This window comes from Magallana gigas, chromosome 3 (genome assembly GCF_963853765.1).
Source record: "Magallana gigas chromosome 3, xbMagGiga1.1, whole genome shotgun sequence".
NCBI classification, from domain to species: domain Eukaryota; kingdom Metazoa; phylum Mollusca; class Bivalvia; order Ostreida; family Ostreidae; genus Magallana; species Magallana gigas.
The window spans coordinates 59,564,012-59,617,655 of NC_088855.1; the positions used below are offsets into that span (position 1 = coordinate 59,564,012).

Consider the following 53,644-nt stretch of genomic DNA (forward strand, 5'->3'; position numbering starts at 1 on the left):
GACTTAAGGGTACCCTACGACTTTCCATACTGAGAATACGCTTTGCATGTGAAAGCTTAATGATTTTATTAAATCTTGGAAGGAAATTATTATATGTACTTTGTCGATACATGACTTGCATTCAAGGTACACCAAAAATCTGTATTTTGAAATTAAAATAACTATGTCATATTTTACTGTTTCTTCTTTTTTTCTTCTTTTTTGGATTGAAGAACGAAACAAGATCAGATTATTGTAACAGATGCGTAAATTCAAATGTTTATATAATGTCCTATTTCATTTTTTAAATTTTACATAAAACCTTAGGTGGTAATTATATAATATCGAATAAAATATCAAATTGAAACATTTTACAAACAAAAATGAAATAAAAAAAGGAATGCAACACACAGTTTTAATACAATGATGCATTTAAGATACAGTTTAACAAAGGAGAAGTTTTATAAATAGAATTTCTCCTTTGTAACATGTTTAACAGCGGGTTATAATACGCTCTAGCAACATTTCCTTCTTCCTAAGTAATTTCTAATTGTTATCAAGTATATTTGGCGGCGTCGACCTAAAGTTTGATAACGAGCAATGTAAAAACATATCTGAATGACCACAAGTTGCATATGGTTGTTTATTGTTCAAATCTAAAGTGTATACTCAAATTAAAACACTCTCCTTGTAAATGTTCGTGTTGAATACAAAACATAGCACAACATTCTAATTTGGACTAGATAATCAAATAAATCAATGATCAAACATGACTTCTTTCTATTTGTCTCATTAATTTGTATTTAATTATATACCAACCAAAATGGTCTTATGAATTCTACGAAATTTCAAAAAAATTAATTACACACAATTATTTTCAATTGATATCATCAAGCCAACACAATTTTTGAAAATCCTTGATATTTAGATACACGGCTTCAACGATGGCTAGATATTTTGTTTTATCCTGGTGGTAATACATATTTACTACTCTAATCTTTGCCTTTAATATCTAATAAAATTTGATTGTAAATTTTAGAAATCCGAGATAATCTTAGGAAGAGTGTTGCTCTTGTCGTGCTTTTGCTGCTTTTTTTCTTCATAAATGCATCATGTTATCATGTTACGACAAAGAGCACGGTAGTTGTGACCGGTCAGCAGAGGATAATTACTCTTCTAAGGCACCTGATCCTACCTCTATCTTTTTAGAGGTTCGTGTTGCTCTGCTTTGAATTTGTATTTCTTTTTATGGATTATTAAAGATATTTGACAGTTTGCTATTGTCATTTTTTTCATGAATGCATATGACCAAATATACAGAAAAGTGATAGTTTTGGTTCTTTTTTGTACATTCGTTTAAAAACATCATAACTAAGACTTCAAAGTTGACGTTCATATCTTATCTTTAGAATTTCATTTTATTCTTTCACTTTTTGTTTATAATGCTTGATGTTTTTCTTTACTTGTAACATTTATTACATAACCACTGTTAAAAAACATTTCACATAAAATAAGTTTGTTTCTTTGAAATTGTTATAAATTGCTAGTCCATAGATATTGTTAAAGCCACACTTTTCCATAAGCTTCCTTTGATTTTATATTTTCGGATTGAAACGTTTTAAAGGAATCTTTCTTTGGAAGATCTGAAATTTGAACATTTTTACAAACATCAAAACTATCGTCAAATTCATCACTATCATACAATTCATCATTGTCATCGCTGTACTCTGAGTGTGACGTTATTTCCCGCGAGATAGTTAGTTTTCGAACGAGACTATAACGCTTTTTGGATTTGCTGTATTCACATTCTGGCAGCGTGGCTGCATTATCTCCCCCTTGCGTGTTATTTTCATGAATTCTAGGAGGGGGTTGTAAGGTAGATGAATTGTTGCGAAAAACGCTATCGCTTTCATATCTTAAATCGTTTAACTGTTGTGAGTTCTGATCTGATGATTGGACTGTAAAATAATAAAAAAAAATTACCAATATTATTTTAAAAATTGATAACCCAAAACACACAATAGTATAATGCGACTTATACATCATAAAACTATTATTACAAGTTGAATTTTAGTTTTAATTTTGAATATAGTACCTACATGTTGTTGTGACTTCTCCTTTCTTACGTTTACTGAAATGTGAGTTTGTTTGATTGATTAATAAATAATTATTAATCAAAATAACGAAAGAATAATTTAAGTTTTTTTTTAAGAACCAAAATAACGAAAGAACAATTTAATTTTTTTATAGAACCTAGATAGATAGATAGATAGATAGATAGATAGATAGATAGATAGATAGATAGATAGATAGATAGATAGATAGATAGATAGATAGATAGATATAGCAATTGTAAGGAATAATAAAGATAGATAGATAGATAGATAGATAGATAGATAGATAGATAGATAGATAGATAGATAGATAGATAGATAGATAGATAGATAGATAGATACCAGATTTTGCAGTATACTATGGCCCCGATGCAGGAAAAAGAAACAAATATTGATGTTACTCCAATTATCATCCACATGTTTTCTTCCAAAAAGTTTGCTAATTTTTTCTCAAAATCAGTCGTCGTTGTATTACCTTTAGTGTAACCTGTCGTATTGTTGCCTATGAAAATAAATCCACACAATTTTGAAGATAAATTCAATATTACAGTGCAAATATTATAAAGAGCACCCATAGTTACGTACTGTAAATTATAAAAGGAAATCAGCCTGCAATCTTTACATTAAAAATCAAATTTATTTAGTCGATAGATTTATATAATGTTAGATATTTGCTAAGAGAGTGCGTAATAATAAAGATTAAGTATGACAAAATGTATGATGTTACCTTGACCATGGCCTGAACAAGCACCAGAGACTTTATTGCAGGTGTTGGTACAATCTGATGGGCAATTGTTCTTACACTTTTGTCCGTAAAATCCATCAGTACAGAGTTTGCTGCAATTTTTGCCATGTCTTCCAATTGGACATACTTTAAAAAATTAATATACTGTTTTTTGAAGCATTATTTTGAACAAATTCAATAGTTTTGTATAAATTGTTCAAAATGAAATACCTATACATCGATCTCCGTCAAGTTTATAATCAGGGCAGCATATACCAACTCTAAATCAAGAGAGAAAATAATTTTAAAAATCCAAACTAATTAACTTGCTGTCGATTTTTAAAAGTCACTCATATTACCTTACCCACACATGTAAGGGTCCACGGTAATAGAGCTTAAACTCACATGGACACCAATCATAAGCATTGTAAACATATGTACATAATCCTCCATATTTTTCAAACATGTGGTTGTTGTTGTACACAACTTCCTGGTCTGATGAAAACAATTTGTTTAAGGATTTTCCTGAGCAGGAAATACTATCTAGAATCCTTCCTATATTTTGTGATCGATATGAACTAATAAGTAGATGTACACTTTCATAAAAAACATTTGCATGATAGTAATTTGAAATTTTACAATACATTGTTACACCATGTTATAAGATTACTTTAAAAATCGAAAGACTTCGGTTTGTAGAATAGATGACGATAACCATAACTACTGCGCGCCTTTACACGGGAGAAAAACTATAAAACTCTTGTCCTCTATATCTGCATTGAAACAATACAATTTTTTATTCGACCTTTGGCAACAGTTTGCGAGCTGGTCCGACAGATAAACTGTTGCGCTTGACCCCAGTCAGCAACTGTATTGTTATACCACTTCTAACCAAAACACGTTTTCGAGGAATGTAACGTCACCGGTCAACAGTCTTTTTTAACAGTCGATTTTAACAGTTCCAATCCAACAGTTCCAGTCCAATAGTCAAAATGCTAGACTTTTTTTGTATAGAGTTATATACATGTAGTATCTGTCTTACAGGGATATAATAATGCAATTTTTTTTTCATACAGAAAGCAGTCTATATTGTCTTGTTTTCATTATCATAATTATGACTCAAGAATTTTATCAAAAACCGAACTATTCTATTAAAACCTAAATAGCAGTAAATGCCTGGTTATTACTCAATACCAAGTACTAAGTGAATAACCCCTAAAGGTTCTAAGTATTGGAAGTCACTTGAAAAAGTTTTGTGGGTCTATAAATTATATGACCATGTGAGCGATAAATATAAAAACAAATTCATGATCGCAAGACTATTATCTACATAATTTAGTTTCTTCTTATTGTAAAAAGAGATAAAACAGAAGAAGTAAACAGTTTTCAGATAAGTGTTCAGTATGTGTGCTGTTTTGATAACTCTGTTGGAATGGGGTTGGTAGGATAACCTTTTAAAATACTATTTGGCAAATTATCAATGGGGACATAATGATTAAATTAAAAAAATGTAGTTGGTCAAAGTTTTTGACATTGTCATTAGTCAACCATTGGCTTTACTTTAAAACAGTGAACACGTTTAATTCTATGTGAACTGTTTAATGACATCACAATGGTTATCGCACGCGCTTATCGTTTGACGGGACAGTTGCAATATTGTAAATGTAATAACACTGTTATATTAATGATTCTGAACATATTGCCACTGTCAAATTTAAATATAAGTAATAAAAAGCGATGTTAAAAAGTTCACTAGGATATTAACTTGGTTGGTACGTGATCAAATCATCTACACAGAATAAGTCACCAACCAAGTTTATATCCCGGGTTAAAGTTTGAACTTTCCGTTTATTTCCTAATTATACACTCATAAAGCTAGGTATATATATTCCACTATGTAATATCCCATTACAGCCAGTTGGTACAACGTTTTTATAATTAATATTTTTCTGCTGTTGTTTTTCTGACTTTTGCTAGACAAGCTTTAGTCTGCTTCGTTGTTACTTTGTATCGATGACCTCCATACATCAAGTATAACACTACCACGCGTATCTTACGTAAGTAGTGTACACGTTAAGTAAAAGTCTTAAGTGATCGTATAGTGGTTTTATTCGACAAAAAGCAAACTAGATACACAGTCCCAATTCGGGGAAGTCAGAGAGAGATGTTGAGAGTTCGAAAGAGCGTCGGAATTAATTTAACTTGCGAGAAGTTGGTAGTTTTATACTATTCGGGGAAAACAACTATCAAAGTAATACAAGTGTTCATTGGGTGTTGAAAAACCCATTAAGAGGGCGCCACCACCTTGTTACTATGATGCTCCAAGATGGCGTCAAGCTGGTCAGTCAAGAACCCGCCCCTAATCAGTGTACTTAGGGTCAACCAAGGTCGCGACAGATATTTACTAGGGGGTGGGTCACTGTATCGTGACCAATTACTGTCATCTACATGAACCGATCAAACGACTAATTGACTTCAATTAGCAGATTGATGTATGTAATTGTTTGGTTTACATCAAACTTTACCCCCTCAGGATATTTGTGTACTAATCGGGAACATAATGTCCAAATTGGAGACATACTGACCAGCAAGGATTTAATTACGGTCATTAAAGGATCCTCACCTCAAAACAATATACCCCATAAATATGTAAACATGGTAGCTATTGGCTCTCTCTGACCTTCCTTTAAAGCAATATAGTCTTTGATGGACACATACTATTCGTGATTCAATTAACATGGACTATACATTAAATAAAGGTATTTACTTAACGAAAGCATTCTATACTGATTCTGAAATTAAATGATAAAGTCAAATCAAAATAGTTCAAATAATAGTATGTAACGTCCAATCGGTATAGTCAAAGTTATAGGATACGTAAAATATAAAGTCCAATCACCAGTGTTCCATTATATAATTACATGTAACAAGGGCTATTTTGTTACACAAGGCTGCTGACAGTAATTACACCCACTGCATCATTGGACGACATACTTGTTTATATGTAGTACATATGTAATGTAATATCAGTTGACAGTTATTTGCATTGTCGTATAGTTAATTGATTAGATAAACAAGCAGCTGAGAATATGTTAACAAGGCTCAAGTTTTATTTTTACTTGTCTGCTAAGCATAATCTGAAGAATATATGACTGGCTACTACATGTCTATGCAGTTATGACCAAACGTCAGCACAGGGCGAAAAACAATCTTTAAGCAATTCCTTAAAGGTGGCTTAAAGGTGGCGTAAAGGTGGCTTAAAGGAGATACAATCTTTAAGCCACCTTTAAGCCACCTTTAAGCTGAGCTTATAGGTCCTTAATGTCCAAACTTCTTTAAGTCACATTTAAGCCATCTTTAAGCTACCTTTAAGCATCTTTAAGTGGCATTTACGCTCCCTTTTAAATTGTCTTTAAACCATCTTTAAGTTCCCTTTAAGTCCAGTTTAATCAAACTGAACAATAAAAACATATATTAAATGCAAAAGCTCTTTTATAGGGAGGGGAGGGGTGATCTGAGTGATGATATAATTTCCAAGGAAGGGGGGTGGGTTCCAGGCGGTTTTAATGGTCGCTCCATTAAACACATATCGCTATCATCAACAACGCTCCGATGGACACAGATTGCCGTTATAAAATTCTTTATAATCTTTTTTTTTTTTGGTTTCAAAATTATTTAAAATTATTGTGGGGGTGAGCGCAGTCCCTGCATCTAAATTTATGCATAAAATTATATTTAAGTATGTCTGTTTCCTATTATAAATTAATTGTTGAAATAAATCTCTCTCTCTCTCTCTCTCTCTCTCTCTCTCTCTCTCTCTCTCTCTCTCTCTCTCTCTCTCTTAGTTCATCCGGTTATTAAACAAAATGAAGATAATGAACCAAAACTGCATGATTTAATTTATTAATCGGTTGAAGGTATGTATTTTTTTTCTTCAATTTTAATTATTTCTAGGTCTAATTCTAGATCTGCTAGATACATGTTAAAGATGAAAAGACTCTCAACTGCCTTTGTTATATCGGGCAGGATATTACTGCTTTTTTTTTTTTTTATAATTTATTTCTTTTTCAAGGAAAAACATACAGAAAAGACATTCAGTCACACACACATACACACCCACACTTATGAAAAAACACCTAAATGTATTATTTAGTGGTTACTTGCCTACATAAAAAGAAAAAAGAAAAAAAAAAAAAGTTTAAGTGACAAAACAGAAATAGAAAAAATAGTCATAATGAGAATAGATTAGATGTCAGCATCAAAGATACATTTCCAACTATCCCATAATTTTTCAAAATATTGTAATTTACAAGTTTGTACTGCAGCATATCTTTCAATATTGTATTTTAGTTTTAAATGACAAAGGAAACCAATTAAACATGGAATCTTATTTGACATAAGACAACAAAATATATATTGTTTCATATAAAGAATTATAAAATTAATGACTTTGTTATGAAACGACAATGGAAGTTGGCCAAGTATAATATTAGACATATTAAATCCGACTCTTTCAGAGGTCTTTCTGTAAATGTATAAACTAAGTTCACTCCACAGGGTATGTATTTTCTCACAAGAAATAAAAACATGTATAATAGTTTCAACATTACTTTTACAGAACCCACATATGTCAGTAGTTTTGACATTAATTTTTTTAAGGTAGAAGCCAACTGGAAGAATTTTGTGTAAAATTCTAAATTGAAGCCATTGTACAGAAGAATCTTTGGTAGTATTAAAACAAATCTTAAAAATGTCACATATAGTAAGATCTTCAACATTATAATCCGTTAGATCTGTTTTCCATTTGGTTACAGCAATTGGAACAACTACATTTTCATTCAAAACATTATAAATAATTTTTGTACACTTTTCATGGGGTATAACTGTTTGGAAAAAAAATGGTATACATGGATTAGGATTTCTTTTAACAAAAGTCCTGTCAATATTAGACATTTTGAAAAACTTAAAAATTGCTGTTTTTACACTATTGTATTGCATTGTACATAGAACCTTGAGACTGTATTTACATTTAAATTCCTCAATATCTAAAAAATTACAATTTTCATCATAAAAATCTTGAATAACCTTTACACCGGTCTTGTACCAGGCTTTAATAAAAACATATTTATTTGCTATGTGTATATTTGAGTTATACCACACTGGAGTATTTAAAAAATTATCTTTTACCTTTGGGTGATTCTTATAGGTAGTAATAAAACATAACCATGAATTTAACACATCTTTCCAAAAAACATTGTTTACCTTGTGTAAGCATTCAATTACAAAACTATCACCAAAATCAAACAATTTCTGTAAAAAATCATTTCCATAAATGGTAAATAAAAAATCCATCCAAGGTTTGTGTGCTTTTGTAAGCCTTTTAATCCAAGAACACTTAAGAGATGTTATAAAATTGTTAATGTCAACCATTTTTAACCCTCCTGACGAATAGTCCTGAGTAATGACTGACCTCTTAACTTTATCAATCTTAGATTTCCACAAAAATTCAAAAATAGTTTTGTTAAGGTATGAAATTGTTTCTTTCTTTGGATTTGGTAGTGATATGAATAAATGATTTAGTTTTGGAATGAGCAAACTTTTAATAACAGTAATTCTACCAATGGGAGTAAGAACTCGTCGTTTCCATTGCTGGACCATAGCTATAATTTTGGGAATTAGTAAATTATAATTAATATCGACAATATTATGAAGATCTACCGAGAACTGAATACCTAAAGCGTTAAATGTTGTTGACCCCCAATCCAATTTCCATCTTGTGTGATGATAGACCTGATCTGAAAATTTTTTTGATCCAATCCAAATAATCTTTGTCCTAGATGTATTTATTTTAAGACCAGAAAAACTAGAAAAAAATTCTATGGTTTCTAGAGCTGCAAAAAGAGATTTGGGTGAACCATCAAGGGCTAGTGAAGTGTCATCTGCATATTGTGATATCTTATGTTCATTATCGTTAATAAATATACCTTTAATGTCTTTGTTTTGTTTAATCATTATTGCTAGGATTTCTGCACACATGATGAATAAATATGGAGCAACAGGGTCTCCTTGCCTACATCCCCTTTGTACAACAAACTGTTGTGATAAATGGCCGCACTGTAAAATAGCAGCATGGAAGTTTGTATTTAAAATCTTAATCCACTGAATAATATTCTCCCCGAAGCCAAAATATTTAAGGACTTGGTATATGAATGACCATGACATAGAATCAAACGCCTTTTCAAAATCTCTAAGTACTAAAAGACCAGGTATGTTTTTGAACTCAGTATAAGATAAAAGGTCAAATATAAATCTAGTATTCTCTCCAATGTACCTTCCCTTGATAAATCCAGACTGTGTATCAGATATTAAATAATCCAAAACTTTCCTGATTCTGAAACTAACACACCCTGAAATAATCTTATACAAAACATTCAAAAGAGTGATTGGTCGCCAGTTTTTTAAAAACTGTCTAGGTTTATCACCTTTAGGCAAGCATGAAATAATTCCAAGCCTCTGTGAGATGGGGAGTTCCTTCCTCAGAAATATACAGTTAATGGCTCGTACAACAAAATTTTTAATATCTTTCCAAAAAAATTTAAAAAATTCAGCAGTGTACCCATCACTTCCAGGAGATTTGTTGTTCTTCATATGTTTTATGACATTCAATACCTCTTTTTCTAAGAAAGCCTCTTCTAAACCATTTGACAACTCCTTTTCTAACTTGGGTGAATTGTAATTAGAAATAATATTATCTAAATCAATCTTTACCAAATTTGTATCCACACTTGCATATAATTTTTCATAGTACTTCTTAACATAATCTAGTATTTCTCCTTGTTCATGTAGCGTTCCAATATCCTCAGCTTCAATTTTTTTTATTGTTTTATTTAAATAATTTCTAGATTCCAAATTGCAAAAATATTTTGAAGGTTTTTCGCCTTCCTCCAACCATTGGGCACGAGACCTAACCATATGCCCAAGTAACTTTTCCTTGCGTAGTTTTTCCAAAGCACTTTTTTTTTCATCCAAAGTATTAATATCAACAGTAGAATTTGATTCAATATACTCTATCTCCTGAATAAGCTTTTCTTCAGTGTTGTTTCTGACCTTTTTTCTATATGTTGAATAAGAAATAGTTGCCCCCCTTATTTCCATCATTAACACCTCAAAGAAAAGACTTTCGTCAATACCACTTTTACATTGAAAATTACCACTCTCTACATTGTCTAGATATTGGCTACTAACTGACTGAATAATATCTTTTACTTTTACCACATATTCTTTGTCCGACAAAAGAGCATTATTAAACTTCCAAAGCCCACGTCCTTTGGTGAAAGGATTAAATTTTAACTCAAGCAAAACATGGAGTGATCAGACCTGTAACCCGGTTTAATAGAGCAGTTTTCAACTAAATTTGACAAACTATGAGAAATAAGAAAAATATCAAGGCGGCCTTGTTTCAATGGATTTTTCTTGCGCCAAGTGTAGACTTTTTTATCTGGATTCAGAACTCTATAATAATCGATAAGTTGCAAATCTTCCATAATTTCTAAAACTTTACTACGAGCCTTAGGGTTATTAACTCCTGTGTAATTAAAAGTGTCAAGAGAAGGATTTAGAGTTAAATTAAAATCACCACATAGTATAAAATAATCATTATCAAAATCTAGAAAAATATCCCTAATATTTTCATAAAAACTAGGGGTGTCCATATTAGGCCCATATATATTTATAAGTGTTACCTTGTTTTCTTCAATGATTAGATCCAATGCAAGTAAGTTACCATCTGTGTCTTTCCTTTCTCTGAGGACTTTGAATTCAAAGTTGTTATTAAAAAGTATACAAACACCTCTTGAATTTGACATGTATGAGTTAAAGAAACATTTATATCCCCACTGAGATTCAATGAATGGTTCATGCTCAGGTATAAAATGCGTATCTTGAAGACAAATTATCGAGTATTGTTTTTGTTTGTAGTAATTAATGACATCTTTACGTTTATTTAGAGTTGCAAGCCCCTGACAGTTCACCGTAGCTATTGTAATATTATCTGACTGTGGCATCGTGGAAAGTAATGAAATAAAAAACAGTGCAAAATAACATAATAGAGAATGACTTAGATTTCAGCAAGTAACCACTTACCAGCCCATTATTTGACAAAAACACACACACACATAGACATTCACACCACAAAGCACACCTATCGTTCATTTATTTGGTATGGCGATCCCGATCAATTAAATGTTCTTTGTCCTCGATCCCGATCGAATTGTTGCTCCCGCAATATCGGATTTAGAGTTACTTTAGCTTCAAGTCCACCGAATCCAGTAGATCGAATTTGTGCCGAACTCCTTGGTGGTCCAGTGCAAACGTTTTCCCGTTGAAGTACCAGGCTCTGTCAATTCGCTGGTCGTCGTTTAATCGCCGAAGAAGTTGTGAATTTTGTTGAGTGATATGATCAAACATAATAAAGTTCTTTTTTACTTCTTGATTTGATCTGTGTTTAATCAAATTAACTTTTGCCTCTGTGTTTTTGAATTTGGCGATGACAGGCCGAGTTTTTCCACGTTCCCCCGGGATCCGATGGATTTCCAAGATGTCGGCAGGGTCGATGATCACTCCTACTGTGTCTTTCATAATTGCGCAGAGATCCTCTCGGAGATTTTCCTGTCCTTTCTCCTTCCATCCTATGAACTTAATATTGTTCTTTTGGGAATACTGCTGGTTTTGATTCGCTAATGTATATGCAGTTTCTGTTAAAGTTTGATACCGCTTCAAATTATCTTTTAAAGATCGCAGTTCTTTCAGATGTTCGTGGAATTTCTCTTTCATTAATGCGTCTAGATCCATATTCATTCCCTCTGAAATGTCTTTGGTGCAAGATTCAAATTCTTTAGCTTTTGTGTCGATCTTACTATCAAACTCGTTTCTCACCTTGGCCGTAACGGTAGACGTGAGTTCCTCTGTAAGCGCTTCTTTTACTTCTTTGATGATTTCATTTTTTATTTCTCCCTTGATTTCGGACACAATCGTCGTAACAATGCTTTTAATATCGTCGTTTTTAACCATTGATGTTCTGATTTCTGACAAACTTTGGTGTATGAGTTTCAATTCATCGGAAATATCAGTGGCGTGGCCCTCCGTATCTGAACTACTCGTGCGCTGTAATTTTGACGGTCTTTTGTCAGATACAGTTGAGTTTTTTACAGACGATGGGGCGGAATGCAGACTCAATTGTACTAACCTTTTGTCTGTTGTTTTCTCGTTCTTTTTTTCTTGTTTTTGTTTTCCCTCCATAGCCAGCGACATATTCCAACACAAAACAGTCCGATGAGTAGGTACTCACTACGAATATTTTAACTTCACAGTTCACAATATAGTATCTTTAAAGAACACAAAATACAGCAACAGCCGGATTTCCTACTGTTCCTTTATGGATTCAGCGCCTTTAGTAAGCCTTTAAAGTTTTAAAGAGACAAAAAAGAGCAATTTTTGCGGAGCCGTCTAAAAAACCGTCAGTCAGCTTTCATCACGTGACCGGAACCTACTGCTTTGTTTGTCTAGACATAATTTTGTTCGTTTGTGTATATCTAATTAGAGTCAATTGTTTGTCCAACTTAAGAAAACCCCTGGAACTAACACAGAATATACAAGATATACACAACAGTTGTGTCGTGTGCCCGGTGCACGTTTGTGTATATCTAATTAGAGTCTATTGATTGTCCAACTTAAGAAAACCCCTGAAACTAACACAGAATATACAAGATATACACAACAGGTGTGTCGTATGCCCAGGTGCAAGTCAGGGTTTCTAAAGGCGTTGAAATCTTAGCATATACGTGTATTCGATATATAAGTCTAGTGAATAAAAGTTTATTTACATTTGTAATTTATTTTTAAAGTATTATTTCCTAACTCTGGGTTTTCAAAATGTTACGTCTACAAATTAAAGATACATGTATGTAAGAGTAAAATCTAGAGGCTAATCAATTCCTGTACCGGTGATCATAAATAGGGGTTAATTGTTTAAATATATGAATAAGAGTAAATATGCCACATACCCAACCTGGTACATCATACAATTGTATATACAAGTATATGTATAAATCATTTGCAATTGCCACATGCAGTAAATACGTCACCGGTAATTGGTAATATTTGTAATATTGTTTGTTATAGAATTGATAGTCTAAAAATCATGTATACAATTAAATGTTTAAAACATACTGGAACGGCGCCGTGATCATGAAAACCGGGAAAATTGCGTAGAACTAATACCCTAAAAGTTTCAATGTATTTAAAAGAAATGATTTCATCTCCATCCTTGCATTTCGTTTAGCTATGAATTAGAATTTATCTACTCGGTTTAAATTTATTTACTTAGTAAGCCTAACGGTTTCCATTAAGGTAACAAATTTTTTTTTCACTGAAGATCAAGTTCCATATTCCATTCTAAATATATGCATGCATGTAATTTATAAATTAGATATGATTGATAGTTACAATTTGAATGGAAATCAAAATATTTTCAAGTAAAAAATACACATTGAATACAGCGATCCAATATCCACTGATATATAAGATTTAAAAACCTCCCTAAATGTGTAGGTTGCCGTGGCGCAGAGGAAGTGAGGTGATGCTGGTAAACGGCGGGTCCCGGGTTCAATCCTCGTCTTGGGCGTTTTGATTATTTTTTTTTCATTTGATTTTCTAGAACAAAAACCGTTTTTAATACTTTTTCTATCATCATCTTATAGTTAATATATTTTGTTGGTAAATTACGCACAATACTGAATTAAACGATTTTTTAATTGCTTAAAGGTGGCTTAAAGGTAGCTTAAATGTGGCTTAAAGAAGTTTGGACATTAAGGACCTATAAGTTGTCCTTAAAGGTGGCTAAAAGGTGGCTTAAAGATGGTCTTTAAGCTGCCTTTAAGCCATCTTTACGCTTTCTTTAAGCCAACTTTAAGCAACACATATAGCTTAAAGGTGGCTTAAAGATCGTCTTTAAGCTACCTTTAAGCATCTTTAAGCTATCTTTAAGGAGAACTTAAAGATGGTCATTCATCCTGTGTAACTAACACCAGGCAACGACTACCCGGAATTACCTAAAGGTATTCCTCATAATATTGGCTGCTAAATTCCCCCGTATTACACTTTTGAAAAACTCATAATGGGATATTTTAAGTGGAAGTGAGAAGTTATGTTAGGGTAAAACGTCGCATAAAATTTTGTTTGAAATATATCCTTCAGACTTTAAAAATAGTACGTTTCTTGATTTTTTCAAAGTAAATAAATTAACGTGTTTATCTGTAGATAGCAGTATTTTTTTTCCAGAAATTTAATACAAATTTATAACTGAATTAAATTATAGATTCTAATCTCAAGTTATATCACAAAGTTAATCATTAAAAAATGACATGAGGTGATAACAAACAGTGGTCAAAGTCCAAAGGAAAATTACAAATTAGAAGCAGAGCAAATATTGGCCTCTAAAAAAGAAAAGAGGTAGGATCAGATGCCATGGAGGATTGAACTCCCTCTGCTGACAAGTCACACCCGCCGTGTGCTTCTCTCATAATCGGTAAAAACGAAAAAGTACTTAAACAATTAATTAATTAAGTGTGGTCTAGCAATGAAAAACGCCAGTCAGTCAGCATGCAACCAAGTGGAAGATTATATTTGCTGACAAGGTCGTTGTATCGACCAAAGAGCTTACATAAACGTTTTTTTTTTATTTAAATCGAGACGGTTAATGGTCCTGTTTTAATAACCCAATAGTATATGCTTAGACAACTTTCTGGTATATCGTTGACGTATTATCAATAAACAATTTTTACTTCCATACTTACGTCGACTCGATATACAAATGTATTCTAATGAACTTGAAATAAAAGATACCACAGAGTCTGTGTCATATGCCTCATTCTTTCTTAAGTCAGCTTTTCATACTTATGTAGCAATATACATCTATCACCTTCATATGGCATTTTTGTCTCTCAGTTCATTCGATGCGCAAGGGTATGATTTACATATGAACAGTTTTAAGGCGAGACAAGGTACTGACAAACAAGTTGGTAAAATAGGGATATCAACAATCTCGATTAAAGCCATCCTTTTGTAAGTTCTGTGGTCGATACAACACACACTCAGCAAACACAATCTTCCAAGTTCATTGGGATATTTTTTATATAGACATAAGAATGGCATACGTCTTCGATATACCTGAATGTTGAGTTGAAGATAACAGCGTGTAATACTATATACTTTTCAAGTACAAGTTCTTGAATAAATTCTGCAACGGTTCTAAACGGTTACCTTGAAAGCTATTTTTTTTTTTATCAGTGTATTTACTATTTACTATAACCACTAACTGTGGTCGACGGGTATATCCCGTTGTCCTGCCTCCAAGTAGTAGTCAAAATCCCTGCGTAAACCTTGCTATTCCTCCACTTTTGCCTGTGGTACGCCTCTATGTTTGTGCTCTATTTGAGGTGCCTTATGCAGATCTTACATCCAAGAGAACACAAACTCAGAGAGATTACAGTAACCCATTCAAAATGCTTTTTTCAGGTCTTATAAATGGCAATTCGCCGATGTTAATCTCTACTCTAGTTTCAAGTAAACCGTAGCAATCAGAATAAGTGCTTACATCGCAGTCCTACAACGATCTGGCAGTTCTGACATATATATAAAAATTAACAATATTCTTCATGGTGTTTAAGAAAACGCTTGTCTTACGTTTTGGCAAAACTGAAAATAAAACCAATTCCGTCGCAGTTTAATATTCTGGCAAATAGTGCAAAACTTGTCTATTACGAACTAAATATAGAACAAATAGGTTAAATTAACTTTAATGGATACCCAAGCACATTTGGACCAAATCCAAAAAGTTCTAACTGCTATAACGAATTTGTGGATATATTGAACTGATTTTGAATCACACTGATGCGAAATAATGAACATAACACCGTTTTCCCTGAATTGATTAATGATTTAAAACTTAGGAATACCCAATTTAACATTTTTTTTTAATATATAACTTATTATTTTTTTCACATAAAATCTTCAATTTCCATCAAATAATTTTAGGTTTTAAGCAAAAAATATTTATTTTATGTCTTATGAAGCAAAATATTAGTATTAGTAGAAAAAATCTTCAAAGAGAATTACTACAAATTAATACAAATTTGTTATACGAAAACTATGAATTACAGTTAAAGCAAAGTTTATTCATCAGCACCCAGACTTCGCTGTAACTGAGTTTTACTGTATATGCTTAAGGGATTTGTAAAATGAAGTAGTATGGAATACATAGTATCCCTTACTTGTCTTTACGCATACAAATCTCTGTGATATATACGTGATATTGTTTTGATTTTCGCCAATCGATGCGAATGTACTTGTTGATATGTTGAAGTATATTTAATGGAATCAGCGTTTAACAAAATGTATAAAAGTTATGGTGTTACACTGACATTTGCCTGCACAATTTCCAGATGTTTTATGACAGGTGTTTTTGTTGCGTTTTGATAGACAACTGTCCCCAAACTTATGTCTGAAGAGTCTATTAGACAGTGGTCATTTCATTTTGTTCCGTATCTCCCTGGCTCTAAAATATGTAATGATAAATAAATATATTTATTAAATGTAACATTTTTATTATTTGTTGTTTATGATTTTGCAACTTGCAAATCTGAAGAAAAGATACACAACCAAAAAAATTATTAAAAGAATAATCCAATAATAATTAAAGATTTATAAGTGGAGGCTGTATAAACATTATAATTATAATGATTATATAACTACTTATATATATCAGATGCTGGTATTACCGAGTTCTACAATTTCTACAAAAAGCGAGATATAGTCATTGCAGTTAAAAAAGATTTATATTCGATAAAGAAACTCTCGACTTAAAAAAATCAAAATTATCTCCAAATTCAATGAAAAAGAACCTTACGAAATTATATAAGATGTTGGATTATATAAAGAAAAAAAATTTCAAAGAATTATTTTAAAATTGAGACTGCTTTATAAAAAAAAGGTCAAGAAAATATCATTTTGGAGACAAGATCTTGTATATCATGAGGAGTGTCTTGGCGTCATAATTTATTTGGCATATCTTTCCTCTATACTTAACAACTTTAAAGGGATTGGTAAAAAAAAAAAATCTTGACATTCGTTATTAAATCATTAATAAAAGGTAATCCCGATACATATGGTTGATTTGGCATATTTTTAAAGAGGACATTAATATCTTCTGCAATGCCTTTTTGGGAGAAACTTTTGGCATTCTAGATATATTTCATACACCAAAAAAAGACTCCGAAATTTGTTACTTATTTGCCTTATATAGTTTATAAAAAATGGCATCAAAATGACCAATTAAAAAAAGACATACCCCGATCACAAGAACGTTGTAATTCAATCTGTCATCAGTATTTCTCACGGTGATACGTTCTTCCGTTTTGACGAAAAATACCAGCATACCTCTTGCGTTTATCTTGAGTTTGCGAGATCACGAATAAATTATGTCCTCCAAGCACCGTTCTTGTGTAGATATTGTAAACGAATGTAACGTTTTAGCACTGTAGAATCTTTTTTGCGCTTTCATTATAAATATATATATATATATATATATATATATATATATATATATATATATATATATATATATATATATATATATATATATATATATATACCCCGACGGTCTTGTGGCTGAAGCCATACGAAATGCATAACAAGTACCTATTTCTGAACTACGAAAATTCAACAGGGAGAAAACACCCGGAAACAGTTCCACAGAGATCCCGTTTGTCGTAACCTACAATCCTAGAAATCATAATATTTTCGATACCACGAGGAATTGTTTACCGATTTTACATCAGTCAAAAATTCTAAAGGATATTATAAAGGAAAAAAATCTTATCTACAGCAGACGACAACCCCCTAACCTTAAAAAACTTCTTACAAGAGCCAAATTTACTTCGACTAAAGAAATTTTTCGGGTTTCAAAATGCGAGGATTCTCGATGTGGGACTTGCGCCTATATTCAGACAGGACAAACAATTTCATTTAAAAACGGTACAGTTTTCAAAGTCAACTCTAATATGAACTGCAAATCTAAAAACATCATTTATTGCATGACCTGTAATGGATGCGGAGAAAATTACATTGGCCAAACAGGGACCAAACTAGCCGACCGTGTGAGGGTACATAAGCAGCAGATAAGGGATCCTACTGTTTGTAACACTCCGTGTAGTGAACATTTTGATATGTGCGGGAGAGGCCGGTTTGAAATTTTTCCATTTTACAAAGTCCGCGAGGAAAGTGATCAGCTGCGACTTGCAAAAGAACAATATTTCATAAAAAAATTTAAACCTAAACTTAATCGATAATTCCATTATTTATTCTGCATTTACTTTATTTAGCTTTCATTTCAATAACCTCTTATTTTAAAACAATATCATTTGTACATATTTTATTACGTTTACATGTGTTTGTAAAAAATATTTGCCGCCATCTCCAAATATTGTTTACACTGTTCGTGACGTTGTCTACTTTATGACGTCATAATAACGACGTCAACGTTTGTTATTTCTGTTATAATTTGAAATCCACTGAAGAGCCGATCAGGCGAAAGCGCTCTGGATTAAATTTGAAAGTAATGGATTATTGTCTACTGAAAACATTTTTCTCTATATATATATGTGTGTGTGTGTGTGTGTGTGTGTGTGTGTGTGTGTGTGTGTGTGTGTGTGTGTGTGTGTGTGTGTGTGTGTGTGTGTGCGTGTGTGGTTCTGCCAAACTGGGGGCCTGCCTCAGATACGCAAGTCGTAAAATGGGGACCTCAAATAGTCTGGGGACTTGATTTAAGTCCCCATATTTTTTTATTGCTTAAATAAAAAAAATAGCATGTTCTAAACCTAAAAAATATCGAAAAGTATCTAGTCCCATTTTCGGGTTTTCATCAGACATGTGATTACACAGATACCGTGCGGATTGTAAGGTATCACACCGGTAATCGGCCAATCAAAATGAACTTAGTCAATTGTAGTTCCATATATACTTCAGAATTATTTTTTTCCTTGACTGAATTTTTACATTTTCCTTTACTCAGTTTTAAAAATTTTTGTACCACTGAGTAGGATATTTCATGTATTTTGTTAGGTGATGATTTTTTTTCACAGGGACTACTTCTTTCATGGCACATGCAGCAGCTTCCTGGGGAGTGTGCAGTCTGTTTACATACAAATGGAAAACACGTGGTTTTGAGGGTAGACCTGTTTGGAGCTAGATATTTTGAGAAAATGCAGTATCGCTTGCCCTTTTTATGGTGTTAGCTGATGAGATAGGTAACAAATAACATTTCCTCCGAATATTTTGTCATGAAAAATACAAACTGATTTTTAAGAATTTTTTCCCCTCTATAGTGTTATATAGTGAAAACAATTACCGGTGTGATACCTTGTAGTTGCCATCTTCACTTACGCACCTCTGACGATACACATGTTCGAAATGCGCATGCGCGTGTGTATAGAAAACGGAAATGCCATTTTGTTGAAGCGGGGGAAAAGTATGTCGAGAAGAAGTCGGAGGGAACGGGGAAGGCCAGGTCAACATGGTCAAAGAATCATTGACCGGGATGCCTTTTATATTAAAGAAACTCTGAATAAAGGTATGTTGATTACATGTTTCGATGGCATTTATGATGTAAACTTGAAATACGATGTGCTGTGGAAGGGGGGGGGGGTACTCGCACTCGGTGATTTTCTTCCAACGATTTGCATAACATTAGAAATGAAAATCTTATTAAGACGGGTTGTATAGTGAACTTTCCGAGGAATGCACAATGTATACTTTTTAAAATCCCCTTGCAAATCATGAAAGAAATATCTTTGTGCATAACACTCAAGTGCGATCCAGGATTTTTTCTCGGTTGTATGCTAGGCCTAGTTTTCCCTGGGGTTGGGGCGGAGGGTTCCAAGGCATACATTTGGTCATCTTACTGTGTAAATTTAAGAAATTTTAATTTCCAGGGGGGGGGGGATAGGCCTTAGAAATTTATTTAAAACGTTTAAAAATTGTGAACATACCACATCTATCTATAGTTTGTCCAAATATATTTATGCAGTACATTTGGACAGTTTTAATAGAAATACACATACCTGTGATAAAGGTGCAATTAAAATAGATGAAAGGGAAAATAGTCAAGATAATTTAATTGAAACAATATCATTTGTTACTCAGAAAAATTCACAGGAACAAAACTTATTTCTTATGGCTTATACAGCTCCAACACAATCTCCTGATTTAGCTATACTGGCGTGCGAACAGTTGTCGCTGAGTACTTTTTCTCGCAAGTACATTGTGAAGTCATTTTATCAAAACAAAAAATAATACCGGTATATGAAAAATGATGTCGCAATGTACTGGCGAGAAATGGTACTTGGCGAGAATTGGTCGCACGCCAGTATAGCTTCTAAAACTTATGTAGATAATAAAGCTATTCAGAATAGCTTGGTTTAGTTATTTTGACATACAATTTTCATATATGTGTATTTTTTTCAGCATGTAAACAAAATCGCTTTTTAGAGCAGTGATAGTTTTCAACGTTGAACTGTGTCTGTAAACAATGCAATGTAAAGATTACGGGTACTCATCAATTTGTGTCTCTTTCATAGACTTTGCATTCAAACTTCTAAAAGTTTTGGGGCAATTGTATAATGGCCTCCCAGTTACTTCTTGCATGAAATATAAAGAAGGTCAGTTATGGTAAACAAGATAATTATAGGGCCAAATGGGGAATGTTAACATCCATTCGGAAGTCACTTTAAATACCTCACAGAATTTTCAACATTGTCATGCGGGTCACTTTGCAGTACAAAATCCCCATAGACATCATATTTTTTAGCTGTGTGTTGAAACCTGATAAGCTAGTGGGGGTGTTTTAAAGGAGAAAACTTGGAAATTTTTCATACTGTTGAATGAATGTCATTAGTTTTGAACCCAGAGGTTTTAACAAATATCAAGTAAATAAGCAAAATGTGAATCAAGGATATCTTTAGACAGAGATAACAAATCTAATGTTAAAAGCATGCAATGATCACCTTTGACCTTCAATTGTATTTAAAAATCTCATTGTTAACAATATTTTTGAGTTCCTATTGAGATAAATAAAATAATTATATATTTAGTGAAATAAAAACCGTTGCAAACTAGTTTTTTTTTTAATCTCAAAAGATATGTAACACTTTCATTGATAACAATACAGCATACATCCTATTTATTAGCTTTTATTTAGTGTTTCATTTAAATAAATTGAACACAATTTGTAATGGATTCAATTATTTGCCGATCATCAGTTTGTAAGAGACAACCGATTGACAGATTAATCAATTATCATTTCCAACCAATTTGACAACACTAGAAGTGATGGATCATGACCATGCAATCCCACTGGTTTGAATCAAATTGCACGAATAAATATATATTTTTTATGGTTCTCAACTCTCAGAAAATAATGACGAGATTATAAATTCTGCGGAGGGGGGCTTCTTGCGATTTTATGCGGATATTAATTCCTCCATTTAATTAGTAATCTATGGTATTTGGGCAAGGGAAAGAAAGCTTGCCAGGCGTTCTTCATGTTTTTGGACTGAGCCCAAATATCGCCCATATTTTAAGACGTCATCATGTATTTTGTTTATCCTGTAACATAATATCACATTTTGCATCTCAAATAAGCTTAATTCGTCTGATTTTGCTGCCTATCTGCAGTTGAAACCATGACACCATGGCGTAAACCAAGCAAGAAAAATGATGTCATAGTGTATTTGAACGTTAGTTAAATGCATGAGGCTATATTGGGGCATTTACCGAATATAGCTTTGGTTTATTGGGTTACCTTTATTTGGTCAATGCAAGAAGTAGTTGCAGGATAAAATATTTTAATTCAATTTGATGGTTTACATATTGATAGGTCCCATGTTGATCTCAAGGGTCTAGAAACCCTAAAAATGTTTAGAAAAAAGTCAGGAAACAATGAAATTATCTTGGGAACTTTGTAAAAATATATAGGCCCCAATGATTAAGTACAACAAAAATATTCTGCAAAATAATTTAAATTTAAGGAAAAAATGTTTTCCACACATTAGACCAATCCTAAAAATTGTTTATATCATTAACAATTAGATACAATAAAGTGATTTTGAACTAGGTTGCATTGGAATAAAATCTTTTTTTTTTGTATAATTTGAGGAACCCATTCTTGTATATAATTTTAAAATTGATCATTTTACTACATAAAATAATAAAATGTTTGTCAGATGCCTAAGGGGCTGTTAAAATGCAGTGTTTGTCAGATGCCTAAGGGGCTGTGAAAAATGCAGTGATATCATGATTCTGTTAATTTGTGAAGGTATAAATAATTTCTTAACCTAACAATTTGTACATGGAAACAGTCTGTCAATATTCCAACATTTGAATTCTATTTAGTATTTCTGAGTATAGTTTGAACTTGTTTGCAATTGTGAAATTCAATGATTTTAGGGTTTGAATTGAGACTTTGTTTTAGGATAAAGATAGAAGAGAACAACTGATTGTGTTTAACAGGGTTAATTCTGGGATAATTCAAAACACCCTAACTAATGTTTCTACATCTACAGTTTCTTTAGTGTAAGCTTCTGAATTAAAATCTGAATGGATAATCATAAACCTCAAAATCCGAAAAAGCTAGACCATTATTTTGTAACTCGCAAAAGTTGGCAACCACATGTCTCTTTTAGCGCACAATTTCATTTTTTAATTTGCATACAGCAAGTATATCTTGTAAATTTCAACCCCTAATGGAAGTTCTTTATTTATTTTCAGGAAGAGGTGTATTTACAAAGAAAGAATTTGGACAAAATGAATTCCTATTACCGTATGAAGGAGAGTTATTAGAGAAAGAACCAGATGTAGATGACACATATATTTTTGAATTTACATTCAAAGGAAAGCCTTATTGGTAAGAAATTTTTGCTGCTTAATTTGTACATCATGTTCACCATGTTTAATTGTTTATGTTAAGAATACAAGGGATTGGTTGTTGGAGAATGAGTTTCTAGATATTTGTTGAAGGAAAAATTGATTAAAATTGGTAATCTAAGGTGTGTGTATTGCAATAGATAAAATTCACTGAAAACCCCAGTCTCAATCATGTTAAAAAGTATATTCAATGTAAACTAGAAAAAGTAAAAGGACGACACCTGCCGTCTTGGATTTATAGGAGGTCCTCACTTCAAGCCAGTGATAGGAATCGGTGAGATTTTCATAATCAATAATCGACTCTCTGCAACTAACTTATTATCGATAATAATCAAAATTTGTCATATTTCTTAGTTAAGTGTTAAAAAAATGTAAAGAAACAAGATACAATTAACTGACTTGTTAATAGGCCTTTGATATTTCAATTTATTTAATATTTCTTGCCATAAAAATGCTGTATTCAAAAGATGTTCTTTAGTAGCTAGACGGTTCAACACTCAATTTCTTGAAACAAAAAAATGTCCAAACAAGAGATTGTGCTTTATTTCACGGGTAGGGATAGCGCACGTCTGACATGTCAGCCATTTTTAAACCGCAGCTCCTTTTTGGTGTATTGATAGTTCGGGTCTCAAATATTCTGATATATGATATGCGCTTGTTGAGAGGGAAATAAAAACCCAACCAATTAATTGTAATGAAACTTTTTATAATCGAGCACTTAGAATGCGGTTATAATCTACTAATTTTAGATTATAATCAATGATTAGAACATCACTACTTCAACATATGTTTTTAAACAAGTTCTATATTAATATCTCCAACGATTTCTGATGAGATCTAGGTGGGAAAATGATCAAATGAATTATCCCTATCGTCTAACTACATCTGTCTGTTGCATAATAAACACATCGTTCCAAAATGTACTAGATACTTGCCAAACTTGTCGAAAGCAATAGGAAGGTTACTTTTGAGTGACGTAAATTCTCCATATAATCACTGAGATGTTCTGAAAACGTATGATAAATCCAGAGAGAGCAAAAATCTGTGGGCTGTGTGAGAAACCTCTTGGTTTATTGTATTTTTTTGGATCTCCTCAGTGTTTACATGGATAGTTTGCATCAACCTCCGTTGCTTTCAATAAGTCTAGCGAGTATCGTAATGTATCAGAAAATCTTTACCAATACACAGCCCTAGTGAACTGTGATTATCTAGCTCTAAAAATGTTTCAGTATACCCTTTTACGTATATAAAGCCTTGTTTTTATATTTTATTACATACACATATATATGTAGAACTTATGAAGTGATTTGCAATTTTAGATATTTTGTCTTCATATCTTTCACTGTGACAATACCAGTTATGCAAGGTTCAAATTTATGTTGCTTATTTTATTTTCATCAAGGGTTGATGCTTCAAAAGAAGATGGAGCATTTGGACGTCTGTTAAATGATGATCATATCCATCCAAATTGTAGACCAAAAGTGATGGAGATTGATGAAAAGCCAGTCATTTGTTTTTTCTCTCTAAGGCCATTATCCTCTAATACAGAACTGGTATATGACTATGGCCCAGGCAACATCTATCCTTGGAGAGGAAAGGTAATTACTCCATTGCATATGTTGATTGTGGAAGTTTTTGTGATTTAATAGTCGATGAAAGATTTTCACATGTTGATGTTTAAATTTGTATGTATTTTACACTTTAAGTAATCATAATTATACCCACACTTTGTAAAGAATGTTATTGTTGTTACCCCTGTTAGTCTGTCTGTCAATCTTTTTTTTGAAAATCTTGATACTGCTTGCTCTTACTGTCTGCATTGTTTCTGAGAAGGCAACTTTTAAACCTTTGATATGCCTGACGTCATAAAGTCAGGCAAAAACTACCAGATATAGCATGTGGCCTTCTTTTTTTGCTGTCCAATGACAACATATATTTTTTTTCTGTAGATGTCCAAAAGAGGTGCATGTAATACACATCCTTAAAACGTTTTTCATTTTTTGTGCATTATATTCTGTTATTTGTTTTGTTACAGGTTGTAACTCGTTATCATTAGACTACTGTGGTATTATTTGAATTTGTGAGGGCCAATTTTCATGAACTATGGGTTATTGCTCATTTGTGGGGATGAAATTTCATAGATGCATTGGTTTTCAGTTTAAGTATGATGACTTACCCAGGTACTCTTTCAAAATGTGTTTTCGTCAAGAGTGTAAATTTGTGGGGGAGTGCTACACACAAATACTACAAATATTTAGCCACCACAAATTCTAATGATTTCACAGTACTTGTCCTTTGGAGTAAAGTCAATCTATATACAATCTAGACTGTCTTATGTGACAATCCAACATTAATCATTATTAACTTAGTACATTGTTTCAAATAGATAAAATATTATGTACGGTATCTTTTATCTTAAAACTAGGATTTAATTATTAGCTGTATTTTAAAATTCATGGCCATTAGGCAACATAAAATTACTTTTTAGATTCTCATCCCCGCCCACCTCTCTGAAAATGACCCGCTCCAGTGTATTTCAGGGAAAAAATATCAAGCTCGGTACATACAAACATTGCAATGGCTGCTTAACATGGATAAACTTTCGATTCCAGTCATGTTTTTATAATAAAGATACAAATGTCTTTCTGCATGTGCAGTTAAGTTGAAATTAAAAGATTACAAATGGGTTTGTATACTCATATTAGCATTAACAATTTAAATATTTCAGGAATAGAGCAGTTGTAATTTCTAGGACATGAATGGTGAAAATAATAGTTTTTAAAAGATAATATAAAATAAATCCACCCACCCGCCCCATTATTTAATCCAAATCAGGATGAGAATCTAGATACTGAGGGTTCCACTTAATCTGATAGTCAATTTGCCCGAGAAAAATTATCAGATTAACCATGCAATTATAAGATTAGCCGGTTTAGCATTTTTGTTGTCTTTGATATTGGTATAGAATAAGATATAACTTGTTTCAAGACATAATTTATCAATGAAAAATATGTTATGTGGGTCTTGATATGGTCGCATAAGACAGAGAGTTGCTATGGCAGTCTAGACTGTATATGACAATTTGAAAGCTATATATGCAGTAGCAGTCTAAATCCTGCTGAATTTAAAGTTTTTAAGCATTGTGAAGAGTTTTTTTTTTCTTTTGATTATATTTGCATGAGTTTATTTATTTCATCTGATTAACCAATTGCTCAATTTTGAATTGTTTCCATCATGTTGAGTAACATTACAACTTTGGGGACTTGCACAATGAATATAGAATACACTAAACTGAGGACTTAATACACACGGTAAAACTTGAGGATTGGCACATAAATATAGTATACACTAAACTGAGGACCTAATACACATGGTACAACTTTGGGGACTTACACATGAATATAGTATACACTAAACTGAGGACCTAATACACACGGTACAACTTTGGGACTTACACATAAATATAATATACACTTAACTGAGGACCTGATACACACGGTACAGCTATGGGGACTTGCACTTGAATAAGCTGTGTTATGTACCAGGTAATTAACTAGTTACCAATTATCACCCTTGATATAAATCCCGCCAGTTCATTTTAAGTTTTGTCAGTTTAATCAGTTACCATTAAGACATGTAAAAAAGATTCAGTTGTCCACTTTGTTGTATTGCAAGCATACAGCTGCTATTAGAAGTCATACATACATGTCCATTTACAATAAATTGTGTAACATTGAAAAAAATGGAAGTAATGAAGAATAAAGACTTCAGGGATTTACCGGTATATTCACAACTATTCGATTGCTTGGGGCACGTAAAATCTTATTAGAAGCAAGTGAAACTAGGAACTTCATTGACCAATTGGTTAAGTGAAAATTTAAATAGAAATATTAATAAAATATATTTTGTCAGCTTCAAAATAAACTTTCACTATACAACTTTGCAATCGGATACTCAAAAAGACCCCTGTCGATTTTAGATATTCGGATACTTAAAAAGACCCCTGTCGATTTTAGATAAGTCCTCTTTATTAATTTACATAATTAGCTATTAAATTTGATTTTTTCTTACCATGCCAGTTAAATAAATAAAGCCCTCATCTTCATGTTGCATTCTTTTTTATAAAACTGTTTATCGTGATTGGTTAGACAACCTTAGTTAATTTTATTTTTGTCCAAAAGTGACATACATATATTCTTTTTTTTAGTTCGGAATGCTACGGAATCACCAGAAAAACTTAACAGCAGTGTACCCGGGAATGCCACAGATTCTCTAGAAAAACCTGACAGCTGTGTACCTGGGAGTGCTACAGATTCTTCAGAGAAACCTGACAGCAGTGTACTCGGGAATGCCACATATTCTCCAGAGAAACTTGACAGCAGTGTACCTGAGAATGCCACATATTCTCCAGAGAAACTTAACAGCAGTGTACCTGAGAATGCCACAGATTTTCCAGAGAAACCTGACAGCAGTGTTCCTGGGAATGCCAAAGATTCTCCAGAAAAAGTTGACAGCAGTGTACCTGAGAATGCCACATATTCTCCAGAGAAACTTGACAGCAGTGTACCTGAGAATGACACTGATCCTCCAGAGAAACTTGACAGCAGTGTACCTGGGAATGCCAAAGACTCTCCAGAAAAAGTTGACAGCAGTGTACCTGGGAGTACTAGGGATTCTTCAGAGAAACCTGACAGCAGTGTACCCGGGAATGCCACATATTCTCCAGAGAAACTTAACAGCAATGTACCTGTGAATGCCACAGATTCTCCAGAGAAACTTGACAGCTGTGTACCTGGGAATGCAAAGGATTTTCCAGAGAAACCTGACAGCAGTGTACCTTGGAATGCCACGGATTCTCCAGAAAAACCTGACAGCTGTGTACCCGGGAATGCCAAGGATTCTCCAGAGAAACTTGACAGCCGTGTACCTGGGAATGCCACTGATCCTTCAGAGGAACTTGACAGCCGTGTACCTGGGAATTCCACAGATTTTCCAGAGAAACTTGACAGCTTTATACACCATGATTTTGTTGGTGATGATGATGAGTTTTCTTTTTCGGATTCCAATGATTCTGATTATTTACCTTCAGAAGATACTGATCAGTAAGTAGACACTTCAAAAAATGGAATTTTGCAGATTCTTTTTTTTCTACCTGATCATTATTTACAAGAATAGGTTCTGTAAAGTCTATAAAGGATTGTATAAAAATAAGAGTATAATTAATGATTTGAATTTTATACAGAATTGGGTTCATCAGTCTTAATTTGTTGTTTAGTAATCACTATAAAAATTAACACACCTATAGCAAATTCAATATTATTTATATTTATAAATTTATTGGTTAAAGTACACCAGTACTTTACTTTTTAGAAACAGAGTTTTGCTATTTGTCAGATGGAATTAATGCAATTCCTTTTTATAGGGGTTCTAGTGATACAGATGACAATGCAGTTTGTTCCTTGCTACATTTAAAAGATTCATCCCATCCTTCCGATTATGTCAGTGACAGTAATGATTCTGAGAAAAGTATTGATGTTCCAATATCTATCCCTTTTGAAACTAGGTATGTACAAAAACAAGAATATACTGTAGATTCCTTATTTTCAGCTAATACCCTGATCATCCGTCACTTCTGGTCTGCTAAAATGGCATTTTTGGAAAACCGTTTTAAAAAAATTTCAAATTAAAAATTTGGATTTTTTTTCTTCATCAAAATATGTTTTAAACTTACCAAATTTGATTATGGGCAGGTTGTCCGTCACTTCTGAATGTCACTGGAAGTGATTCCAACACATTGCAGAGATATTGCCTCTTAAAAATGACCTTTTTTGGAAATCTTAATTCTGCAGTGTTGGGCCAAAAATTAGTCTGAGAAAATTAATATAGTAACTCGTACCAAATCTGATTTAGAAGAATTGTTAATTTGTACCTAGTAAAATGATTTGTTTTATATTAAGCCTTTTAATTTCCAGTTTTTGTTAAGTAATGCATAAAATCATTCGGGCTTTTAGTTAAGCCCTTCTTAAGATTTTTGGATTTTAATAAAATTATTGTATTTGTTATGATTTTGCCCAATTAAGGTGGATTTATTAAATTTTAGAAATGAAATAATGTCAACATATTAGTTGAACCCTGTCATTAATTCATAATCAAACAGAAAACCTATTTGTTGCTCGCAATGAGATCATGTCTAGTATTTCTTATATTTTTATGAATTTGCTAAATTTAAGTACATCAGTAGTGAACTTTATAGAAACATGAGTTTTGCTATTTGTCAGATTGAATTAATACAATTCCTTTTGATAGGGGTTCTAGTGATACAGATGACAATGCAGTTCATTCCTTGCTACATTTGAAAGATTCATCCAATCCTCCCGATTATGTCAGTGACAGTAATGATTCTGAGAGAAGTATTGTTGTGCCAATATCTATCCCTTTGGAAACTATCACTGTACAGAAAACCAACACAGAGAAAGGAAAGCAGAAATGGGACAAAAAACATGCATGCAAATTTTGTGGAAAATTGTACCCAAAACTGGCTAGACACTTGGAAACAATGCACAAAAATGAAGTTGTTGTAGCTAAGGCTCTTTCCTTACCCAAAAACAGTGCCGAAAGAAAAGAAATTTGGAAAACATTAAGAAATGAAGGAGACTGGGATCACAACTTCAACGTTCTGAAAAATGGAACTGGAACATTAATACCGAAGTATAGAGAGCAGAAGACCAGAGCACATAGTGAATTTATACCATGTAGTGGTTGCAAGGGTTTGTACTCCAAAACTTCTTTGAGTGATCATTTTAAGACATGTGTTAGTAAGCAGACTGATAAAAAAAATCAAGGAGTGAAAGAAGGTCGTTTTTTACTACCTATTCCAGAACATATTAATGGAGGATTTTACAAACATGTTTTATTATCCATGTCTCAAGATGACATTTATATGTATATATATCGCGATCCACTTATACTGAAATTTGGAAAGCGCCTGTATGAAAATAAGGACATCCAGGAACATACATCTAACCACATCAGCTGCAGAATGAGAGAACTAGGCAGACTAATAGGAGAAGCCAAAAAGACACCTGAATGGGGTATCCAGAAGATTGAGGATTGTTTTAGTCCTGAGAAATTTAACAATGTTGTGTCATGTGTGAAGTCCCTTGCTGGATTTAGTGAAGATACACATATGTATGCAACTCCTTCCCTTGCACTGAAAATAGGGTATAGTCTTCAACGATGTGCAAGGATTTATAGATCAGATGGAATTATTGAGTCAGATGTAACAAAACAAGAGAATGGTTCAGCTTTCATTCAGTTGTATGAGTCTGATTGGAACGATCTCATCTCTTCCCGTGCACGACAAACTTTGAGTGAGAAAAAGTATAATGCGCCAAAAATGTTACCTCTATGCGAGGATGTGTACAAGCTTAATTCCTACCTAAAAGAAAAAATCAAAGAACTTTTGATGAAATTGTCGAATGATTCAGCTTTCTACATTGAGCTGGCAAAGATGACGCTATGTCACATAACTCTCTTTAACAGGAAGCGTGGAGGCGATGTGCAGCGTATTACTGTAGACAATTACAAGCAAGCTATTGAAGCACAAAACAGTGTTCCCTACGATGACGAACTTAAATCAAGTTTGTCAGACGTGGAAATTGAGCTTTGTCGTTCTTTGACTCGAATTGAACTCAAAGGCAAACAGGAAAGAAAAGTTGCAATATAACTTACTCCAGAGATGATTAAATGCATTGATCTCTTAATGCAGAAAAGAAGTGATGCAAATGTATGTGGAAAATATTTATTTGCTAGACCATCACCCTCCACACGAACACTAAGGGCAAGTGACGTATTGAATGAAATATGTGGGAAAATAGAATTGCGCTATGGAAACATTATAACCTATACAAACCTCAGAAAACACATTGCCACAATGGCACAAATCCATGAGCTTAGTGAAAACGGTCAGGATCAGTTAGCCAAATTCCTTGGCCATGACATAAGAGTCCACAGAGAAATTTATCGGCAACCATTGGATATCATTCAAAAAACAAAGATCTCCAAGATGTTGATGCTAATTAACGAGGGGAAAAATGTCACAGAGATGCTCTTTAATAATCAGGGTGAGTTGTTTTCTTTAAATGATCATAGGCATATAGACAGGGAAGGATTCAGTGTTGTGAATAGATTATTAAAATGAACTCATTTGTTATATTTCAATGGTGATTATTTATTCCTCCTGTGCAAGTTTGATCTATAGACTTTTGATAACATTTGATTTTAGATTTGGTTTAGTATAGTATGTTTATTGTGGACTGTTGTACTGTAAAATTGTGAAATTCACTGGGAGTGGGGCAGGGGTTGGGGCTTTTTCGTGGGGGGGGGGGGGGGGGGGGATAAATTAATTTGGCCGTATAGTGAATGACTTTTTTTTAGGTCAATTAATTCACATGGGTACATGTAACATATTGCTGCCATAATTTAGGAATTAACTGCACGTGTGCATTATTAGCAAAACTGAGTGTTATAAAAGTTTACCGTTAAAGTCTGCAAGTTTCTTTTAACCAAAATTAAAATTTGGATTAGGGTTTAGACTCCAAAATGAAGCTTAAAATGCAAAAACGAGACCCTCAGCCAGGTTAATCTAAATGATATGGTACTCAGGTGACTGTCAAGGCCTGTAGGCCTCTTATTAGTTAATGAAGGTAAGAATTCTAATTTCTTGTATATATGATATAAGAATTAATGTTCATAACTTACTCTTATCGTTTTTTGATTATTTTTTCCAGAGGAGGTAAAGGAAATTGATGGGTCCTGTGCTGATGAGAGTGATGGAGAAATGGATTACCAGACTGATAAAGACAGTCTTCATAATAAAAGCGCTCAAGGTCTGTACCCTTATTTCAGTACACATTTATTTTTGGTATATTCTCCTTTTCTGGTATATTATAATTCTACTTTAAACTAGATGCATGAAAAAAAAAAAAAGCAGTTCTCAAGATTAAATGTTGGGTACATTAACAGTCAAGCTTCAGTCCACACAGGGTCATAGTTTTAAACTAAATGTTTATTGAACAATATGCATCTTTGAAAAACTTCTTACATCTCCCCCATCCATAACAAAACAGTTCCCAACAGATGTATTTTAATTATCATACTGACATTTTTCCCAAGAATATATTTGTTAGAAAATATGTTTCTAATTGAGTGGAAAGATTTCAAATTCTGATTTACAAAAAAAAACCCCAATTTTCTTAGTTAATTTGTTTTCTTAAAACAAGACAAAAACAAAGCTTAAATACGACTCATGAATAAAGTTGACACTGGCATTACCATATTTTCTGTCTGCTCATAATGTGAAGAATTTTCAGTCAAAAATCAAGTACATGTCAAGACCATGTAATTTATACAGAAAGTTTTTATATACTTAGTATCTTTCATATTACATACACATGTATGATAGATGCAGATGACAAATTCCTTTTTACTTCTCTAAAAATATTTAGCCAGAATGAGAGATGAAATTATGGTACCTGCAAAGTTATTTATTTTACAATCCTTTATCAATGTATGAATACTACTGTATCGCGCGTGTAAACTGTTCTATCGTACATTAGTCCTATCCTAACGTACAGTAATCTTATCAGGTTTATCGTTATATTTTATCAGTTTCTCTATTTACATGTATCCTATTGTGTTAGCTGTATCCTGCCTTTTCGTAAGCAAGCTATTTTATTTTAAAGTTATAAGTCGTTCATCGCTCCGTTAACAATAATATTGGAACAAATAATGCAAATCTTTATCAAACATTCCATCAAATTAACAATATTAAGCTATATGTATTGAAGTTCTTAAGTCGAAAGATATTTTTAAAAAGAAGACATAAGTAACATTTGGAGATGATAGGGTAATGTGTACAATCGAAAATTCTTTGGAACAAGATAACATATGTAACTGTATGTCTGACATATTAAATCGTACGCAGAGAGTGTTTTGAATTACTGTGTAAACATTAACTTGCATGTCATCTAATTTGTTTATTTAATTCAATAAAAAAAAATGATAATATTTAGATAGATTATATATTATTAAAGAACCAGGGCTCGACATTAACGCTTGTCCGCTTGTCCGGTACCAGTTAAAAAAATATGCGGACAAGTGAATATTGCTGGCCACTTGTCCGACTGGACAAGTGCATTTTTTATAGTAAGAAGTCTCCAACATTTAAAAAAGAAAAGAAAGTTTTGTGATAAGTTTATCTGTAGTCTCGTTATAAGTTTATCGATTAGTTATTTTGAATTTCGATCCCGACATCAAATTGCAATGCAATTGAGTTACTCTTGATCGGGATTGAAGTTCACTAATTTCAAACAACTTTCAAGGTGTGGATCTTAGTTCTTACAAAGTACCAAACACATATGTTAAGAAAAAGAAAGGAAGAAAAGGTAGCAAAGATAAAGGATTATGGAAAGAAATGTAACTTATTTTAGGTTTCATTCATCATTGATAGACTATGATGACATTCCATGTTTAGTTTAAAAAACAGCTGAGAAATCAATATAACAGTTACATGTATTTTTAAACCTGATGCTAAATTTAAGATGTCTTGTAATTTGCCATGACAAAGCTACAGCTGACAAATCATGTTTAATGTTATATAGAACAAATACATGTACATAATTATAGGAAAGACACTTTAAGTTTCCATTTAAAAAGTCAGGTTATTAATTATAGCTAGAGTATTAATCAATAAATGATTTTATTTTAGTAATAGAGTACTGTAGTTCTCAAGTTGACAATATTTGATCTTTAATATTGAAAATTTTTCGGACAAGTGAAGTTGAAGTTCGGACAAGTAAATGTTTTGGTCACTTGTCCGAATGGACAAGTAGGAAAAAAAGTTAATGTAGAGCCCTGAGAACACGCATTGTATTTTGATTATTGATAAAGATAATTCATACATCATTTTAGTTTATTTTTCCAATGAATTTATTCTAACGACGCAGCTCGTAATAATTTGACTTTTTTAATAAAATGAAATTCTGCATAATATTTCTTATTTCCTACATTTTCTTTATCAAATTATGCCATTTTCGGGTAAATCGTGAAGATCATATATCGTGATTATTCGTTAATTATGAACATGCATAGTATATCCTTTCCTATGGTGTATAAATCCTATTGTATCATGCATGTATCCTGTTCTATCATGCATTAAGCCTGTCCTATCGTGCGTAAATTCTATCATTTATCTTGTGAAAAAAAATGTTGCAGTACTGTATGTCTTCTTAGTTATTTGCATTTTTCACATTCCAACCATATCATCAACCAATTTATATTGTAAAACTCGTAATTTTAGGGAAAAGAAAAGCACCCTCTGATGGCAGATCTACCGATGAAAATTCTGCAGGCAAACGTCACAAAACACAGAAAAAACCATGGAATCCATCTGAAATGAATTCAGTCAACAAGCATTTTTCCCATTTTATTGCAATGTCCAAAGTTCCTGGCAAGAACGATATCGAGAATGTTTTAAAAAAGGATAAAATCCTTTCCAAAAGAACTTGGAGAAATGTGAAAGATCAAGTGTACAACCTTATAAAAAAACAAAGAAAATGCTGATTTTTTGTCTTTATTTACTTTGATAATGAAGTAATTACAAATTCATTATAGCTTGTGGACATCAATTTTCATATATTGTATAAAGCACAGAAGTGTGAGGAATAGCAAATTTGTAGAAAATACTCCATGTATAGCTTTACCAATACATACTGTTGTCATGTTTGTTGCTGTGATGAGCATTCACCTTTGTAAAATAACTAAGGAATAAGGGCCATGATAACTTTAGCTGGAATTGATTAATACAACTGTAAAACTAATATGGTTTTGTGTTTTTAGTTGACCTTAACTTGAAATGACAAATTTTTTTTTTCCAGATATTTTGGGTATAGACCTTGATTAATTTTAGCATTTTCATTGAAATACAGAGGGATTGGAATAAATATTACAGTGACTGGACATGTAGTATTAATGAGCAAATTGTGTACCGGTATATCTACCTTCATTGTTGGTTGTATGAATGACTATGGTTACAGTTAGTAATTGTATGAATTATACAATAATTGGTAATTGATTTGATTTGATGTTTGGAAATAGATTTTGACAAATATATAATGTACTAGAAATTAAGAAAATATTTAGTAACTTTGCATACTGCAAATTATATTAATGAGCTAGATTTGCTATATAAAAATTAATTGTACTGTTGATGTGCATTGATGATAGTTGTATGAACAACAGAATGTGTACTGTATTCACAAGAATTGTAGATTTGTTGAAATGTTTTAATGATAGATATAAGAATTGGTTATTTTAATCAAAATGTAGAGAATATGTTGTATGTACATGTATATATATATAGTGTTTTACAATTTCGGTTTTGGAGTGAACTGACAGCATTAGTAAACTCTGAATAATTTGAATTTGTAAATTCGCAAATTGCACTGATGAAATGTTGGAGAAGTAGATATTGACATATTTCATACTGTTGAAATGAATTACTTCATTGTGGATGTTGAGAGTTGACAATGATATGAATGATGCATCGTTTACAGCTAGTATGCACATGCACTATACATATGAGGTATTTGATTGTTTGGGATGATTTGGAGATTTGGAAATAAATAATTGGCTGATTTTAAGTATTGTAATCAATATGCAGAGAATGTTAATTAACTGTTAAGTACTACAATTTTATCAATGATTTATGTATGATCAAATAGTATATTGTTTTACATAGAATTTGTTAATTAATTTGGATGGAGATGTTTTTTTTAAAAGTTAAACTTCTTACAGCATTAAATGCTATGTTTAAGTGGAGTTTTAAACTGACATGAATGGATTGAAAGTGTATGATAAATGATAACTATAATTGCAACTTTAAATGCAATTTTATCAATTGTATGAAAATATTTGCCAATAAATTTTGATTACTTATATTAGTGTTAATTTGTTGTAGAGCAGTAAGAAATTTATTCATTACATCAAAATGTAAATATGTTAATACGAGGCTCACATGAGCTGTAATGTTCAGAAATTTATTGTGCTGCAAAAACGTGGTATTGTGATCATGCTGCGTACAATTAAAATTTTGATTTGAATGACATTAAAATACTTATTTTTGTTATAATAACTACGGAAGAAGAATAATGCAACTTTCAGCTAATACCTTGAATAGCCTTTAGCACATACTCTGAACAAAAGTTTATAAATTATAATTTTTATTGCCATTTAAGTTTCGCGCAATACTGTAGTTTCTTATCAGGCAGATTTGTAAGCATAATGAATGTGGGGATGTTGACAATCCGTGGATCCAAGTGGAAAAGAAATTACAATTGTACATGTATGATTTTTTTAAATTCAGTATTAGGACCAGAATTAGATATCTCGGAAGGTTTTACAGCATAATTTGTCATGATAATGTTCTCTAAATGCACACTGCTTCTAGTGGTGAATGTAGGATCGGCGAAAAAAAGGTGCAAAATTGCCCTGGAAACGTTTGAAAGTTCAGTAAATTGTGACTTTAATCGTCTATATTTCATAATTTCAATATAAAGCTTAATATTTGTTAAAGTCTGCAATGTTTACTTTGTGTATTCTATATTCATGTGTAAGTCCCCAAACGTGTACCGTGTGTATTGGGTCCTAAGTTTAGTGTTTACCATATTCATGTGCAAGTCCCCAAAGTTGTACCGTGTGTATTGGGTCCTCAATTTAGTGTATACTATATTCATGTGTAAGTCCCCAAAGTTGTACCGTGTGTATTAGGTCCTCAGTCTAGTGTGTATACTATATTCATGCGTAAGTCCCCAAAGTTGTACCGTGTGTATAAGGTCCTCAGTCTAGTGTGTATACTTTATTCATGTGTAAGTCCCCAGAGTTGTACCGTGTGTAATAGGTCCTCAGTTTAGTGTTTACCATATTCATGTGTAAGTCCCCAAAGTTGTACCGTGTGTATTAGGTCCTCAGTTTAGTGTATACCTTATTCATGTGTAAGTCCCCAAAGTTGTACCGTGTGTATTAGGTCCTCAGTTTAGTGTATTCTTTATTCATGTGTAATTCCCCAAAGTTGTACCGTGTGTGTTTTGTCCTCAGTTTAATTTAAATTGGATTCATATGTCAATATCAAAAGGTGTACTGTGTGTGTTATTGGCTCTCAGTTAAATATATTTAAAAAAATAAATAAATAGATTTATCATGCCTAAGTTCCCAAACTATACACGTAGTTATGTGAGGATTAGGATTTCAGGTTTTTATGTTATTAGTACAAGTATTCCTCGCGATTTAAGATTTTAATCACATAACATTTTTCAAACGTTTTAAATCTCATTTGTTGAATGTTGAAATGATCAATTATCAATTAATCATATATCATTGTATGAATCCTCAGAAAATGGGGATCCATGTGGGATATTAAGTTGGCGCCATTGCAGAAAAAATACATAAAACGCTAACGTTGGTAGTGTAAGTTTTTTCTGCAATTAACGTTTCCATTATTTTTTTAAAGAATTTAGTCTAATCTAGATAAGGTCCTCAGTTTTGTTTGATTATAAGGAGCAGGGTCCCCATACTTTACACTCAAGTCCTCAGATTGGCACTTCCGGGTCCCCGTTTTCAAAATCCATTGATATTTCGTTTAAACACAACGATTCACTTTATCTACTCAAATCAGGATACAAACAGAATAAAATGAGTTGAACAATGTCAACTATGCTGTGAAATCTCTTGGTCCCCAATTTGAGATATTTTGACAAGGTCCCCAAAAAGGGGTTGATACACGTATGTGTGTGTGTGTGTGTGTGTGTGTGTGTGTGTGTGTGTGTGTGTGTGTGTGTGTGTGTGTGTGTGTGTGTGTGTGTGTGTGTGTGTGTGTGTGTGTGTGTGTGTGTGAGTGAAAGGTGATATCATATATTGCAATTATAAGGAATAATAGATAGATATATAGAAAGAAAGAAAGAAAGATAGATAGATAGATAGATAGATAGATAGATAGATAGATAGATAGATAGATAGTTAGATAGATAGATAGATAGATAGATAGATAGATAGATAGATAGATAGATAGATAGATAGATAGATACCAGATTTTGCAGTATATTAACGCCCCGATGAAGGAAAAAGAAACAAATATTGATGTTACTCTAACTATTATCCACAGGTTTTCTCCTAGGAAAGGACTGTATTCGGTATGGTCAAATATCTGCCTCCAATTTAAACCAATTTTTAAACCAAATCTTTATAAATCATAGTACAAAAAATGCCTATCATTTTAATCTTGATTTTAGTCATCATTGCCCATTCGCTGTTTATCTATGACGACACATAAATGACTAAATTCCCGTAAATTTGCAAAACAATGAAAATATTGTCATTTTTCTGTATAATTTGCATTCGGAATTATAGAACGCAGGTCTGCTCAAGTATGAATTTAACATATGTTTTTTTCATAAAATTATACACATCATACTAAAAAGTGGTACTTGAGCAAGCCTGCGCACAATATTTCTCAGTCGAAAAACCGTCAGAAAACACCCATAGTTTGCTACAAATCATCAATTTTATATAGTAAGACTATCTTCATGACGTCATCTTTGCATTATGACGTCGCTGTAATGAAACCCGAACTTTAGTGTATCTTGTCGTATTGTTGCCTATGAAAATAAATCCACACAATTTCGAAGATAAATATAGTATAACAATGCAAACATTACAAAAAACAACCTTAATTGTGTCCTGTAAATTAGACAAGGCCTTTGATGTTCACAAAAGAAGTTAAATTTATTTAGTCGATAAATTAGTATAATGTTGGATACTGTGGAATCATCAGATTTCGTTGTGGCTCAATTTTCGTGGGATTCATGGGTACCTCTTATCCACGAAAGAACATCCTCCACGAATTGATAAATTAGGGTAATAAAGTCGTATCTACTTTAGTAGATATATAAACAATTCAAGAAATTACATACCCAAGAACCTGTAAAATTTAAACCATCCACAAAAATTGGCCCCCACGAAATTTAATGACTCTACAGTATTTGAAAAGAGAGTGTGTAATAATAAAGATTAAGAACGACAAAAGGTGTGATGTTACCTTGACTTTGGCCTGAGCAAGATCCAGATACTTTATTGCAGGTGTTGTTACAATCTGATGGGCATTTGTTCTGACACTTTTGTCCGAAAAATCCATCTCTGCAGACTGTGCTACAGTTTTTGCCATATCTTCCACTTGGACACACTTTAAAATATTATGTTTCATTGAAAAATTATTTTTAAAAAACTCCGGTTATTTTGTATAAATATTTCTAAAAAAAATTACCAATACACCGATCTCCTTCAAGGATATAGCCTACACAGCATCTACCTAACTAAAACAAGAGAAAAAAACTTTTTAAAGTCCTACTTATAAATGTGTTATGCTATCGATGTTTGATAGTCCCTCACAACACCTTACCCACACATATTGGGGTCCATTGTAGTAGAGCTTAAACACACATTGACACAAAACATCAGCATTGTAAACATATGTACATAATCCTCCATATTCTTTGTACGTGGTGTGTTTGTTGTTGACGACTTCCTGGTCTGATGAAAATAACTTGTGTAAGGTTTTTCTGAGCAGGAAATACTATCAAGAATCCTTCTAATATTTAGTGATCGTTATAAACTAATAAGCAGCTGAACATTTTCAAAAAACATTTTCATGATAGTAGTTTGATATTTTACAATACGTTGTTACACCATCCTATTAGATAACTGTTATAATAGAACAATACTATAAAAAACACGTTTCTTCTATATCTGTATTGAAACAATACTTTTTTTTTCAGAAAGAAAGTAATCTATAGTGTGTTGTTTTCATTATCATAATTATGACTTTATTATGAAATTTATCAAAAAACCGATCTTTTCAATTAAAGCCTATATAACAGGACATGTCTGGTAATCACTCAATACACATGTACAAAACTAAGTGAATAGCCCCTAAAGTTTATGAGTATTGGACGTCATTTGAAAAAGTTTTGTGGATCTATAAATAGTACGACCATGTTAAGGATAAATATAAAAACAAATTATTGATCGCAAGATTATCATCTACATAATCTAGTTGCCTTTTATTTGTTATTTTGCGCGTATTTGCTATTTTTGTTTCAAATTGAATAATTGCTTTGTAAAGGAAATCTTCACAGAAAAATATTTTTTCAAAACTTATCTACATTTGTAATGTTTAACAATTAAAAAAATTAAATAAATTTAAGAAAAGTGAAATTATATAACAACAAAAACAGATCTATTTTTAAGCTTTCAAGAAAATAAGGTTTTGCTAATATTATGAACATTAAAATGAGGCCAATTTTATTTCAGCTTACTATGTAATATATCTATTAACAAAGATAAATAATTTGTTTAATTTTTTTTAAACTAAGATTTGACATCTACATATGGATTTTGCTTTGAATTAATTCCTTATATAAACTTTCAAAACAGCGAAAACGTTAAATTCTTTGTGAACTTTTTGATGACATCACAATGGTTATCGCACGGGCTTATCGTTTGACGGTTGTAATATTTTAAACGTAAAAACACTGTTATGTTAATGATTCAGAATAATTTGTCCCTGTCAAATTTGAATAAAAGTAATAAACAGCAACGTTAAAAAGTTCAACGGAATATTAACTTGTTTAGTACGTGATCAAATCTTCTTCACAGAATATGATCATGTCACCAACCAAGTTAATATTCCGGTAAACGTTAAAACTTGCCGTTTATATCTTAATTATACACTCATAAATCTAGGTAAACATTCCATTCCCAATGTTGCTATATCACCAGGTAATATCTCATTTCTAGTAATACCAATATAGCCAGTTGGTACAACGTTTTTATAATTAATATTTTTTTCTCCTGCTGTATCTTTCTGACTTTTGACAAGATTAAGCCTTGTTCGTTGTTACTTTGTATCAATGTCGTTCATACATCAAGGCTACTGACAATAATTACACCAACTGCATGATTGGACGACATTCTTGTTTTCTAGTAGGACATATGTGATTTAATATCATTTACAGTAATATGCATTGCCTTATAGTTAATTGATTAGATAAACTAGCCGCTGAGAAAATGTCAACAAGACTCAAGTTTTATTTTTACTTGTCTGCTAAGCATAATCTGAAGAATATATGCCTGGCTACTACATGGCTATGGCTATGAACAAACATCAGCAAATTAAACATATCAAAATACTTTGTTTTCGCTACATGAAGCAATTTTTCAATTTTTATCTGAATGTCATCTTTAACAATCCCTTTTAATGTGAAATTTAGAATACAGAATTGAATAAAAACTAGTAACAACACACAAAGGAAACTATTATTTGAGGTTTTTATTTTGATAGGTGCATCTAAATCTATGTTTTGACAACAAACTTACATGTACAACTGACAGTGCTTTGGTCATGTTTAGTAAAAAACAAATAAGTATAGTTTGCTGAGACAGAAAAATATTCTTCAATGTATTATCATAGCGTACCCTGAACAAGTGCTTTCTAAAATTGTCTATTATATCTATAACTGTATATTATTATTATTATAACATTTATATAGTGCTAAATATAATAACATTACTCTAAAGCGCTTTACATAATAAGTTAAAACTACACTATGAACATACACAAATAAAATTGATTGAGTTATTATAGGCATATAAATCTATAAAAAGAGGTTTACATATAGAAAATAGGCTAAACAGGTTTTGAATTATTCATAAAACATTTTCAGCACAGATTAAAGACTGAAGATCTAATTAAACTATTGAAAGGGTCAATTATAAAACGCTAATATAACAAGCATTCTGAGAGTATTGTATAAGCAATACACGTCCCCTACCGGTTTGTAGAAATTTATTTGATCCACACCGAGCCCGATAACGAACCCGAACATTAAAAAATTTGAATATAAAAAAAATAATTTTCTCGAAAATATGTCAACCAGACACTACAAAAGTGTAAACTTGATCTGTAGTTTGATATTTTGAAGCTGCTCAGCAAGTTTCATGTCATTCGTCAAACCCATAGAGAAAAAACAGTGGAAAACTGAAGTGGGACAGACAGACGGACAGACAGACAGACGGACGGACGGACGGACGGACAGACGGACAGACAGACAGACAGACAGACAGACAGACGGACTGACGGACGCAGAGGAAAGCTATAGTCCCCTCCGGTGAAACCGGTAGGGGACTAAAAAGATGTGTCTTGAGTAACTTTTTAAAACTGGTCAAATTTTCTTCGAGTCTTAAAACTGCGGGAAGACTGTTCCAAAGTTCAGCTGCACTGACATCGAAACGCCGATTTCCATTAAATTTGTTACGTCCCTTGGGCTTAACCAGAAATCTCGAGTTCTCTGGTCGAAGTGATCTTGATGGAAAATATACATCAACAAGGTTCTGAATGTATGCCGGTGACTTCTCTTGCAACGCCTTGAAAACAGTCAAAACTAGTTTGTATTGAATTCGAAATTCTATTGGCAACCAATGAAGAGCAATCAGCACCGGTGTGATATGATCATGCTTCTTGGTTCTTGTTATTATTTTGGCAGCTGTATTTTGAATTCTCTGTAGCTTTGACAAGGAGCTGGAGCTCAACCCATACAGCAATACGTTTCCATAAACAAGCCTTGATGTGACAAGGGAGCACACTAACGTTTTGCAAGCATTTTCCGAAATGAGTTTACGAATTCGACCAATATTTCGAAGTTGGTAGAAACACTGTTTAGAAATTGAACTAATTTGGTCATCTAAAGTCAGCGTCCGGTCAAAGAGTACCCCAAGGTTTCTAACGCAGGAATTTGCATCAATAATCTGACTGTCAAAGTTTATTTTGCAGTTTTCAAATGCACCAAGTCTGTTTTTAGAACATATAATAAGTTCTGTTTTGTTTTGATTTAATTTAAGCATATTGGTCTTCATCCAATCACTGATATCTGAAAGGCATGCCTGAAGTCTCCGTGTTATTGTGTCCCATGCCAGGCTTGGTTTGACAACCATATATACTTGAGTGTCATCAGCATAGCTGTGGAAAGAAATTTCATGCTTGCGACAAATCTCACGTATGGGTTTGGAGAACATACAGTAGAGCTTTGGCCCTAGAACTGACCCCTGTGGTACACCATGATTAAGTTGGAAATCAGCCGACGTAGACAAAAGGACCGCAACTCGCTGATATATATTGGTGAGATAAGATTCAATCCACGCCAGAGCATTGTCACCTATTCCATAGGAAAATTTAAGACGCTTAACAAGGATGGAATGGTCAATTACATCAAAAGCAGCTGACAGATCCAACATCAAAAGAACAGCGCATGAATTGGAGTCTAGCGCAGTCACAATATCATGGTGTACCTTCAAAAGACCCATCTCTGTAGAGTGATATACCCGATATGCAGACTGGTATGTGTCTTGCAGATTGTTTGAAACAAGATGATGCTCAGGTCGCGCATTGACTACCTTTTCCAGGATTTTAGATAGGAAGGACAGGTTGGAAACCGGGCGGTAGTTCTTCAGAACTTCATTGTCAAGTCCTTGCTTTTTTAGCAACGGGCGGACTACAGCTTCTTTGAAAGAGGATGGCACTGATGATTCTGCATGGGACTTGTTGATAGTTGTTGTAATAATTGGCAATAGGACGTCAATGGATTGTTTGAGAACATGGGTCGGTATTGGGTCTAGTTCGCAGTATTTAGGAGCTGAGTGCATGATTAATTTACGAACCTCAGTCTCAGTTGTTAATGCAAAGCAATCTAATGGTTGTCCACAAAATATCATGTCAGCGCTTAACTCACCCAGTCCGAGGTTTTCCTTGGATATAGCAAGCTGGTCACGGATGGTGGATATTTTCCCGATGAAAAATCTTCCAGATTCGTTTGCCGTTTCCTCTTTGTTGTCTAACTGTATAACAGTATGTGTCTGGTTATCATTCAATGTCCTATATAGCACTATGTTAATACATTATAATGTGTCCAGGTTCTAAGTATAGGAAACCACTTGAAACAGTTCTATGAAATATGGTGATAACAAACAGTGTTAATGCGGAGGATAAATATGGGAAACAAATTCGAACAAACTTTTATCCATCTCAAAATTCCATATAGAAGAATTTAAAAAATTTCAAAGCTGAGCAACACGGACCTCCAAAAAGATAGAGGTGGAATGAGATGCATTGGAGAAGTAAGCACCCCCTGCTGACCGGCCGCAATCACCTTGTGCTCATTGTCAGGAATGTAAGAAGAAATACTTTTAAAGATAAAAACCAATTCCTTATCATTACATATCTTTCATAATATTTTTTGAATTGTTTCTTTTGCACAGGTAGAAAAATCAAATTTAGAAAACTATAGAAGTTTCAGGATATTGTTCGTGTGCAAGCTTGTTTGCTTAACTTGATTTAATTGAGTTGGTAGAATTAATTTTAAATTATAAGGTATGAATTCGATAGGGAAGTACATCTAAGGTTCGGACAATCCTTCTCATAATGTTTTGGTTTTTTATTACCATAGCGAATACTATGTACTTTTTAACATAAAAACATTAGAAATTATGAAGTTTTTGATGATTTTAATTTTTAATTTTTTTTTATTCTTTTTTTTTGGGGTCATTTTTTTTATTGATTTTCTTTTCTTTTAATTGGACATAGTTTTGATTTAAATATGTATTTAGTTTTTATAATTCTAATATGTTATATGATAATATAAGATGTGGTAAGAGATATTTGCAAACATATTGTTCATATAGTCAAATACTTTAACACGTTTACATCGAAATGAAGAATGCAGTCAACTTGTCATACTCATGTAGCAATATACATCTATCGCTTTCATATGACATTTTTGTCTCTCAGTTCATTTGATGCGCAAGGGCATGATTTACACATGAACAGTTTAAATGCGAGACAAGGTACTGACAAACAAGTTGGTAAAATAAGAATGTCAACAATTTCGATTAAAGCCATCCTTTTGAAAGTTCTGTGGTCGATACAACGACCTAATCAGCAAACTAAATTTTCCAAGTTCATTGGGATATTATTTATATCGACATAAGAATGGCATACATCGTCGATATACCTGAATGTTGAGTTGAAGATTACAACGTGTAATACATATATTTTTCAAATACAAGTTCTTGATTAAATTCTACAACGGTTCTTCACGGTAACCTTGAAACCTATTGTTGTTTTATCAGTGTATTTACTATTGTGCCTAGTTAAGACAAGTCATAGTATGGAATCTTTCTTTAAACGTTTTGTAACGTGCAACGCGGCAAAGCTGTGTGTTTTAAACTTGAGTATGTCTTACACCCAGGCGTTGCATCAGATCCGTTAACCTGTTAACTCAGATTTTTGTTGTATCACTACAGGAATAATAATACCGATTTCTTATTGATTGGATAACCACTAACTGTGGTCGACGGGTATCTCCAGCAAATATAAATCACCGTTGTCCTGCCTCCAAGTAATAGTCAAAATCCCTGCGTAAACCTTGCGCTTCCTCCACTTTTGCCTGTGGTGCGCCTCTCTGTGTGTGCTCTACTTGTAATGCCTTATTTAGGTTTTACATCCAAGAGAACACAAACGCAGAGAGATTACAGTTACCTAATCCAAAATGCCTTTTTCAGGTCTTATAAATAGCAATTCACTGCTGTTAATCTCGACTTTAGTTTCAAGTAAACCGTAGCAATCACAATTGATGCCTACAACGCAGTTCTATAACAATCTGGCAGTTCTGACATATAAAAAAAATTAACAATATTCTCCATGGTGTTTAAGAATACATTTGTCTTATGTTTTGGCAAAACTAAAAACAAAACAATTTCCGTCACCGTTTAATATTCTGGCAAATAGCGCAAAACTTATCTAATACGAACTAAATATAGAAAAAAAGGTTAAATTTAACTTTAATTGATACCCAAGCACATTTGGACCAAATCCGAACAGTTTTGAAGGCTATAACAACTTTCTTATATCGAATTTATATATGAATATAGTGAAATGATTTTGAGTCACACTGGCGCGAAATAGTGAACATAACACCGTTTCAACTGAATTGATTAATGATTTAAAACTTGAGAATACCCATTTTATCAATTTTTTAATATATAACTTATAATATTTTTTTTTTGCATAAAAACCTCAATTTGCATCAAATAATTTTCAGTTTTAAGCAAAAAATATTGATTTTATGTCTTATGAAGTAAAATAATAATATTAGGAAAAACAAATCTTCAAAGAGAATTACAACGAATTTGTTATACGAAAACAATGAATCACAGTTAAAGCAATGTTTATTCATGAGCACCCGGACTTGGCTATAACCGAGTTATACTGTATATGCGAAAGGGATTTGTAAAATGAAGTTCTATGAAATACATAGTATCACCTACTTGTCTTTACACATAGAAATCTCTATGATATATCCGTGATATTGTTTTCTTAATTTTCGCCAATCGATGCGAATGTACCTGTTGCATTATATGTTGATATGTTGAAGTATATTTAATTGGAATCAGCGTTTAACAAAATGTATAAAAGTTATGATGTTACACTGACATTGGCCTGGATGCTTTATGACAGGTGTTGTTGCGTTTTGATAGACAACTGTCCTCACACTTACGTCAGAAGAGTCTATTAGACAGTTGTCAGTTCAATTTCTTCCGTATCTCTCTGGCTCTAAAATATGTAATGATAAATAAATATCTTTATAAAATTTAACATTTTTATTATTTGTTTATGATTTTGCAACTTGCAAAACTGAAGGAAAGATACACAACAACAAAAATTATTAAAAGAATAATCCTAATCCTAAAATAAATAAAGAATTATAAATGGAGGCTGTATAAACATTAAAATTATAGTGATGATATATGCACTTCTATATCGGATGGTGGTTTTACCGAGTTCTACAATTCTGCATGATATTTGATATATATCATTGAAGGTGAAACCGACCCTTCATGTAAAAAAGCGAGATAAAATCATTGCAGTTAAAAAAGATTTACATTCGATAAAGAAACTCTCGACTTAAAAAAATCAATATTTTTTTCCAAATTCTATGACAAAGAACCTTACAAAGTTATATAAAATGTTGGATTATATTTAATAACTTTTTTTTACAGAACTATTATAAAATGGAGACTATTATTTTGGGGTCAAGATCTTGTATATCATGAGGAGTGTCTTGTTAGTGCTAGATCCATAATGAAGTCATAATTTTTTTTGGCACATCTTTCCTCTCTACTAAACAACTTTAAAGGAATTGTTAAAAAAATTCTTGACATTCGTTATTAAATCGTGAAAACGTAATCCCCCTACATATGGTTGATTTGGCATATTTTTAAAGAGGAGTGTAATAACTTCTGCAATGCCTTTTTGAAGAAACTTTTGGCATTCTAGATATGTTTTAATCGTCAAAAAAAGACTCCAACATTTGTTACTTATTTGCTTTTTATTTTATAAAAAATGGCATGATCAATTAAAAAAAGACATACCCGATTACAAGAACAATGTAATTCAATCTGTCATCAGTATTTCTCACGGCGATACGTTCATGCGTTTTGACGAAAAATGACAGCATACCTCTTGCGTTTATCTTGTGTATGCGAGACCACGAATACATTGTCCTCCGAGCACCGTTCTTGTGTAGATATTGTAATTGAATGTAACATTAATTGTCAGCCTCTGACTGTGCTTTTAGCACTGTAAAATCTTTCGTGCGTTTTTACTTTAGATAGATAGATAGATAGATAGATAGATAGATAGATAGATAGATAGATAGATAGATAGATAGATAGATAGATAGATGGATGGATAGATACCAGATTTTGCAGTATATAAACGCCCCGATGAAGAAAAAAGAAACACATATTGATGTTACTCTAATTATTATCCACAGGTTTTCTCCTAGGAAATTTGCTAATTGTTTCTCAAAATTATTCGCATTTTCTTTAGTGTAACTTGTCGTATTGTTGCCTATGAAAATAAATCTATTGATATTTGAAAAGAGAGTGTGTAATAATAAAGATTAATTCCAGCAAAAGGTGTGATGTTACCTTGTCTTTGGCCTGGGCAAGATCCAGATACTTTATTGCAGGTGTTGTTACAATCTGATGGGCATTTGTTCTGACACTTCTGTCCGAAAAATCCATCAGGGCAGACTATGCTACAATTTTTGCCATGTCTTCCACTTGGACACACTTTAAGATATTATGTTTCCGTTTATTTTGAGTAAACATTTCTAAAAAAAAATATTACCTATACACCGATCTCCTTCAAGGATATAGTCTGAACAGCATATACCCAAGCTAAAACAAGAGAAAAAACGTTTTAAAGACATACTTATAAATGTGTTATGCTATCGATGTTTGATAGTCCCTCACAACACCTTACCTACACATATTGGGGTCCATTGTAGTAGAGCTTAAACACACATTGACACCAAACATCAGCATTGTAAACATATGTACATAATCCTCCATATTCTTTGTACGTTGTGTGTTTGTTGTTGACAACTTCCTGGTCTGATGAAAATAACTTGTGTAGGGTTTTTCTGAGCAGGAAATACTATCAAGAATCCTTCTTATATTTAGTGATCGTTATGAACTAATAAGCAGATGAACATTTTCAAAAAAACATTTGCATGGAAGTAGTTTGATATTTTACAATACGTTGTTACACCATCCTATGAGATAACTGTTATAATAGAAAAAAAACTATAAAAACAAAACATGTTTATTCTATATCTGTATTGAAACAATATTTTTTTTTATTCAGAAAGAAAGTAATCTATAGTGTGTTGTTTTCATTATCATAATTATGACTTATGAAATTTATCAAAAAACCGATCTATTCAATTAAGCCTATATAACAGGAAATGTCTGGTAATCACTCAATACACATGTACAAACTAAGTGAATAGCCCCTAAAGTTTCTGAGTATTGGAAGTCAATTGAAAAAGTTTTGTGAATCTATAAATAGTACGACTATGTTAAGGATAAATATAAAAACGAATTATCGATCGCAAGGTTATCATCTACATAATCTAGTTGCCTTTTATTTGTTATTTTGCGCGTATTTGCTATTTTTGTTTCAAATTGAATAATTGCTTTGTAAAGGAAATCTTCACAGAAAAATATTTTTTTTCAAAACTTATCTACATTTGTTATGTTTAACAATTGAATAAATTAAATAAATTTAAGAAAAGTGAAATTATATAACACCAAAAACAGATCTATTTTTAAGCTTTCAAGAAAATAAGGTTTTGCTAATATTATGAACATTAAAATGAGGCCAATCTTATTTCAGCTTACTATGTAATATATCTATTATCAAAGTTAAATGATTTGTTTAATTTTTTTAAACTAAGATTAGACATCTACATATGCATTTTGCTTTGAATTAATTCCTTATATAAACTTTCAAAACAGCAAAAACGTTAAATTCTTTGTGAACTTTTTGATGACATCACAATGGTTATCGCACGGGCTTATCGTTTGACGGTTGTAATATTTTAAACGTAAAACACTGTTATTTAAATGATTCAGAATAATTTGTCCCTGTCAAACTTAAATAAAAGTAATAAGCAGCAATGTTAAAAAGTTCAACGTAATATTTACTTGTTTGGTACGTGATCAAATCTTCTTCGCAGAATATGATCACGTCACCAACCAAGTTAATATCCCGGTAAACGTTAAAACTTGCCGTTTATATCTTAATTATACATCCATAAATCTATGTATATTTTCCATCACCGGTGTTGCTGTATCACCAGATAATATCTCATTTTTAGTCATACCATTACAGCCAGTTGGTATAACGTTTTTTATAATTAATATATTTCCTCCTGCTGTATCGTTTTGCCTTTTGCTAGGCAAGCCTTAGTCTGGATCGTTGTTACTTTGTATCGATGCCCTTCATACATCAAGGCTGCTGACAGTAATTACACCAACTGCATCAGCGGGCGGCATTCTTGTTTACCAGTAGGACATGTGTAATACAATATCATTTACAGTAATTTGTTTTGTCTTATAGTTAACTGATTGGATAAACAAGCAGCTGAGAATATGTTAACAAGGCTCAAGTTTTTTTTACTTGTCTGCTTAGCATAACCTGAAGAATATAAGACTGACTACTACATGTTTATGCAGCTATGACCAAACGTCAGCAAACAAAACAAATCAGAATACTTTTGTTATCACTACATTATGCAATTAATCAATTGTTATTCTAAATTTCATCGTAAACAATCCCTTATAATGTGAAGTTTAGTATACAGAATTAAATAAAAACTAATAACAACACAAAAAGAAAACTACTATTTAATGTTTTTATTTAGATAGATGCATCTAAATCTATGTTTTGAAAACAAACTTTCATATTCCACTAGACAGTGTGTTAGTCATTTTTAGTGAAAAAAATAAGTAAAGTTTGCTGCATGTTATATCAACGATTTAAAAAATGCATAAATTTGTCGATCGATAGATAGATAGATAGATAGATAGATAGATAGATAGATAGATAGATAGATAGATAGATAGATAGATAGATAGATAGATAGATAGATCGATCAATCGATCGATCGATCGATAGATAAATAGATAAATAGATAGATAGATAGATATTCGTCAAGGTGTTATCTTTAGCATAACCTGTAGGATTGTTGCCAGATAAAAAAAATCCACATTACCTCGACGATGAGTTTAACATGACAGTTCAAATGCTACAAAGAGCGGCCATATTTTTTTATTTTAAAATAAAGAAAATCAGCCTTGTATAAAGACAATTTCGCCAGATATGATTTATATATGTGAATCATATGTGGATCATATGATTTGTTTCGAATGAGATCATAAAAAAGGGCATAATATGTGAACCATATGTGACAAATCATATGATCCACATATAATTCAAACATGATTTACATATGATAGCCCTTTCATATGATTAACATATGAAACTTTTATTTGTGTTGCAAGTTTTTTTCCATATGAGAATCATATAAAAGGGGCATCATATGTAAATCATATGAAACATACATATGTGGTTTTTTCATGTTTATCAAAACAAAAATATACACTTGTGCACAAAGAAAATAAGGTGTTTCTGCTTTATATAAAATTTATCAATATATTTCTAAAAGTTTTTAGACATAAGCATATTATTCTACAGATCTATCCCTCAAATTTCTTGTTTTCCATACAGAGAAATAGCTTATTTTACATAGTGCACATAATTAAATTATTCAAAGAATATAGAAAAACAAGTTATTAGCATTTGTCGATACATATATTATACTAGAAGATTACAAATTATTTGACATTTGATTTCATAAATGTATAAGTACTGTCATGTATCCCAATGAAAGTCATATTATAAGTAAATATACCAAAAATCATTCAAGTGTATATTACAAAACGAAAATGAAAATTGAGTAGAAGCAATGTCCAGCGCATATTTAGAAATCTCTGAACTGAACTGAAGAATATCATGTTTTAAGTCCTGTTCCCTTGTTTATCAGCTTGCTGTCCATGGTCATGAAATGGAATAATGACCAGAATCTTTTTAGAATAAATATCTCCTTATAATTCTTCAGTATCTCCTTGGTTGCAGACTACATTTTCTTTGGACTATATGGTCCCTTCAAACTGATGAACAGAAATATTTTAAAAACTATAGACTAAGTGTAATGTATAATGTACAATATTCCATACATCTTTAAATCAACTTCATTATAAATGAGAATAAAGCAATTCACCTGAAAGATAGTAGACTTCATTAGTTTATTTTTAATGACCTTTGCATGTGCTCATGATCTTGGATCTCTCAATAACCCTTGAATTTATTTTGAACTGAATGAAAAACAATTTTGATAGCAGCCATGTAATACTTACCTTAAGCAAAAGTCTGAACCAATGAATCCCTCAGAATACGTCAATTTTAGTTGGAATGCCATATACCTGACTCTATCACATTGTCCCGCTCTAAGGAAAGAGGCGTCGATCCCGACTCTCCTGGAGTGCCAGCACCTATGGGGCGAAGTACTAGAGACAATCTCTCTCACCCGCCAGAGAATACCCAAGTCCCAACGTGGGTGCCAAATGTAACAGAGACACTTTTTGCCTCTGCTGGGATTTGAACCCGGGTCCTCTGGCACGCCAGTCCAGCACTCTACCGATCGAGCTATAGGGTTAACCCACTAGCCAGAGCTAGTAGGAATGCCATAAACATGTACCCGACTCTACCACACATGCATTACATGTAGCTGTGTCATTATTGTACATTTGAACCTAAATAAGGCTTATATAACGTTACAGGGCTAGTAACCATGAAATCATGTTGTTTACATTTGATTATATTAATAATATGGAAATTGAATAATTTTTTTTTATAAACGCTAAAAAGAATTATTGACACGGATTTCTTTCATATGATTTTCCTATGATTACACTTGTATTATACATATGATCCTCATATGAAGGAATTTTCATATGTGAATCATATGTATAATGTTACATTTGATCCACATATAAATGTTCATACGATTCTCAAATAATCTGCCACATATGATATTCATATTATTCAATAAACATATGATTCACATATGATTCTCATATGAATCTCAGTCGAAAGGCAATACATATAAGAATCATATGTGGCGAAATTGCCTATGATACAAACCATAATTTTCAAAGTAATCCGGAACAAGAACAAAAGAAATGCTCGAGATACACGAGAATAAGTTTTTTCTTTCAGTAATTTGTGTATTTGTGTATGGTATCAGAGCCTAAACACACATGTACACTAATAATAATCCTTCATATTCTTCAAATGTTGTGTGTTTGTTGTTGACAACTTCCCGGTTTTAGTTTTCCTGATTTGAAATTGTTATTACAACTTTTTATAACTAAGAAAACTTTTGTATGATCGAAAGCTCTAAATTTGTGGAACAGATGACGATTACAAAATTTACACAACCACGTTCATACACGACGAGAAACCACGAATACTTAACTTTCCCCTCATACTTCGTTTAAACAATACCGTTCGTTATTTAGACAGAAAACCCTCTATGGTGTATCATTATAATGAAGACTATCAAATCAATGAATTTAGAGTGCTTTCAAACATTGTTTCTTTTTATTTATAAATGTATAACAGTATGTGCCTGGTTATCATTCAGAGTCCGATATAGTACTATGTTTATACCCGTCAAGGTCCTTAGTATAGGAAACCAACTGAAACAGTTCTATGAAATGTGTCAAACAGTGTTAATGTGGAGGATAGATATGAAAAATGATGATAACAAACTTTCATCCATCCTAAAATTCCATATAGCGAAAAAAGAATTTCAATTTTGAGCAATACGGACCCCTAGAAAGATACAGGTGGGATCAGATGCCTCGGAATGTAAACACCCCCTGCCGAGCGGCCGCACCCACCGTGTGCTCATTGTCAAGAATAAGAAAAATTATTATTAAATATAAAAACAAATTCCATATCATAACATTATCTTTCATTACATTTTTAAAATTGTTTCTTTTCCAGAGATAAAAAAGATCAAATTTATTAAACTATACAAGTTTTAGGATATCTTCGCGTGCAAGCTTTTTTGCTTAATCTTTTGGAATTGAGTTGGTAATATTAATTTTGAATTATAAGGTATGAATTAGATAGGGAAGTACATCTACTTTAGGT

At 32.3% G+C, this 53,644-nt stretch overlaps 1 protein-coding gene and 3 long non-coding RNA genes across 6 annotated transcripts; 2 read left to right on the forward strand and 2 right to left on the reverse strand.

The window, feature by feature from the left end:
• Positions 1-453: 453 nt before the first annotated feature.
• LOC105337920 (uncharacterized) lies at positions 454-4,009 on the reverse strand. The gene is made up of 6 exons (XR_010712501.1): positions 3,182-4,009; positions 3,049-3,098; positions 2,821-2,964; positions 2,436-2,595; positions 2,079-2,110; positions 454-1,937 (listed from the first exon to the last, which is right to left on the reverse strand). It is a non-coding gene; the product is annotated as an uncharacterized lncRNA (long non-coding RNA).
• A 17,381-nt stretch (positions 4,010-21,390) lies between these two features.
• On the forward strand, positions 21,391-24,278 carry LOC136274183 (uncharacterized). Its single transcript, XR_010712502.1, has 3 exons — positions 21,391-22,243; positions 22,696-22,831; positions 24,254-24,278. It is a non-coding gene; the product is annotated as an uncharacterized lncRNA (long non-coding RNA).
• Positions 24,279-26,955: 2,677 nt separating this feature from the next.
• On the forward strand, positions 26,956-35,779 carry LOC117685795 (germ cell nuclear acidic protein-like). The gene is made up of 6 exons (XM_066077920.1): positions 26,956-26,960; positions 27,033-27,953; positions 28,274-28,414; positions 29,158-30,974; positions 31,641-31,739; positions 34,211-35,779. The coding sequence occupies exons 1-4, from the start codon at positions 26,956-26,958 to the stop codon at positions 30,575-30,577; spliced, it is 2,487 nt and encodes an 828-aa protein (XP_065933992.1). The 3' UTR covers positions 30,578-30,974; positions 31,641-31,739; positions 34,211-35,779.
• Positions 35,780-46,235: 10,456 nt separating this feature from the next.
• On the reverse strand, positions 46,236-48,486 carry LOC117692462 (uncharacterized). Of its 3 annotated transcripts, none has more exons than XR_010711632.1 (4): positions 48,341-48,486; positions 48,206-48,255; positions 48,004-48,147; positions 46,236-46,624 (listed from the first exon to the last, which is right to left on the reverse strand). It is a non-coding gene; the product is annotated as an uncharacterized lncRNA (long non-coding RNA). The 3 variants fall into 3 exon arrangements; XR_010711631.1 differs by lacking the exon at positions 46,236-46,624 and adding an exon at positions 46,717-47,588; XR_010711630.1 differs by lacking the exon at positions 46,236-46,624 and having other exon boundaries at positions 47,629-48,147.
• Between the last annotated feature and the right edge of the window lie 5,158 nt (positions 48,487-53,644).

Bases quoted from the DNA above. Each gene is read 5' to 3' on its own strand.
- LOC117685795 (XM_066077920.1), top strand. The intron at 27,954-28,273 runs GTAAGTAGACAC...TCCTTTTTATAG, and splicing joins CCTTCAGAAGATACTGATCA to GGGTTCTAGTGATACAGATG. The intron at 28,415-29,157 runs GTATGTACAAAA...TCCTTTTGATAG, and splicing joins TCTATCCCTTTTGAAACTAG to GGGTTCTAGTGATACAGATG.